The 72089-nt window shown below is 39.3% G+C and overlaps 1 long non-coding RNA gene across 1 annotated transcript; it reads left to right on the top strand.

Annotated features, from left to right (window-relative positions):
- The first annotated feature begins 43331 nt into the window (after window positions 1-43331).
- LOC121993760 lies at window positions 43332-45983 on the top strand. Its single transcript, XR_006115401.1, has 3 exons — window positions 43332-44027; window positions 44122-44225; window positions 45740-45983. It is a non-coding gene; the product is annotated as an uncharacterized LOC121993760 (long non-coding RNA).
- Window positions 45984-72089: the final 26106 nt, after the last annotated feature.

Here is a 72089-nt window from a genome sequence, read left to right as displayed (position 1 = left end):
GTTAAAAATCGAGAGACGAGCCGACGTCTATAAATCTTCCGAGTGGAAGACCGTCGAGCTCCGACGTTAAAAATCGAGAGACGAGCCGGCGTCTATAAACCCTCCGAGCGGAAGACCGTCGAGCTCCGACGTTAAAAATCGAGAGACGAGCCGGCGTATATAAACCCTCCGAGCGGAAGACCGTCGAGCTCCGACGTTAAAAATCGGGAGACGAGCCGGCGTCTATAAATCTTCCGAGCGGAAGACCGTCGAGCTCCGATGATAAAAATCGAGAGACGAGCCGGCGTCTATAAATCTTTCGAGCGGAAGACCGTCGAGCTCCGACATTAAAAATCGAGAGATGAGCCGGCGTCTATAAATCTTCCTAGCGGAAGACCGTCGAGCTCCGACGTTAAAAATTGAGAGACGAGCCGGCGTCTATAAACCCTCCGAGCGGAAGACCGTCGAGCTCCGACGTTAAAAATCGAGAGACGAGCCGGCGTCTATAAATCTTCCGAGCGGATTAAAGCATCTAAAGTCCAGAGGCAAGCGTCTATAAATCATCCGAGCGGAAGACCGTCGAGCTCCGACGTTAAAAATCGAGAGACGAGCCGGCATCTATAAATCTTCCGAGTGGAAGACCGTCGAGCTCCGACGTTAAAAATCGAGAGACGAGCCGACGTCTATAAATCTTCCGAGCGGAAGAAGGCAATCAAAAAGGTACTTCATCGGCTTCTAGCGAGCGATCTCTGCTATCAAAGCGGAATATTACATATTTAGCCGAGCGGAAGGGTCACGCCAAATACTTCGTAAAAATCCCTTTTGGATGCTAGAGATCTGATAATAGATGTGCGGACAACACATACATTGGTTAGCAAAGGGGTAAAGTACGCGAAAGGAAAGCATTGCATTAAAAATAAAACTTTAAGCCGAGCGACTTAAGTACAAAAAAGGATCCTTTTTGGCCGAACGGCCTAATTACATATAAAAACGCCTACTCAATATAATCGTAAAGGTCCTTCGGAATGTTGTTCAGGAGCGCCACTTGATCGCCGGCCGGAATAGCAGTAGAGTCCGGAAGAAGACCCTTCGACTTCAGATACGTAGTGGTGGCGGTCATAGCCAGGTCGAAGGCCGTATACAACCGCTCGCAGACTTTCTCCGAGAATTCAGGCGAGCGGACGTAGCTTTGTCTTAGGGCAGCTACCCGACTCGGCTCGGCCTCTTGGTATTCTTTGAAGGCCAATTGAGACGCTTTGAGGGACTCTTGAAGAGTTTTCAGCTCGTCTATATGCTTCAGTGCGTCAGCCGAGCGGCTTGCTTTCTCGCCATCGAGCTGATCCATCAGCCCCTTTACCTTCTGCTCTAGGCCCCGAGCCTCCACATTCTGTTTCTCCAGATCGGAGATGGTCGTGTTTTTTCGAGTGGTGGCCAGGGTTATTTTTGTGTCGAGCGACTTGACTTGTCGCTCGTACTCGGCCAAGGCGTGGGCCTGATCGGCCGTCTTCTTCTGCTCGGCCGCCAACAAATCTTGGGCTTTCTTCAGCTCCTTTTGCAGCTCAGAATATGAGGGGCCCTGAGAGCCGGACAGACCGACTGCCACCTTCAGTTGCCTTAGCTCTTCATCTACCAAGGCCAGGCGGTTGGAGACAGCAACCTCCTCCGCCCATCTCTGACAAAAATAAGAAGTTGTTATTGGCCGATCGGACGGAATGCATACAAAACTCGGGAGAAAATAAACTTACCCCCGTGGCCTGCTGCATATGGCTATTGGCCAAATTTCGAAGGGAGATCAGCGCGACGCGTGCTCGAGCGTCGGCCCACATCTCAGCTAGTGGGCCCTTCAAAGTGATGGTATGCTCGGGCGCTGTAGGTTGGTCGGCCTCTGGCAGCAGCTCTTCAGTTGGAAGATGAAGAGTGACTCGTATCGTGCGACCGTGACCTGGGATCGTCTGACCGGCGGCCGGAAGAGGATCAGAGGTCGGCGCCGAAAACTGAGATCGGATGGTTGAACGTTGGACGGGTTGAGGAGCGGGCGGAAGGGAGCTGACTGGAACGGCCTCAAGAGGGATCGTCGGCTCGTCCCATTCCGAAGGAGTCCGATCGGACGAAATGGCTTCGACCTCTGGAGCCTTACCGCGAGCACTTGCAGTGGCTCGGGCGGAGGGTTGAACAGCAGACGTGGCTGAGCGGACTGGAGTCTCCACTCGGCGCCTTTTCGGGTGAGGCTGCTCTTCTTCCGGAGCTGAGCCGTCACCCCGAGCGGAAGGCTCTTGGCTGATGGTTGCCCCAGCCGCTGGCTCTGGGAGAGAAGCCTGAGCGGCCGACTCCCCGACGTGTGCCCCGCTCTCTTCTTCATGCGAGCCGACCGGCTGGATGCCAAGAGCCTCCATCTCCCTGGCTACCGCGGCTTTGAGCGCTGCTGCCTTTTTCTTCAAAATGCAGGCCATTACCGACTCCATGACGATGTCCGCTGCAAAGGAAAGAAGAGAAATCAGTTAGCAATCAAAGCATATGCCCAAGTTAAATTCTTACCGAAGCTGCTCGGAAGAGGAGTCCGTATGGGACTCAGGCCGAAGATGTACATCACTCCTTCGTGAAGAAGCTTATTGATGTCGAGCCGCAGACCGGCTAGCATATTTGCAGCATGGAGGTAGTCTGGTCGGGTTTTGAACTTCTTCAGCTCAGGAGTGGGGGGTAGGTCGACCTGCCACTTGGTCTGGAAATTGGCCTGATCGGGCATACGAATATAGAAAAAATACTCCTTCCAATGTTTATTGGAAGAAGACAGTTTGTTATAGAAGACTAGGCCGGGCCGAGCTTGGAACATGAAGGTGCCCGGCTCGGACTGCTTGGGGTAATAGAAATAAAAAAAGACGTCCGGTCGGAGGGGGATGTTGTGGATTTTGAACAAAACAACAACCCCACAGAGAAGGCGAAAAGTGTTAGGTACTAGACTGCCGAGTGGAACATCGAAAAAGTTACAAACATCTATAATGAAAGGATGTACAGGGAAACGTAGACCAGCAGTAAACTGGTCGCGGAAGACACAGAAAGCTCTGCGCGACGGCCTATGTGGCCGAGCGGAGGGACCGGCTAAAAGAAGTTCAAAGTCGTCGGGGATTTCAAAATTATCTATCAGAACATCAAAGTCACGCTGGTCGAATCGTGACTGCATGGTAGTGTACCATGAGCCGAGAGACTGGTCTTCAGGATGAGAAAAACTAGCCATGGTCCAAGTGGGAGAAATCAAAAAGGTAAAAAAGCAGAAGAAAGACGACAGCAAGCGAAAGGAGTATCCTGGAATCGAAAACTGGGGAAAGAAATGCAAAGAAAGCACCGGAAACGAGAAAGAAAAGAGGAGAATCTTACGGGAAAAAGGAGGATCGAAGGAAGAACACCTGGGATCGACGGAAGCAGGAGAATACGATCGCCGGAGCTCTAGAACGCGAGGGATAACCGGGAGCACGCGAAAGAAGGAGTAAGGCGACGGGGGAGAAAACGAAGATTTTATAGGGTGGAGGCCGGGCGGCCTCCACCGTTGGATCCAAGTCACGGGAATCAAAGCGCGCATCGCGCCGTTCATTTCGAACCGCTTCGATCCCATCAAAGTACCACGCCGCCGTCGCCGTACGATGACGATAGTGCGCCACGTAGCAGTCAGCTATTCGAAGCATTTAATGAGCGCATGCTCAACCTTAATGTCGAAGATTGGCGCAGATCACGAGGAGGTTCAAGGAATGTTACTGTTGACTACAAGGCCATCCCTGTGGTCGACCGAGCGGAGGAAAATGGCACGAAAGCACCGCTCGACTAAATTCGCAGTCCAGTCAGTCGGACTAATCGCCTCCTTCGACTAGACTTGAAGGGGAGGCAAGTGATCCAGTGGTAAGAACAGGGGACCCCCGTTCTGGGGAGTCAACGCCACGTGGAAGTCAAAGGGCCAGGTGGCCGACCGGAGATGGGTGGGTCGAACGCTCGGCCGGCTGACCGGTGTCTAATTGATGGCAGAAGGCGCCCCAGCAAGAAGCTGGGCCCCGACACTCATGGTACAGGATCGTAGGGCCGAGCGGAGGGCACGCTCGGCTGAAGACATGAGGTAGCATACTGCTAATAGTCTCCACAAAGCACATTACCGAGAATATCCCAAGTAGACCACTATAGGTGTCCGGCCGGACGTAAGGCAGAGGCTGGCTGGCCGGGTGCCCAGCCGGGAGCAAGAGGAAAAGGACAAGGGACATCTTTTTTTGACAGCGGGCATGTTCTATGTTTAGGCCGTACTCTAAACCTTACGACAGGGGGTTCCGCTATCCCATCGAAGACGTGCTTAGACTGTAGCAATATGAGGTCAGGTAAGCTCACTGACAGGCCCTTACTGGGGTATGGGCTGGGGACACGTGTACACCTCGGTATGTATGCACCCGCTTCTCCACAGCCCTATATAAAGGCCCTCATCCTTCGCCGGAGGTACGCATTCTACAATTCTTGGAGCCACTTTCTTGTTGAGCTTTGCCTGACTTGAGCGTCGGAGGGTCATCGCTGGGAACCCCTTCCCGGCTCGACTTCAGTGCAGGTTCACCGGAGGTCCGGGCGGATAGTCAGTAGATCTACGTCAACCGCTTGGAGAGCGTCACGTGCCCAACGTCCGTTGATTCAGCTTTCGGACAGGATCAATTTTGAGTTCATGTCTGTAATAGTAATTTGTTACTAGTTGTTATATAAGATTAACATTGTTAGTATGTTTCTCTAAGCAGTAAATATGGATATTGATGTTGCTATTAGATAGTTAAAGGAACTTATTTCTTCTCTCCAAGAATTTGGATTTGATCAACCATTGATTGTAGCTGAACATATTGCAAGTGAAATTGGAATTGAAACTATTTTTCGAGAAAAAACACATCATTCGAAGAAAGAGATCAATAGTGAAGAGGTAACCCAATCTCCTAAAGAATCTTTTCGAGTTAATTAATCCTATTTATAACAAATCAAGCTCTTTCTTCACTTTATGTAAGATACAGAAAATTTAAGGATAATTGTTATTGGAGAAATATCCTTATTGGATTTTTTAGAAATTTTTAATTTCTTTTGAGATTTAAATAGAGGTCATATGATAGGTTTAAGGGGATGACTTAATTAGGCTTAGGAAAAGTCTGTTTGGAATAACTATCAAGTGGGAGTTGATTGAGGAGTAAACTTAAGATTAAGTTAATTAAACCTAAGTATATTAATAGATCGTTACGGTGACCTAAGCTTAAATCCCGACACTCTTCCTCTCTTTCCCTGATTTCTCTCTCTCTCTCTCTCTATGTTCCTTGTGTCTTCACTGTGGACAGCTCGATCATGTCGGCGTTGTGCGGTCAGAGCCTTCCTTCTTCTCTACCGATCGCCTGTGCCACTCCAACCATCCTTCTCCCTAGATCGCTGCCCCTTGTGCGGGCAAATCTTCGGCCAAAAGGGGGGAATCTAAACCCTAGTATCGATCCTCCCTCATCGCACCAGCGTGCCACAACCCCGACCACCGAGATCTTCTGCTCTAGCCAACCCATGCTCGATATCAAACTCCCTCGCTCCATATCTTCTTTCCCCTTGTGAGATCAGTTGCAATTAGCTTTTGTCCACAGCTGTTGATGGCTTACTTGAGCCATCAAATTCTTCAATCTAGTTATCCCTATATCACTAGGGATTGTATTGGACTTGTCCTCTAGTCCGACGTGAAGCCCTGGCCAAATCCCCCAAATCACACAATTTTGGCTAGCATCTTTGCAAGCGATAATGATTCGAGCAAAGAACAGAGATTAAGTGAAGGTAAGATCTATAGTTTAAAGAAGTTATGGTCAATATTAGGTTTGATCTCGAATTAGGTTGATCAATGTGGAATTAGGTCTAATGCTCCAACGTGGCTAAGATGACTATTATGTAGGGTGCTAGACTTGGAAATCAATAACTCCATCTTGCTCCTGCCACAATCCTCGACAGCAAGCACTTCTCAGGCCGTGAATTAATAGAGAAGTCTCTAAATTTAGGTGAGTTGTTAGAACTGAATTATGTTTAGCCTTAATCGAATTGATTATGAAATGGTTAGGGGTAATTTATTATGGTATCTGATTAACTTGTATTAGAATGATTAACTAGTTGATAATGAGGAGATGTGTTTGGAATTGGAATTTGAGTTGATTAAGTTATACTCAGTAGATAATCTTGGATAGTTTTGGATTTGTAGTAGATTTGGAGTTCATAAGATGTTGTGGTTTGGTTGATTAATTGAGTGGTTTATTGTAGATGATTACATGTTCATTAATCAGGTTCATTAGATTGATATTGTGATGTATTGGGATCGATTTAGATTTATGATGAGTAGACTTAGTGGTAAATGGATTGTTACATGGATCCATTAAGGATTTGGTAATAATGAGTTAAACCTAATTCAACCAATGGAATTGGGTGGATAGAGGTTAATCATTAAATTAGGGTTTTTACTAATTATTTTGGATTTTGGGTTTAACGAGTTATTGCATATGTTGTAAAATACGATACCCAAATAATAAATAAATAATAAGGTTATTTGAAAAATAATCTTATTAGATTTTTAAGGAATTTTTAGAAATTTTTCGAGATTTAAAAGGGATCCGTATGACCATTTTGAGAGGATGGATTCGAGGTATAGAGGAGGCTTGTTTGGAACACCATTTAAATGGGAGTTGATTGAGCAATTAACTTTAGATTTAATTAATTTAACCTAAAGTCAGATTTAATTAAGCTAAGTATATAAGTTTTATTTTCCCCCATTTTCCCTCATTTCCTCCGCCCGAGTTTTCTTTCCTCGATTATTTCCCCCTTCCTTGTTCTCGCCGGCACATCCTCCCTCCCAACTTCTCCGCGAGCTTCTCCACCACATCTACTATCGCCGGTGCTAACATGGCTTCGCTGCCTCATCGTGTGTTAAGGGCCGATCGTTCATTGTCGGCTGACGCCGCTGATCGCCGCCTATCGCCGATTCAACCCTAGCAACGGTACTTATCCTGATCCCCTCCCTCCTCCTCTCGCGATTATGCCCTAGATCGTCGATCGTGCCTCTTCATGCCACCGTCCGACGCCATACCACAGCTGTAGTTGCCGGTGAAGCCTAGTGTCGCGATTATCTGAGGGTCATCTTACCACATCTCTCTCTCACTCTCTCTCTCAATTTGTTGGTTGTGCCCTAGCTCCAATTTACCGAATGCTACAGCTCCGATTCTTTGGTCATCGACATCTTGTTGCAGTTTTCTCTTGTGTCCAGCTATCGCGACCAGGTGCGAGCCCTAGTTTTGGTTCATTGCTGCATCCTTCTTCTTGATTGGATTTCGCCGTGGATATGAGGGATCGCCACTTGATCTCTTCAGCCGATCTCTGTTTTGGTCAGAGCTTTCATTCTTGATCTTTTTCTTGATTAGGGATTCCGGTGCAGTAACCAGGTCAAGCTTTGGCTCCACGAATCAGTTGCGGTTGATGAGGTATACATGTTTTAGTTCAGTTTAAGCTCGATCTAAAATTAAGGTGCTGAATTGGGTTTAGTGCTTGGACGTGGTTGTGATGATTGGTGTGTAAGGCATTTGACTTTGAAATAAACAACTCTATCTTGTTCCGACCACGATCCTCGGCAGCGTGCATTTCTTCGACAGTGAATCATCATGGGAGCATCTGAGATTTGGGTGAGTTATGATGGATTCATGTTTAACCTAACCTAATGTGATTATGGAATGCTTAATCTATGGTGGTTGTGATGGTTTATGGATTAAGCTTAGTAAATTCTTATTGAGATGAATTAAGTGTTGGTTGCTACAAGGAATACCGTCCTAGTTCTCCTGTACAAAAATTTGTAGAAGCATAGAACTATCCTAGCTACCCATGTGCTCTACTGAAGTTAAATTTGGATTGCAAACGATGCTTAACATTATTAATCCAAATTATTCTTCAAAAGTTATACTTGGATTGGAAACGATACTTAACATTTTTAATCCAAGTTTAACCGATGTGATCTTCCCAAGTTAAACCATATTACAAAGTTATCAAATATCTATTTCAAAGATCAGCTTCCAAGTTAAACATAGCGAGGCACTAGGCCTTCTTGGGTATGAGATCATCCACCACTTCCTAGACAAAGCCTTTCAAAGAAATTGGATATTTAATTCTTACAGTAAACTAGGTTTAACTATAGAGACCTCAATAGAAACACAATATCGAAACATGAAATCGAACAATAAAAATCGATAACAAAAATGATAACCTAAAACCATTAACTTCTTGTGTTTGGTTTTCCAAGATCTATACAAAAGGATGAACTAATTGTTAGTTAGAGCCCTAGAGTCAATCATTCGATGATTGTATTATGGACTTATTGTATCATATTCATATTTATATAAATAAAGGCATGTGTTTTGGTTATTATACTTACTTGTATTGGTGCCAAATAAACTAAGTATAATAGCGTCCTTGAGTAGAAGGTTCTCACCTATATCAATCGGTTAGTTGAACCGATAGTGAGATGATATAGGGAACACTACTCTTAATCATTCCTAGTCGAGTATTAACATTCAGGGACAATTCTAATGCAATAAGACTAGCATGTAGGTCAACTCGATGACTTGATCACACAAGTCATGGATATATAGATATCAAGTTGACACATGAGTATGCATTGGAGAATGTATACTGAATGACCCGCCATGAGAAAGTATCATGGATTGTTATATGAGTGTCATATACTTTCTCATGTGGTTATTAATATGACTACTAGTCCTTAGACCTGAAGTCACCATGGTTCCCTATATAAGGAGTTATGTACTTTGGTTTTGTCAAACGTCACCCGTAACTAGGTGGACTATAAAGGCGATTACCGGGTATGTAACGAATTGTGCAGAGGGATGTGAGTGATGTAGATGAGATCTATCCCTCCTATATGACGGGAGAGACATCGATATTCTTGATAGCATGAGACCACGAAGTGCATGGCCATGCCCAAATGAGTCAATATGAGATATTGAGCTCATTTGATTTAGTGAGTCTACTTGGAGATCAAGATTTAGATTGATTAGAGGATGACACGGTCTATGCCTCATATTGATCAATCTAGATGTTTAGGATAGAAGGACACTTGTCATATATTATGAGGAGTCACAATTAGTAGTCACAAGGTGATGTTGGATCTCAACATTCTTGTAACATTGGGTAGTAATGATATGTTGCTAGATACCGCTCATTACTTATGCTCCTAAATGGGTTTAGGGGCATTGCCAACCTTACAAGAACCTATAGGGTCACACACTAAGGACAATAAGATAGAGATTAGGTTCATATGATGAACCAAGAGGATTAGATTCATTTGATGAATCAAATTGGATTAAGAGTAATCCTAATTGGGCTAATTGAGTTGGACTCAAGTTGATTCATGTGTTCAATGAGTCTAATTTAGATTATGACTCATTGAATCAATTTAATTAAATGAATTAGATTCATTATATTAAATTGACTTGATTTAAATGGTTGGATTAGATCAACCATGAGAGAGATTAAGTCAAGTTTGACTTGACTTGGGAGGAAGATGAAGAGTCAAGTTTGACTTGACTTTATGCCACCTCATTGGTGAGTTGGCATTGAGTGGGCCAATGATGATGCTCCACATCATCATAGTTGCTTAAGTGGGATGCCACCTCATGGGAGTTACCAAGAGTTGTGACTCTTGGCATTCCATGAGAGTTACACATGCTCTTAATGTGGTCGGCCACATGAATGGGAGGAATAAGTTTCATTTTGTGAATTATTCTCATTCATTCCATCATCTTCTTCCTTGCTCCATTTTCTTCTCTCCCTCTCCTCATCTTGCCGAACCTAACTAAGGTGCTAGCACACTTTAGTTTGGTGATCTCCTTCTTGTGTTCGTGTGGATACTTCTAGAGGGTTGTCTACTTTGACAACCTTGAGATCCGACACCATTGGACGAGCGTGATTCGCGTAGGGCGCGCATCAAGGGTATATTCTTTGTTTCCCTTTGTAGATCTACTGTAGATTAAGGTTTAGAAACTCGTACTCGTATTTTATTTTATTTTTCTTTGTACTGATCCGATGGCTGGGGCTTTTGGGGTTTTCGCGGCCCGAAAAACCCAACACTAGTCATAATGTAGAAACAAAAACTAGTTATACCTTTTCTAGCTTATAAACCTCTTGATCTTTTATTGTATTCCTCTCCTTCTCTTGGACGTCGTGTGGGTGACGATCTACCAAGATGAAAACCACCCAAGCCTTCTCTTCTTGCTTCCAAGTTTCAGCCACCAACAACCTCAAAAAGGATGATGAGTTTCGGCCACCAACCAATCTCCATGGGATGCTAGGAGACAATGCCTCCTTTCTCTACTCCTCCTTCAAGCATAAACCGGCCACCAATATTTCCACAAGGATTGATACCGCCGGCCCCCAAAGAAGAAGAAAAGGGGAAGAGGAAGGGCCGACCACAAGGAAAAAAAGAGGAGGATAAGAAGATGTGTTGTGAGGTGAGGTACCCCCTCGTTCTCTTTTATAATCCTTGGTCTTGGCAAAAAAGGAAAGTTAAAACATAATTAAAACTTCTTTATATTCCTTGCCAATGACTAAAGGGGAAAGTTTTAAAATAAAAAATTAAAACTTCCTCTTATACTTGTCATGGTCGGCCACCTCCTTGTATTCCAAACAAGGAAAGTTTTAAACACAAAATTAAAACTTCCTTATTTGTTTCCAGTAAGAAATTTTAATAGAAAATTTTCTCTTTTAAATCCCTTGTTGGTTATAAAAGGAAAATTTTATAAATTAAAATCTCTCTTTTAAAACATGTGGATGGTTACAAAAAAGGAAAGTTTTTATCAAAAATTAAAAATTTTCTTTTAACTACTGATCCTGTCTGAGAACTTGACAAAATGGAAAGCCGGGGAGAAAACCTATTGCTGATGAAGAGTATTACCTGACTGGATATCGATCCGAGAAACCCAGAGCGGATCGGGGAGAATAAAATCACAGAATGCCCTCCTCGTGCGAAGCTTCAATGACGAGAGAGAAATCTGACTGAAGAAAATCGAGATCCGGAGCTTCCAAGGCTTCCTGCGCACAAGAGACCAACCAACGCTATCATCAGTGACCTAAGACCGGGGTGGGAATCCCTGGCTAGGCCCTCCGATGCTCAAGTCAGTGATCTCTCCTTGTGTGGAAGAGGGAAGAAGAAGATGAACAGTAGTTGAAAACTAGGGTTGTGAACGTGAGTAGTAATGTGAACTTGCCTGACCAACGGAGAGGATTCTCCTTTTTATACCACTTCATATAATCTCCGTAGTCATGAAGTAGACCCTGGTTTGTTAGAGTTTGTTATGAGATGACGTAAGCTGTTTACTTATGGTAAATGACTTTTAAGGAATCTTTTTTGTACCCCAGATGTACCTTCTTTGTCGCCTAGTACCTGTAGAAAAGTCTGGAAACACACTTCCCGCCAAATAGGTAAACATGTTATTCAATCACATATAATATCTTTATTAAATTAATTATAAGTCTACTTGTCCATCCTGTCTTTATTATGTTGTAGACAGCTTGGTATCATACTATGTTTTGTATTGACCGAAGATTAAACCCAGACCTTGTTCGATCGATTCATTATTATCGTTCAACTAATCGCTCAGTAATATAAAGCTTTGGATCTTTTCATTCTCGAGTGATTATGTATACTTAACTAATTCTAGATATGTCATCTTAAATAATCCTAGCTTTTTATCTTAAATGTGAAAACCCGACCGATATTGATTTATCCTTCCTAAGATGTATCCCGGTCGATATTTGCCTACTCTGCTCAAGGTATTTCTCGATCGGTATTAGCTTACTTTCCTCAAGGTAAATATCGGTCGATATTAACCTGCCTTCCCCTAAGGTATATCTCGGCCGATGTTGGCCTACTTTCTTTGAGGTATGTATCGATCGATATCGGTCTACCTCCTTTGAAGTATATATCGGTCGATATTGGCTTACTTCCCTTAAGGTATATCTTGGTCGATATTAACTTTCCTCCCGTGATGCATATCTCGATCGGTATTGGTCCTCCTTCATCAAGATATATTTCGGCCAATATTGACCTGTCTTCTTAATTCTGCTATCTCCTTTCCCCTTTTTCACCAGGGACCTACTAAACCTAACCCATATCACTAGCCTCCCCCTCAAGTCTAGTCGAAGGAGGTGTAGCCAACTGACTAGACACATGTCTATTTTTGTCTCTTTACCTGTCTTTACCCGTGACTCTACCATAGGTACTGTAGTGGCCTCATGATCCTCTGCTATAGTCATCCCGTGAACTCAAGTACAGTGATCCCGTGAGTCTTTTGATCCTTTAAATAGGGCTATTACCCTCTCTTCATTCTTCATTCGCCTCATTTCTTTATCTTCCTTGTTCTCTTCTTCTTACTAAGAGTATGGCCCCAAATCCCCCTTTTTGGGGGCAATTCTTATTGGACAAGATGAGATCTATATATGAGTTTGCCCAAGCTTTGGCTTTAGTTAACCTTTTGGTCCGAGAAACTATCTCGAGGAATGAAGTTTATTGAGATTTAGAATCTCCAGCCAAAGGCATGTTCTGCAAACCCGACGGGTTTTAGAGGGGTTCCCACTACTCATGGAGGGCCAACTGAATAGCCCATGGATGTCGTGACAAAGGCATAACCCAGGTTACCTGCAGGCTAAGGCGGATCCTCCAGAAGCAGAGCTAAAAGGATCCAGCAGGAAAGGGGCTCTTCAGTCACCTTTCCACCAGGGCATGAATAAATCTGCCCCTCTTTGTTCATGAGACCACTCTGCTTCATAGTTTCCTTCGTCCCGGGCAAAATATTCCCACTTCTACAGCCCGAGCAAGCTTCCTTCGTGTCAGGTAAAATATTTCCACTTCTGCGCCTTGACAAGCTCGGCTCCGGTGGGACTTAAATCTTCTAAGTATCTTGAGAGCTTATGTTTGTAACTTCTGCTGACCTTTTGAGGTTTTAATGTTTTGAGAGGAAAATATAATGTTATGTATTTGATCAGGTTTCAAGTGTAAAATCGAACGATCTTTTGTATTGAAGTGGATGACTTTCTTGAATCCTTCTAGTCCACAAGAATAAATGTAATACCTTAACCAATATTGACTTACATGTCATAAACATTGTCATTCCGACCGATATTAGCTTGTTTATTGCAAACAAGGTTATCCCGGCCGATACTATGCTATCTATTATAGATAAAGTTATTCTGATCGATATTATAAACAAAATTACCTCGATCGATATTAGTTTGTGCTTTATAATAACATTAGTTCGAACCATGCTTTATGTCTAAATAACTTTCATTATTTTTTATCCTTGGCCTGGGTTTTGTCAAACTCAATCCCTCTTCCTTTATTACACCTAGTAAACTGCGTCTTCTCCTCAGAATTTCCTTGATTGTGATTGGCTTTTCAACGGTAAGAGAATGTTGGAGGCGCATGACAAGATGTTTCCAACCCCAGCATGATTCGATTTGTCGCGTCCAACATAAATGCCCCTTTATGATTATGTAACATATATCTTCTCTCTCTGCTACGTCACACGGGCATTTGCCCCTTTTCTATAATCCTCGACGTCTATTGAAAGAAAAGTGCCTTGATCTAACGACGGTTGTGTATTTTCTAAACCCTAAACCCTTCATCTTCTTGTCAACTTTGTCCCTTTCTTTCTTGCCTTAGCGTTCTTCTCTTGCTGCAGTCTTTGACCAAACCTCGCGCTCATCTCTTTCCGACGATCTCCTTTCTTGCTTCCAGTAAGAAACTTGCTGTTCTGCTAACCTTTACTTCTGTCTATGGCTGAAGAAATGATTGCTCCTTAGTATGTCCAAATTTCCTCTTCCTTTGACAAAAATGCTAGGCTTGCTATCCGCCATCAATATGAAATCCCTTGGGAATATAGCATCTTAATCTCGAAACCAAATGATCATCCTCACCGTCCCCCCGCTAATTGTGTGACGTTTTTCAGGGATCAATTGATAGGGGGTTTGAGGTTTCACATTCCTCCTTGTCTAATTGATGTGAGTCAGTATTTTGATATTCCCTTGCAACAATTCACACCTAATGCCTTTCGTTATCTGTGTGGCACCTACATGCTATTTCGTCTGTTAGATATTCCTCCTACTCCCCAAAATTTTTTCATGTTTTCCTACCCAAAATGTTTGGAGCCCGGTGTCTTCCTTTTCCAATCCCGGACTAAGGTGGTCCTTTTTGAGGATATGCCTTCGTCTCTCAAAACTTGGAAATCTCGTTTCTTTTTTATAAAGTTTCCAGGACCCATCCCTTGGTCTCATGCCTGGAGATCCTCCTTGCCTCCCTTGCCCGACGTCAGGGAGTTTCACCTTCATCCTTCTTTTCCTGTTTATTGTGAAAAATTGTTATGTCGTCGGCTTTCTATCCCTAAGTGGTTACGGGTCGATCTTCTGTATTTATTTGGTCTAAGCCCTGTCAAGCTCGATACACAACGCTCTTTAGGTAAAATTATGCTTCTTCCTTATTGATTTTTACTAACTAAAACATTTTCTTCCCTCTATATAGTGGATAATTTTTATTCTGCTTTAATCGATGAAGAATTGCGTCTGGAAGAGGATGCACTTCGCGCAGAAGAATAAGAGCTTCTTGCTGCCATTACTCCGCCGCCTCCAGTCGAAGATCCGGTTCCCCTGGTTGATGTATCCAGCTCTCAGGTGGTTTTTGAGGTCCTCGAAGGCCTTCCTGTAGAAACTCCTGCTATTTCTTTGCCGACCATTTCTTCATCAGTGGTTGTTGCTCCTTCAGCAGCCACTCCCCTTCCTATCATTGAGCTTACTTCTCCTATGAGCTCTGGTAAATCAATAGCTGAAGTTACTCCTGGCAAACGCCCGGGGCGTAAACTTACTAGGGCTCCTCCTCTCAAAAGGAGACTCATCCTTTCCGCCGAAGAATTGCTCTCAGAAGACTTTGCTTCTGCTGATCTTCCCTCTGCTGAGCCCACTTTCGCTGACCTTTATCCTTCTCTTGTTTTCTCTTCTTCGCCTTCCTCTAGCACCACTTCTCCTGGTGGCACTTCTTTCACTTTTCCACGGTCTATTCCAGAATCTGGATCTTTGCCTTCCTCACCTTCTTCTTATCTGGTTTTCGCCCCTCCTTCTATTCCAACTTCTTCTTTTCCCATAAGCTCCTCTGCCATTCCCGTCCTCCCTATCTTGCTGGGAGGTTCTTATGCTAATGTCTGGGAGGAAATTCATCCTCTTTTTGGGGAGCTTAGTACTCCTGAGACAATCGATCGATTCTCTTACAAAGAAACCCGGATATGTTTATGAATGTTTATTTATTATTTATCTTTGATTATTCTGTGACCCTTTATTATGCTTCTAGCGATGGCTAGCAAATATGGGTCTATCCCGGCTGATGCATCACTTGTATAATGAGAACAAGAAGTTGAAGCAACAAGTTGTTGAGATGTCTTCTGCTAGAGTTTCAAAAGAGTCCAAGAGACAAAATGAATCTCAAATTGAAAGCCTTCAATTGCAATTCAAATCGGCTACGGATCTCAACAAGGAATTAACTTCCAAATTAGAGAATCAGACGACTGAACTTAACAAGCTAAAGTCTGATTATGAATCTGCACTAGCTGATAAACTCAAGGCTCTACATCTGAAAGATGATGAAATAGCTTCTTTGAATACCACTTTGGACACAGCTAAAGCAGAGGCATCCACCAAAGACGCTGAGCTGAAAACTTCCCAAATGTCTTTAGTAGTCTACAAGGCTGGTGAAGACACCCGCTTCAAGGAGCGAGCTACCATCTTGATCCACTCTCCTGAGTTCAATAGTTCCATCATAAAGTCTATTTTGGTAGCCTACAATGCCGGAGCTGAAGGAGCGGTGAAGCAACTATGAGAAGAAGACTTCTTATCTCGTAATCCCCCTCCTAATTTCTTGAACCGACGTAAACTTCTTGATAACAGGCCCGCCGATCTATTTCCTCAGTTAACGATAGAGTAATTTTCTTACTCGAATTTAAATCATTGTAAGGTTGACTAGAATTTGTGATGACAATCTGGTTTGTTTATGTAAAGTTAAACTTCTATCTTTATTACTAAATCTGTTCCTTTTCGTGGTGGTTGTTTGTTTTATCTAAGTATGTCGAATGTCGCCTGGCTTGCCACTATAAAACTTCACTCAATATACTATAATATCCTCCATTTCGGCCGATCTATCATGACCGGTCGATGCACACTAGTGTTTACAAATATCGTCCGGTACTTTGTAGTTAACTAAGTCCCGTTCGATTTAGTGCGGCCTGTCGTACTGTTATTAATATCGTTCGGTTTATTATAACCGGTCGATTTATACTTGTATTTATGAATATCATCTAGTGCATTATACTTAACCAAATTTTATCTGATTTATTATGGTGAGTGACACCTGACTTACCATTATAAATCTCTAATCAATATATTAGAATAGTATTCATCTCGGCTGGTCTATCGTAACCGACCAATTCATACTTATCCTTACAAGTCCCGTCCGGTAGTTTCTAATCGAGTCCTATTTGATGTGATAATTTCGATATCAATTGGTTTATTATACCTGGTCGATATACCCTTAGGCGGGAACATATCGACTGATGCTTTATACTTAACTAAATCTCGTCCAGTCCAGTATGACTGTCCGGGTTTATTGTTTTACTCAAATAGATAATCTGAAATTATCTTATCAATCTAGTACCCGATCGATTTTCTCCATATTTGTTTGATTCTTTTAAGAATCAAGCCTATATCGAGAAAAACTTGGTCGCGTTTCCCGAGGAAGATTACCAAACTTAACATCTTTTACTTGGGATTCATCATTCTTTTTGAATTCGATTTTATCCTTTGATGACATTACCTCTTTATGACGGTTATGATTCCAGGTATTCTTCCTTATTGGATTCATACTTTTTCTCTCTATACCCACTTTTATACTTAAGTTCTACGCGAACTGCCGTTGATATTATTATTTTATATACCCTTATGCTTTCGGGGCCTGAGGAAAAAAGAAGGAGGTTTGAGATGCTATCTTCTTCTTTTTGAATATCCCTACCTTCTCCTTTGTTTGCTTCCCTTCTGTTATTCTGCCATGGCCATTTCTTCCACTGCATGGTTCCTTTCGTGCGCTTCTGACCTTATAGAGCCAGAGGAGGTGGATTTACAAGTGAGCTACGGTTTTCCTTCCTATATAGTTCGCCCTACCCCACAGGATAGCCCACATCTTCCTCCTCTGGGGTGTATATCTATCTTTCGGGACCAAGTTCTACAAGGTTTTCGATTTCCTCTTCATCCCTTTTTTCGTGATGTTAGTTGTAATACCCACTAAGCTAGTAAGATAAATATATGAATGTGGGATTTTTCCTTAGAAAAATAATAGGAAGTGAGTTGAAGCAAAAAGAAATAAAATGAAATAAAAAGAAGAGGAGGTCAAGGATTGAACCATGAACCTCTTATATTATATTTCATAGAATTAATTAGTAGAAACCAATTGGGATAGAGAGAAGATGTTGATAACAAAGGAGGGAAACCCATGATAAAGATAGGAGTAAAGATCTAAGAAGAGAAAATAAGAAAAGAGCAAGAGAAAGGCAACTTGCCTTCCTTCATTCTCTCCCTCTTTCCTTCTTCATTTTGCCGAAAATTTAAAGAAGGGATTAAAGGGATTCATTCCCCTTATTTTATCATGAATGGTGAGAATAAATAGAAAATAAAATAAATGTAATAAAAATAGAAAATGGGTTAAGGAAGAAGGAAAGCAAAAATCAATTTTGCTACTTCTTCCCCCTTAACATAAAAGGGAGCAAGAAAAGAGAAAATTATTTTTCTCTCATTTTCTCTCATTCATCCTCTCCCTCACCGAGAACACCACAGTCCCCTCTCCATCTTCGGCCCCAAAGCCAAGTTTGTTCCCTAAGAAAGCCTAAGATACAAGGAGGACTTAGCAAAGGAATCAAGGGAAAGGAATTAGAAGAAGAGGCTACTTCTTCTTCACCATACCTTAGATCCACAAGCGAAAAGGATGTAAGCTTCCCCTCACCTGTGGTACAAGGCTTTTATGTGGTTTTCGGATTCTATAAGAATTAGAAAACCTAGAAAAGAATTTAAGAAAATTCGGCTAAAGAAAGGGTTTTCAAATCTAGGATGGTTTAAACAAGTCCTTATTTCATGATATTCTTTCTATGCTATGTAGGAAGGATTTTCTTCATGTTTTTATACTTAAATGATGTTTGATCAGAGGAGTACCTAACCCCAGAATTTCGGCCAAAAATATGTTAAGGAGGTTAGGGAAAAATATTGTTTAACTAAACTAGTACAAAATTTCTCCCATGAACTACTAAGGGTTTTTTATTGGTTTTCTTGCTTGAAGGTTACTTAGAACCAAAGAAATCCATTTATATGTTTCTGCCAAGAAAAGGGCTTAGGGTTAGGAAGACCTTTAAATTTAAATAACCATGTTTGTATGATAGAATATAGAGTTCTCTTAAAGAATTGCATGTTGTACATTGCTAGAAATTCATGAACTCTTATTTTAGATTTTCGGCCATGATAAGATGGATAGTTTAGAAAAGCTTGAACAAAATTCTAATATGCTCAAGACCTCTGTGATATTATGATATGAAAGTTGTTTAATGCTCTTATGTTTAAATTGACTATAGAAAATTAGTTACATGATATATGACATGTAAGATCACAAGGGTCCTAGCTTGTTTATGAATCAACTTTGTATATGATGTTCTTAGTAATTTTTGCCATGAAACTTACTTAGGTTTTCCATGCTTTAGGCCACTTAAAACCTAGTTTAGAGATTGGTAGGTTTCATCCATAAGGAAAAATAAAAGAAAAAGGGAAAGAAACCTAGGAAGCCTAAGACACAATTCACATGTATGTTTATTATGCTTGTCTTTATATACATGCTATGAAACTTGTATAATTTCTCATGCTTTTAGGCTATTTGAAGCAAGTTTATATTCTGTGAGTTTGGGCCAAGTAGGGTTTAAAAGACCTAGAGGCCTTAGAAATGAAACCAAATGTGTTAAAAGTGCTTCTTATGAAAATATGATAATGTGTTGATTGTGTCACATATTTGTATAATTTTTCCATGACCTAAATGGATCATTGTGTGTTTCGGCCATGAAGGGATAAATGCCCTAGAAACCCTAGAACAAAAATTAAATATGCTTATGTCACTCTACATGAAATATGATAAGTAGAAAACCAAAGTTCTCATACTATATGTTGTTTAGTGACCTAAATGAGGCTAGGGTAAGTTTCGGCCATACCTATTGTATGATGTCTTGTTATGAATTTATACATGATGTTAGTTCAAGTTCACATGCTTGTATGTTTGTTTTTAGCCCTAATGAATACTTGTTAAAAGATTGACCAAGACATACATTAAGGGCTTGAAGGACTTAGGAACTAGCTCAATATGCTTACTATGCTATTTGGAAAAAAATGCTATAAATATGGTTTAAGGTTTCCATACTTTCATGACATTTGGGACCTTGTTTATATACTGATAGGGTTCGGCCACATGAGTTTAAGGACTTGGAGAACTTAGAAACCAAGTAAATCATACTTATAATGCTTCCTATGAAATTCATGTAATGGTAATTAAGGTTTCACATGCTTGGAGGTTGTTCTTACCTAAATTGAGACCTAAGGGGGTTCGGCCATGATAGGAACCCAAGGGTTTAGGAAGCTTAGAACCCAAGTTAACTATGTTACCATGTTTCTTATGATAGTATAATCACATGATATACCCTTATGCTTAACCATGTATGCTTATGATTTATACCTTTTTATGATATGATATGTGGATAGGGATATGCATGTTTTAATGATATGCTATGTGCTTAGAATATGCATGCTTTTATGATATGCTATGTGAGTAGAAATATGCATGCTTTAATGATATGCTATGTACTTAGAATATGCATGTTTTTATGATGTGCTATGTGTTAAAAATATGCCTACTTTTTCTTATGACATGATGTATGCCTCAGTGATGCATACTTTTTATGATGTGATGTATGCCTAAGTGATGCATACTTTCTTATGACATGATGTATGCCTAAGTGATGCATACTTTTTATGATATGATGTATGCCTAAGTGATGCATACTTTCTTATGACACGATGTATACCTAAGTGATGCATACTTTTTACGATATGATGTATGCCTAAGTGATGCATACTTTTATGACATAATGTATGCCTAAGTGATGCATACTTTTATGCTATGCTATGTGACTAAATGATGCATTTTTATACATGCTATTTTACTTTGTAAGGCTTGTACCAAGGGTGGACTCCTAATCAGTCCCTAGGCCTTGCTTTGTGATCTAGGCTAAGTCTTGCTTTGTGATCTAGGCTAATAAGGGATGGGCTCCTTAGTACACCCCTAGGCCTTGCTTTGTGATCTAGGCCAAGCCTTGCTTTGTGATCTAGGCTAATAAGGGATGGACTCTTCTAATACGCCCCTAGGCCATGCTTTGTGATCTTGACCTAGTTCCTAGTATGATTCAAGACTTGCTACCTTGGATATACTTAGGACGCGCGCATCTATGTTATGTATGTATGGTACAAGTCGAGGACCTAAATATGTTGATATTATGTTCAAGTATATATATGTAAGAAGAAAATGATTTTAAAAGATCATGAGACATACACATGTTTTTCGGATACATGTTTTTAAAATCATGATGCATAAAATCTATGATTATGTTGTGTTGAGGCTATGATTTAAGATATGTCTGATATGATTATGTTATGTTTCATGCTATGTTTTAAGAGATGATATGCCATGATAAGATTATGTTATGTTTCATGCTATGTTTTAAGAGATGATATGTCATGATAAGATTATGTTATGTTTCATGCTATGTTTTAAGAGATGATATGCCATGATATGATTATGTTATGTTTCATGCTATGCTTTAAGAGATGATATGCCATGACTAGTTATAATGTTTGTTATGTTGCATGATATGCTTAAAGAGTATGATATGTTATGCCATGACTAGTTGAGATCATGTTAAGTTGAGACATTATTTGATTATGTACTGATTGTTAGTTTTAGTGAGTAGGAAAGGAACTTACTGAGCCATGAGTGCTCATAGCTTACTTTCCTTGTACCACAGATAAAGGAAAAAGCTGGATGAGTTAAAGGAGCAGCAGGAGGGGCAACGAAGATGTGTGTGGCAGTGGCTAGGCAACTAATTAAGAACCTGCTTTAAAACCTTTAAGAACTATGCTTTGGTTTTGTGAAATGTAATACAATATGGGTGACTTGATGTTAAGTTTTTATTTATTTTGTTATCATGTTATGAAACCATGTTAGGGTAGTTCGGTTTTAATTAAGTTAAGAAAAATAATTTTAAGTCTTCCGCTGTAATACGTACGTAGAGTATCGTAGCCCCGTCCCTTGTTGATAGCAGGGAGGGCGGGCGTTACATTAGTAACTACTTTAATATTCCCCTTAATCAATTCATCCCTCAGTCTTTTTCTATCCTTATGAGTTTCGTCAGGGTGTCTAAACTGCTAGATTTTCCTCTATCCCCTCATCTTTTTCATCACTTCTTCGTTCCGCGCCAAGTAGATATCGGTGTCTTCAAATTTCAGTCTCGCCCTAAGGCTTTTTTGTTCAACCGAATTCCTCCTCAAGGGGAATGACGTCACAAATTTTTCTTTATGCGTCTCCCTTCTTCTCCTCCTTTTCCTATCCAATGGATATATGATCTCCCTCCAGTTCCTAGTACCGACAATCTCCTCAATGATCCCTCTGTTTCTTTAGCTTTATCCAAAATGAAGGGGGCAAAATTCAACTTACCATCCTTGATCATGGAGGGTTTGATGTTTCCCTTTGGAAAAAGTAACATTGACACTCCCCTGAATGTCTCTTTTGGTATGTCTAAATATTTTGAACTATATTTATCAATTGGTTGCTAATCATCCTCTATAATGACGCCCAATTATTATGTTTCAGCTGATGCTCTTCTTCCGACTTTCATGTATAAGAACACTACTATGACTAAGTCTTTTCTGAATAATCTCGGAGAAAAATGGCTACAAGCTCGTCGAACTAATCTTACTTCCTCTACCCTGGGTCTGCTGTCTAAAGAAGAGCAAGAAACGGAAGATGTTGCAGCTATGGAAGAGGAAGAGGAACAACCTTTTATTACCTTAGTCAAGAAACCCAGGCTTACTGAGGATGTTCCTTTTAGCGACCTCTTTGGTACCTTTGTACAAGCTCCCCTCATTCCGGTGCCTATTTCTTTTGAGAGAGGTAAGGCACCCATGTCCCCTACCCACATTATCTCCAATCTTTCTCTTAGGATGATGAGACCGGCTCTACTCATCCCCTCCTCTTCTGTTATTGTTTCAACTTCTTCTGCTTCTGAGAGGGTTGTTATCCCCTCTGTATCCTCTCAACCTCTTGCATTGGCCTTGCCTCCTCTAGCTTCTGGGCCACAGCTAAACAAACACCTTGCCGGAGATCTTCTCCAAGTGCAGGGCCATCAGCAATCCGTGCTTCAACAACTGAATCAACTCTTCTTGCATTACCACCTTCCATCCCCTCTAGTTCTTCCTCTGTTGCTCTTGTTTCCACTACTTCTTTCCCTTCTAGCTCATCCTCTATCATTCCCAGTTCTACTACTCCTCTCATTCCTCTTCCTTCTTCTTCCACACGACCCTCTTCTCTTTCTACCTCCACGCCTTTATTTAAACAAGCTATAAGTCTTCCCTCTCAGATGGGACAAACTTCGGACCCTCCTGGTTACGGTTTTTTACAACTGCAAGGCCCACTGTCTGAGTCTTGGTTGCATAGCCAAGATTTATTAAAAGGTACTAGTATCTCCAGTCGTGCCGACCATCATAGTCGCCAAGCTGTTGTTGTAAGTATTTTTCATTATATATTGTTAACTTCTTATTGCTTTCACTAAATGTATTATTATTTTTAGTTTCTCGCCTCAAGTTTTCATCTGGACCAGTTAGTTATTGCCTTAGAAAGGGAAAATGGCAAGTTAAAGGCTCATGTAGAGACATTACAAGCCAATATTCCTCCTTCTCACATTAAGCTCTCTCAATTACGCAAGAAAGTAGCCTCGCAAGATCAACAAATAGAGGCTATGAAGAAAGAATTACAGGAGTTACAGCAGTCATTGAAAAACAAAGAGCTTGAAAGGAGTACCTTAGAGTTATAAGTGGATCGATTACAATCTGGTCTACGGATGAAAATTGCTCTGAAGGACAAAGCCCTTTCAGATGTTTCTCATAAAAGCCTTGTTTTAGAGAAAGTGGAGAGGCTTCATAATGTATGTCTTTCTGATCAGGCTCAAGAATCAGCATCAAGAGATTTCGCTTTGCTAGAAGAGCAAGAACAAAGAAAGGCCCAAGATGATGAAATATCCTCACTTTGAAAGGAACTGGAACAACTTAAATTGGAGAAAGACACTTTCAAAGATCAAGTTGCTAGGAAACCCGATGGGAAGAGAGACGCTTAACTTATCTAAGGTCTCCGGCGTTTGTTAAAGAATATGTTCGTCAAATCGTAGGGGCTTTAAATCATTCTGTGGTAGGGATTCTTCAACAACTGAGAGAGGGTGATTATTTACCTAGAGAACCTCCTCCTCTATTCATAAACCGTCGCAGACTCAACAAAGAATTACCCAAAGATTTAACAAGTCATTTTGAGTAAGCATGGTTATGTATTTAAAAAGATTTATAATTAAAAGACTTACAATTAGAATACTTGTAATGAAAAGACTTGTAATTAAAAGATCTGTAATTAAGTAGCTACAATATTAAGAGAAAATTTTGTACTTACCTATTTTTCCTGGCTTGTGTTAGCTTGACATTGCTTCCCTTGAAATGCTTCTAAGAACTAAGAATAAGTACTATCTCATTCAAGAATTCCTCCCTTATTCCTTGGAATTAGATCTTGTTTGGATAAATTCCTCCATTGGTAATATCTTAGAAAAGCATGTAATTCTGAGCGATTTTATATGAGGAACTTCATGGAATTTCTGTGCTTCAGTTGAGTATAACATTCCGAGTAATTTTAGATCAGGACTTCAGATAGGGAATGTAATTTTGCAAGATTATATGTATATACAGAATCCCCCTCGAACCCTGAATCTTGGTCTGGAGTGTAATACCAAATGATTTTTATGAAAAAAATCCGCATAACTCTAAATTTCTACTGACAATATAATCCAGATCGATTATGCTTTTATGATAGTTTAAAGTCTCCGGTTCCTCCCATGAAGACCCGTCCGAATTACTTCATGAGATTTCCCGATCGACTATGCTTTTATGATAGTTTCAAGTCTCCAGTTCCTCCCATGAAGACCCGTCCGAGTTACTTCATGAGATTTCCTGATCGACTATGCTTTTATGATAGTTTAAAGTCTCCGGTTCCTCCCATGAAGACCCGTCCGAGTTACTTCATGAGATTTCCTGATCGACTATGCTTTTATGATAGTTTAAAGTCTCCAGTTCCTCCCATGAAGACCCGTCCGAGTTACTTCATGAGATTTCCTGATCGACTATGCTTTTATGTTAGTTTAAAGTCTCTGGTTCCTCCCATGAAGACCCGTCCGAGTTACTTTATGAGATTTCCCGATCGACTATGCTTTTATGATAGTTTAAAGTCTCCGGTTCCTCCCATGAAGACCCGTCTGAGTTACTTCATGAGATTTCCCGATCGACTATACTTTTATGATAGTTTAAAGTCTTCGGTTCCTCCCGTGAAGATCCGTCCAAGTTACTTCATGAGATTTCCCGATCGACTATGCTTTTATGATAGTTTAAAGTCTCTGGTTCCTCCCATGAAGACCCGTCCGAGTTACTTCATGAGATTTCCCGATCGACTATACTTTTATTATAGTTTAAAGTCTCCGGTTCCTCCCATAAAGACTTGTTCGAGTTACTTCAGGAGATTTCCCGATCGACTATGCTTTTATGATAGTTTAAAGTCTCCAGTTCTCCCGTGAAGACCCATCCAAGTTACTTCATGAGATTTCCCGATCGACTATATTTTGTGTAAAACTAAAATGCTTGCACTAACCTTGTGGTGGTTTAATGTCTTTGAGATTTTCTTAAGGAAAACTGATAGGTTCTTTCTTAAAGCACCCAATTGACGGTCGCTTGAACAAATTAGAAGTGTTTGCTTACTAATCATCATGCTATTTGAGCCATATTTATTTCTTGGGCGATATTCGGCCTACATTATATTTATCTAGTTGAATAAAGTACATAAACTATGAGCATACTTGTCATTTGTTCGTAGGGAAACCGCTTCAAGTAATTTTGATTTGTTCTCTTAGTCATATTCTTGAATGATATGAGCCTGTTAAGTTCGGTAGGGCTGTAAATGATTTGCACTCCAGGGATGGTCAAGAGTTCTTCCTTCAGTGTCCTGGAGATAATATGAGCATGATGCCAGTTTTTCTACCACCTTGTAAGGTCCTCCCCATTGCGGTGCTAACTTGCTAATATCCCCAACAGGCTTAACACGTTTCCATACTAGATCTCCCACTTGAAAAAATCTTCGAATGACTCTTCTGTTATAATTTTACCTCATTCATTGTCGATTTGATGTGAGACGAGTGGCAGCTTTGTCTCTGATTTCCTCTATTAGATCCAACTCCATGAGTCGTTGATCAACGTTATCTTCATCATATAACTGTTTTCTGTCAGATTCTACCCCCACCCCAATTGGAATTACTTCTTCACCCCCATAAACCAGTTAGAAAGGAGTGATCCTTGTAGCTTCCCGAGGTGTAGTATGATATGCCCAAAGAACACTGGGTAATTTGTTTACCTAGCTGCCTCCGACATGATCTAGTTTGGTTTTTAAACCTCTTATAATTTCTCTATTGGTTACCTCTACTTGACCATTACTCTGTGGGTACGTCACAGAGGTGAATGCTTGAATAATACCCTAACTTTTGCACCAATCTAAGATTCTGTCTCCTTGGAATTGTCTTCCATTATCATAAACTAATTTATGAGGAATACCGAATCTGCATATGATATTTTTCCATTGGAATTTAATAACTGCATCTTCAGTAATCCTAGCAAGTGGTTCTACTTCTACCTATTTAGAGAAATAATCCACTGCTACTAATAAAAAATTTTTTTGTGCAGTTGTCATAAGAAACGGGCCTACTATATCCATGCCCCATTGATCAAAAGGGTAGGAGACTATAGAAGTTCTTAATAATTACGTAGGATGATGCGGAATATTCTGATATTTCTGACAAGAAATACAAGTTCTTACCAATTTGTTAGCATCTTCATGTAGAGTAGGCCAGAAATATTCTGCTAGTAAAATTTTGCGAGCTAAGGATCTCCCCCCTATATGACTACCACAAGAGCCTTGATGAACCTCTTGCAAGATAAATTGTACATCTTCTGTGCCAATACACTTAAGTAGCGGTCTGGAGAAAGCTCTTTTATATAACTGCTCCCCTATCATAGTATACTGAGTATCCCTCTTCTTAAATGCCCTTGCTTGTTCTACATCATTCGGAAGAATGCCCTGCTGCAAATATAATATGATTGGTATCTTCCAGTCACCTTGTATTTCTGCCTCATCTTGTCTTTCAATACAAGATATTAATAGGGTCTGCTCCACTGGCTGATCCAGATTCCATGGTGTTATAGCAGAGGCCAATTTAGCTAATTCATCGGCTACTTGATTTTCGGATCGAGGAACTTTTTGTATATTTTCTTCTTGAAATTGAGACTTCAATTTATCAAATGCCTCGGCATATAACTTGAGCCTATCATTATTAATTTCAAAGTTACCTGATAATTGTTGAGCTACTAACTGAGAATCAGAATAAATGAGAAGTCGATCTGCCCCTATATGCCGAGCAGCTTGTAATTCAGCTATCAATGCTTCATATTCTGCCTCATTGTTGGTAGCTCTATAATTCAGCCTGACAGAAAGTTAAAGTCTATCTTCCCTTGGAGATATAAGGAGAATACCAATTCCACTACCTTGTCTAGTTGATGATCCATCCACATAAACTTTCCAAGTATTTTCTTCTTCAGGGCCTTGAACTTCTATAATGAAATCTGCTAGAGCTTGTACCTTGATGGCCGAGCGAGGTTGATATTGTATGTCATACTCACTAAGTTCGATCGTCCATTTGATCAATCGACCCGATGCCTTCGGGTTAAGCAACACCCGCTCGAGAGTACTGTTAGTCAACACAATACTTGTGTGTGTTAAAAAATATGGGCGCAACCTCCGGGTAGTCAACACTAATGCATAAGCCAACTTTTCGAGTGTAGTATATCTACACTCGGCTCCTTTTAATAAATGGCTAGAAAAATACACAGGGTGTTGCTCTTTCCCTTCCTGTCTAACTAACACAGAGTCTACAACATTTTCATTAGCCGAGAGATATACCCACAAGGTCTCTCCTACTATAGGCTTAGCCAATACAGGAAGGGTGGACAGATAGTCTTTCAACTCTTGAAAAGCTTTGTCACATTCTTCATCCCATTGAACTTTGTTAGCCTTCTGAAGTATCTTGAAGAAATGGAGACTACGATCGGTCGACCTTGAAATAAATCTAGACAAGGCTGTAATCCGGTCGGTGAGTCTTTGAGCTTCCCTCATGTTGCGTGGTGGTTCTATGTTTTGCAGAGCTTTGACTCTTGGGTTGGCTTCTATTCCCCGCTCGGACACCATATAGCCCAGGAATTTTCCTCCCTTTGCTCCAAATAAACATTTGCCTGGGTTTAGCTTGAGCCCATATTGCCTCAATGTCTTGCAGGTCTCCTCTACATCCCTGCATGGATCAATAGCTTGAAGAGACTTAATCAAGATATCATCGACATATACTTCCATATTTCTTCCAATCTGTTTCTGGAAGACTTTATTCATAAGCCTTTGATAAGTTGCACCTGCATTTTTTAGTCCAAAGGGCATAACATTATAACAATAAGTACCTTCAGATGTTATGAAACTGACCTTCTCTTGGTCCTCCTTAGCTAAGGGGACCTGATGATAACCCTGATAAGCGTCCAACATAGAAATGTATTCACACCCAGATGTAGAATCTACCAATTGATCGATTCGGGGTAGCGGATAATAATCTTTCGGGCAAGCTTTGTTGAGATCACGGAAATTAATACATACCCGCCATTTGTTGCCTGGCTTAGAGACCAAGACCACATTAGCTAGCCAGCTAGGGAACTGTACCTCCCTGATGTAATCAGCTTCCATGAGTTTAGTCACTTCTTCCTTGATGATCTGATTTTGTTCTACACTGAAATTTCTTTTTCTTTGCATGACCAGCCGGGCATCTGGGAAAACATGCAAAGAATGCTCCATGACTGAAGGGGAAACACCCATGACTTCTTTAAGCGTCCAGGCGAAGACATCATTGTTTTTCTTCAAGCACTGAACCAGCTCGGCTTTCAATGTAGGATCAAGATCGGCCGTGACATAAGTAGTAGCTTTAGGTCGACCGATTTGTATCTGGACTTCTTCCTTTTCTTCATAAACCAGAACAGATGACTTTTCCTGAATGGCATTAACCTCCATTCTTGGGATTTTCCGAGCAGCGCTGGCTTCAGTTCGGACGATCTCCACATAACATTTTCGAGCTGTCTTCTGATCAACCCGCACTTCTCCGACCTGGTCATCAACAAGAAATTTAATCTTTTGACAGAAAGTAGAAACGACCGCCCTAAACTCATTTAAGGCTGGCTGACCCAGTATCACATTATAGGAGGAGGAGGCATCCACCACCATAAAGTAGGATCTTCTTGTTCTCATAAGAGGCTCTTCCCCTAGGGATATGACCAATTTTATTTGACCAAGCGGTTGTACTTCATTACCAGTGAATCCATATAAAGCTGTTACCATATGTTGAAGTTCACTCGGGTCAATCTGCAGTTGATCAAAAGCTTTCTTAAAGATAATATTCACAGAACTACCAGTATCTATGAAGGTACGAGAAATAGCATAATCAGATATCACAGCCTTAATTATTAATACATCATCATGGGGTATTTCTACTCCCTCGAGGTCTCTCGGCCCAAAACTGATTTCTGGACCAGCTGCTCTCTCCATGCTGCACCCTACGGCATGTATTTCAAGTCTCCATGCATGTTCTTTTCTGGCCCTGTTGGAATCTCCATCAGTAAGCCCACCCGCAATCATATTAATGTTGCCTCGGGCGGCATTGCTCCTGTTTTCTTCTTGCCGAGCGATCATGACGTCAGGCTGAGTTTTCTCGGGTACCTGGCTTGTACCGGCCGGGGTTAGTAATGCACCTTGTTGGGGCTCGACTGGGCGATATTCCAGTTTGAGTGGACTTTACTGTCTGGGGTATTGTTGCCGATAATAATTTTGCCTTTGATAACGATCCCTGTTTGCTCTCTTATTTTTCAAAACAAAACAGTCCTCTATATGATGACTGCTGGTTTTATGATATATGCACCACCTTATTGGTACTTCTTGTTGCATCTCCACATGTTGTACTGCTTGCAGACAATATTCTGGATGATGATGAGGTGGATGAACTGCTCGAGGTCCTCTAGGCGGAGGGACAGGAGCAGGAGCCTTCTCCTTAACAGGAGTAGGAGAAGAAGTAGTGCCTTCTTTTCTGTGGGCAGCTTGAGCTTCTTCAACGTTAATGAATTCAGTGGCACGCTCGATTAAGGAGTCAAAATTGATAGGAGGATTTCTTACTAGATCTTTAAAGAAATCATTTTCATTCAGACCTTGAGAAAAAACACTTATTAATATTTCAGTAGTAGTGTTGGGTACATCGATAGCCATCTGATTAAATCTTTTGATATAGGCCCTAATGGACTCCTTAGATGCTTGTTTAATTGAAAATAGACTCCAGGGAGTCTTATGGTACCTCTTGTTGCTAGAGAAATGGTGTAAGAAAACCTTCTTAAAGTCCTTGAACTTTCGAATAGATTTTTCTGGCAATCTCTTAAACCACCACTGTGCGGCTCCTCCGAGTGTTGTGAGGAACATCCGACATTTCACTCCATCAGAATATTACTATAATAGTGCTACATTCTCAAATTTTAACAAATGATCTTTCGAATCTGTAGTCCCAGTGTACACGCCGATCTTAAGATTTTGATACCACTTGGGAAGCGGATCATCCAGTACACTTTGAGAGAACGGAGAAATGATTCTTTCCGGCGAGCTATCGCTAGCTATCATCTTAACTTTGCACTTCTCCCTGTCTGGTGCCTCACCAGAGGCTTCTTGAAATATAGGCTTTTGTCCTCCCTGTTCTAAAGGAGTACGAAGGAAGGCTCGAGGACGCCTAGTCGAGGAAACTGTAGCCGGAGGGAAATATACATGTTCCTCTTCTTCTAGCTCCTTTCCCCTCTGGTGTTCAGTAGTCAAAATCGCCGGATTATGAGCTACCGGCAGAGTGGCCCCAATATGAGCTTGAAGTTATTGTTGTTGTTGTTGCAAAGCTTTATGTACATGAGTATTAATGCGAAAATCTAGATCTTCGCGGCTAATAGTGAGTAGATTTGATTTTCCAGCTTCTTCCATCTTGTAATCTCAGATTTAGGTAAAGTTCCCACAGATTGCGCCAAATTTGATCTTGTCTGAGAACTTGACAAAATGGAAAGCTAGGGAGAAAACCTACTGCTGATGAAGAGTATTACCTGACTGGATACCGATCTGAGAAACCCAGTGCGGATCAGGGAGAATAAAATCACAGAATGCCCTCCTCGTGCGAAGCTTCAATGACGAGAGAGAAATCTGACTAAAAAAAACTGAGATCCGGAGCTTCCAAAGCTTCCTGCGCACAAGAGACCAACCAACGCTATCGTCAGTAGCCTAAGACTGGGGTGGGAATCCCTGGCTAGGCCCTTCGACGCTCAAGTCAGTGATCTCTCCTTGTGTGGAAGAGGGAAGAAGAAGATGAACAATAGTTGAAAACTAGGGTTGTGAACGTGAGCAATAATGTGAACTTGCTTGGCCAACGGAGAGGATTTCCCTTTTTATACCACTTCATATAGCCTCCGTAGTCATGAAGTGGACCCCGATTTGTTAAAGTTTGTTATGAGATGATGTAAGTTGTGTACTTATGGTAAATGACTTTTAAGGAATCTTTTTTGTACCCCAAATGTACCTTCTTTGTCACCTAGTACCTATAGAAAAGTCTGGAAACACACTTCCCGTCAAATAGGTAAACCTGTTATTCAATCACATACAAATATCTTTATTAAATTAATTATGAGTCTACTTGTCCATCCTGTCTTTATTATGTTGTAGACAGCTTGGTATCATACTATGTTTTGTATTGACCGAAGATTAAACCTAGACCTTGTTCGGTCGATTCATTATTATCGTTCAACTAATCGCTCAATAATATAAAGCTTTGGATCTTTTCATTCTCGGGCGATTATGTATACTTAACTAATTCTAGATATGCCATCTTAAATAATCCTGGCTTTTTATCTTAAACGTGAAAACCCGACCGATATTGATTTATCCTTCCTAAGATGTATCCCGGCCGATATTTGCCTACTCTGCTCAAGGTATTTCTCGATCGGTATTAGCTTACTTTCCTCAAGGTATATATCGGTCGATATTAACCTGCCTTCCCCTAAGGTATATCTCGGCCGATGTTGGCCTACTTTCCTTGAGGTATGTATCGATCGATATCGGTCTACCTCCTTTGAGGTATATATCGGTCGATATTGGCTTACTTCCCTTAAGGTATATCTTGGTCGATATTAACTTTCCTCCTGTGTTGCATATCTCGATCGGTATTGGTCCTCCTTCATCAAGATATAATTCGGTCGATATTGACCTGTCTTCTTAATTCTGCTATCTCCTTTCCCCTTTTTCACCAGGGACCTACTAAACCTAACCCATATCAACTACAAATAAGGAAAGATATCAAACCTTTCTCTTAATCCTTTGTAGAAAGCTATAAAAGGAAAGATTTAAAATTTTAAAAACTCTCTTTTAAAACCATGGCTTCCACAAAAGGAAAGATTTTAAAAATTAAAACACCCTTTTAATTTAATGTGGTCGGCCACCTTGCTTGGGCTCCAAGCTTGGCCGGCCATTAATCTTAGCTCCATCCTTTGGCTTGGCCGACCCTAGTTTGAGCTCCAAGCTTAGCTTTGCCGACCACCAAGAGATGGGTAAGAAGCTTGGCTCTAAGTGGATATAAGGCTTTATAAATATGAGGCTACAATAGGGACCGAGAGGAGAAATTAATTTTGGTCTCCCGATGAGCTTGAGTTTCCCGTGTTCACCCCAAACACTCAACTCAAGTTCATCAATAATATCTCATTCCACTAAAGAGTTATTATTGCACTATCGCACCAATCCCATATTACAATATGGGCTCCTTCTTATCATGAGTGTGTTAGTCTCCCTGTGTTTAAGATATCGAATGCCCACTAATTAAATGAGTTACTGACAACTCACTTAATTAATATCTAGCTCCAAGAGTAGTACCACTTAACCTTATTATCATGTTGGATTAAGTCCACCTGCAGGGTTTACATGACAATCCTTATGAGCTCCTCAAAGGGACATTATCAACCTAGATTACTAGGACACAGTTTTATTCTATAATCAACAACACACCAAATAAATAATATCATTTCCCAATTTATCGGGCCTATTGATTTATCAAACTAAATCACACCCTTTGATAAATTAAAGAAATAAATATTAAGTATATGTGCTTGTTATTATATCATGATTAAGAGTACACACTTTCATAATAACAAAGGTCTTGCTCTTTTTAACAGTCAGTATAAAAAGAAGAACCTCAAATGGTCCTGCTCAATACACTCAGAGTGTACTAGTGTAATTTTAAAGTCAAGATAAACTAATACTAAATTACACTACAACCATTCCAATGGTTTGTCTCATTCCATCTTGGTTGGGAGCAACTATTTATAATTTATAAGGATCTGATAACATGATCTTCTGTGTGACACTACACAACATGTTATCTTCAATATAAATTAAATGAACAACTACACTTAATATATAAATGTAGACATTTGACCAATGTGATTCTTATTTCAAAATAAATGTTTATACAAAAAGCTAGACTTTTAATATACACTCTAACATTAAGTACAGTTGATTCATGTTGGATTAGATTTAATCCTTAGATTTATTAGGGATGATCATATTGCTAATCGTAAGTTGATCAACGAAAGGGAAGGATTGTGTTGATTGAGGATTATTGGAGTCATTCTAATTAGGTTGGGGGGGGGGGGGGTTATTTAGTTATTTATTTTCTATGAAATTAACTAAATATACTATGTGATCGTAGGACTTGGATTCGGGATGAGCGTCTCGACGTGAGATTTCTGGACACGATCTATAGTTAAAGGTGGGTACTTCTTACTTTATCTCTTTAGTACATTGATCTTAGTGTATGAGCTAAAAATTAAGATAGTTACTGTATTCATCTTGACTCCACTCGTATTTTTCTTGTGCTTGAAGCTTATCCACTCGATCTTTGAGCTACTCATTTCTATATCTATACAGTCTCTCGTTGTTGTTAGGATGTATACTAAAAGCCTAGCTTTTTATATGAACATTTATTTTGTAATAAGAATCACATTGGTCAAATATCTGCATTTAGTTAAATGCAGTTGTCCATTTAATTTATATTGTAGATAACATGGTGTGTGGTGTCACACAAAAGATCATGTTATCAGTTCCTTATAAATTATAAATAGTAGCTCACGACTGAGATTGATAGGGACAAATCATTGGAACGGTTGTAGTGTGATTTGGTATTAGTCTGTCTTGACTATAAAATTACACTAGTACACTATGTGTGTATTGAGTAGGATCATTTGAGGTTGTTCAATTTATACTGACTGCATAAAAGAACAGAACCTCTATTATTATGGATGTGCATTCTCTTAATCCCGATATAATAACAAGCACGTATACTTAGTATTTGTTTCTTTGACTTATCAACGGGTGAGATTTATTCGTTAAATCAATAGGCCCGATGAGTTGGGAGATAGTACCATTTATATGGTGTGTTGTTGATTATAAAAGGAAACTATGTCCTATTTATTTAGGTTGATGATGCCCCCTTAAGGAGCTCATAAGGATTATCATGTAAATCCTATAGGTGGACTTAGTTCGACATGATAATAAGGTTGAGTGGTACTACTCTTGGAGCTAGATGTTAATTAAGTGAGTTGTCAGTAACTTATTTAATTAACGGACATACGATATCTTAAACACAGGGAGACTAACACACTCATGATAAGTAAAAGCCCATATTATAATATGGGATTGGTGTGGTAGTTCAATAATAACTCTTTAGTGGTATGAGTTATTATTGATGAACTTGAGTTGGGTGTTCAGGTCAAACACAGGAAGCTCAAGTCCCTCAAGAGGTCAAAGCCAATTCCTTCTTTCGGTCCCTATTGTAGCCTCTATAAAGCTTTGCATTCACCCGTTTCGGTTTTGCTTCCTACCCAAGAAAGGGGTTGGCCACATCCTTGCTTGGTGCCCAAGCAAGGGGCCGGCCAAGCCTGGCTTAGTGCCCAAGATAAGGGTCAGCCAAGCCTTGCTTAGTGCCCATGCAAGGGGCTAGCCAAACCACAAGAAAAGAAAAAAAGAAAAAAAAAAAGAAAAAAAGGAGTTATGAAAAGGGAGATTTTTTTTCTCAACAGAATTGGAGATTTTTTCTAAAAAGAATTATGTTAATTTTTTCTTAGAAATTTTCTAAATTGAATTATATTAATTCTTTCCTAAGAAATTTTTCTAAAAAGAATTATGTTAATTCTTTTCTAGAGATTTTATCTAAACAAAAATTCTATTACTTTTTCTCTTTTTTTATCTGGCGCAAAGGGTTATAAAAGGAGAGGAGGTTGTGCCACAACAATCAATAAATTAAGAATTGATAAGTTTTTCTCCACAACTAAAAACCCTCTCCTTTCCCTTAAGGTCGACACCCCATCCTTTTCTTCTTCCCTTTCTTCCCTCTAGAGTCGGCGCCCCACTTCCTTTTCTTCCCTTTCTTCCCTTTAGGGCCAGCGCCCCATCTTCTCTTGGTGGCCGGAGCTTGGAGGAAAAGAAAACGAAGAGATAAAGCACCTTGGTGGCCGGCGATTTGGAGGAGAATAAGAAGGAGGAGGCATCCCTTTTCTTTGCATCTTTTGATGGTAGGCGGCTTGGAAACAAAAAGGGTTCGGGTGTTTTTGTCATGGTAGATCTTCGCCCACACGATGTCCAAGAAGAGGAAAGGAATACAGCCGAAGATCAAGAGGTCTTTGTCTATAAAGAAGCGTACAACTAGTTTTATTTTCTTTGTATGGATCCTGAAATACCAACACAAGAGGCTAGTGATTTTGTGTTTCGACTTTGTGTTTCGATTTTGTGTATAGATTTTGTATTTCGATCTTGTGCTTCGATTGTGGTCTCTGTAGTTAAACCTAAGGTTACTGTAAGGAGCTTAAATATTCAATTTCTTTGAAAGCCTTTGTCTAGGAAGTGGTGGATGATCCCATAATCAATAAGGCCGAGTGCCTCGCCAACGACTTGGAAGCCAATCCTTGAAATAGATATTTAATCAACTTCTGTAATATGGTTTAACTTTTGAAGAACACATGAGTTAAACTTGGATTAATAATGTTAGGTTTTGTTTAGAATCCAAGTTCAACTTCTGAAAAGCACATGGATTGCTAGGAAAAGTTCTATGCTGGTATAAAATTTTTTTTACAAGGGAAATAGAACGAAATTCTGAGTAACACCCAACAGTTGTTATCCATGATATTTAGCAGATACCAATTACCAGATACTAGATATTAGATATTGGATACCAAATACTAGATACCATGATTACTTATTTTGGATGTTGTATGTTTATATACCTTACTGAGCATGCTGGCTTCATGTAGCATACCTGTTTTCTGTTTATATATATATGATGACTGCTGCATTTTATGCATCATATCATTGCATGCATGCCGACGACCATGTCTCCCTTGTGGTTGAGAGGGTCGTTGGCCAGAGTCGCATGCTCGGCCACTCATGGCTAGTGGTAGCTGGAGCGTGCCGCTTGTCGAGACGTGCTCCCACTCGCTCACTCATGGGTCGTGATAGCTGGAGTTATAAGCAGCAGGGACCCCCGTCGCAGATGTAGCTAGTTAGCTACTATCCAATTGTCCCCTCGGCCACTCGAGAGTAGTGGTAGTTGGAGTGGTGTACAGTCTATCATTGTCCCGGCCTCTCGACCATACAGAGGTCATGGTACAGGGGGGGTGGGCAGGAGTGACCATCCATGTATACATTGTTATTATTATACCTGCTGATGTTGCTGCTTACTTATGCTGTTGTTGCTTATTTATGTTGTTGTTGCTTACTTATGCTAATTTGCTCATGTAGGTTGAGATATATACCTGAGGTATGGGTTTAGACACTGGTTTGCTTATTAGTAATATGTAAATATCTCACATGTTATCCATGTAGTTATGAGCAGTACTGTAGCAGGTCTTTGCTACACCTGACCTTCTATTACTAGCCTAGGATATGGGTTTAGGTATGGACACTTATTATGATATTACAGTTGTATCTATTATTTTTCTACTAGATTGTATACCTTTGTATATCTAGTTCTTTATTATATTCATGCACTATCTATCTATTACCCACTGAGTCTTAGTACTCACCACCCCGTAAACTGGTTTATTTCACCAAGTAGTAGGTAAAGGACTTATGGAGTCGCTTGGAGGTCCTATCCACCAGTCCCACGTCACATCTGAGGATGATCTTCTGGTTTTGGTTTCCTTTGCTATTTGTGTTTTGGTTTTGTGATCTTGGTATTGTAATAATTCGATGTTGACTTGGAGTTTTATCTTGTGGTATCTTGTATTGGTTTGGTAATGTTGTGTCAAGCCGAGCCGACTCACAGTTAGTTGTTTTATTCGTTTCATGTTCGTTATTTTGTGATTTCCACTGTGCTATGTTCCAAACGAGTGGGTTGCATTATTAACTGCGTGGTTATGCTATGTTTCAGCCGTGTGGGTTGCATTATTAACTGCGTGGTTATGTGTATATTCTAGCCGTATGTGGCTGACGTATTTTGTATGTATGTATGCCTCAGATTGTCACCGGTACAAGGGAGATGCTGTCAAAATTTTTCAGTAGGGACTCCTTTGGGGGTGTGATAATTTATTGGTATCAGAGCCATAGGTTTATGAGGCCTATTTTTCTGTGTTTTGGGTTTTTATGATTTGGTTCTCGATGTGACTTTTCGAGTTTTGGGACCTGGCAGTGGCAGGAATCTCCAAGCTATAGGAGGTATGTTGTATACTGTTATCATACACTACTGTTGTTACTTGACTAGTTGTTTATACCATGTATGATTTATGTTATGTCAGTCATTAGTTAGATCCATCAAACACTGCTAGAGATTAGGGATTACAGTCTCATGGGATTTCTTTTACCATACCACCAGTATTATTAGTCTCTGTTATCACTAGTGGTATTGTACAGTATCTGCTAAATATCATGTTGCTTCGGTTAGTAGAGAACCGATTTACCCTTATTGACTTGGGTAGTAGAGGATCGATTTATCCTAGTTGGTTCGGTTTGTAGAGGACCAATTTACTCTTGATGTTTCGGTTAGTAGAGGACTGATTTACCTTTGTTGACTTGATCAGTAGAAGACTGATCCATTCTTGCCGGTGTAGTTAGTAGAGTACTGTGTATTTTTATTAGTTTGGTCAGTAGGGGACCGAATTCCACTATTTCATGAAGATTCTGGCCTTTGGATTATTTTTGTTTGGTTAGATAACCTGGAAGACACATTTGAATACATGATTTGTACAGACGTAGAATGGACTGAATTGGTCGCATACCATTGTTGGTTTGATTAGTCTGTAGATGATCGATGTATCATACTCCATGGGGACTTTGACCATGTACTATATGTACCTGGTAGGATGACCTAGAGGATACATTTGGATAGATGCCCCCACTGATGTGGAAAAGTATAGAGCTAGCTGCTTAACACTTGCGGGATACATCTATTATATAGGTGTATGAAATAGTGAGTACATTCAGATATATGACTTGTATTAGTATGAAAAAAAATATGTGATGTTAGCTATGTATTCTCTACGTGATCAAGCACCACGTGAAGGAAGATGCAGGAGACAAATTTTGGGAACAAGATATTCCTTGGTGAATATCTTGAGGTATTTTGAGAGAGAGTTCTTCTCTACCTCCTTGAGAGACATGATGGTTAATAAGGCAATGGTTAGCCGACTCTCCTAATGTTCTTTCGTGGGAGATTCTGACTCATGGACCAATCGGATATGATTAGATATCCTCAATGATACCTAGAGATGTATGACCCTTAATTATGTGGAGAACATGATGTTAGTTGATTAACACCTATGAAGTTCCACCGTTATCGAGTGAAAGTTTCAGATGATGATCTTCGAGGAGTAAAGCGATGATTAATAGTTATGTTGGTTAGTTATTTGTTGATAGTACTCCTCTACCATGGTGGGCATTGCTCGTCACTTGAGGTTATTGAACCTCAAGTGGAGCAAACGTAGTATGATGTATTGTAAGACAATGGTTAGTCGACTTAGCTAACATTGTCTCTATAAATAGCTCAAGACCTTGACCACACAATCATTTACTAAAGGTCTTGAAGTTTATATGTTAGATCAGGAGGTTCGATATTTTATCGACATTTGTCAAAAGACATTTACAGGTATGATTATGAGATTTGTGGTGATATTCTCTGATGGGTAGAGTTTTTATACTCATATCTTTTGGATGGATCGTATCTCTACTGCTTGGAGAGTTGTTGATTATCGATCAGGAAGTCAAGGGATATCCCTTAGACTTCAGTAGTTATACACCATTGGTAGGATGATGATATACTTATACATCTTGATAGTGTACCAAGATGAGAATTGGTTACATGAAAATTATCAGGTTTGATTGGTGTTGAGGATGGTTTGAGATTGATGGATATTGTGATATCAGATGTTGTGATAGGTTGTTTTCTGATATTCTGTTAGAGGATATTGGTTTTGGTAGCCTATTATTTGGTGCTTGATGTTGATAGTGATATGAGGAGTAGAATGTCTCGATATTTATGGAGTTGGTGATTTTAGTTGATGATCAGATTAGAAACTTATTGCTAGTGGTCTTACTTTTGAATATGTCTGTTGTACGGATGCTATGAGTCCTTGATATTGTCATTTAGGCTTACAGTGTCCTAAATATTTCCATAGAGTCGATGAATTTGGTATTCTTAGGGTATTTGGATTAGTTGATATGGTCTTTAGTGACAATACTATGATTTATGACCGATTCGAGGTGGATCACAAATGCTATCTTCGCATAATTCTAGAGATGCTTCTACGAGAACATCTCTAACCGTAGTTTAGCAAATGCGTATGATGGGCTATCTTCTGTGGTAATTTTGGGGACACATTGTTTCCAGCAGGAGCATATCAGTGGACTCATAGAAGATATAGGTTGTTACCAGTTGGGAGTAGTCGTAGTCTATACAAGGATTCGCAGTTTTCTTGGTCTGACTGGATATTACTGAAGATTGGTTGAGAGTTTCTCCAACATTATTATGTTGTTAACTTGTAACACCCCTAGAAAGCCTAGATAAAGTAAGGGCAATGAGAGTACGAATATAATGAAAAGAATGTGTAGATAGTCTACGTTGAATGTTACGATGGGAAGGATTTAGATGATTATGAAAGAAAATAAAGTTGAGAATATAAATCATCTATGCATGATTTATAATGTATGGAATTAATGTAGACAAAAGGAAGAAATATGAATACATGTATGAAATATTTATGCATAATGCATAATAGGGTAATATATGAATTATTATGTACAAAAGAAAATAAAACGTTAGAAGAGAGATTGAACCTTGGATCTCTTGTAAGGAACATGTATAGGATACCAAAGAGGATAGGAGAATTATTGATAAGGAGAGAAAGGACTAAGTAGTTAAGAATAAGAAAGGATTCTTTTTACTTAAAAGAAAAGGAAGTAAAAAGAAGTAAAAATATGCATAACCAAGTTTTGATCCTTGGTTCTCTTGTGGATGCATGCATGTGTTAACCAAGTGGGATAGAAGAGGATATTGTAAGAGGAGAGATAGAAAATTTTATTAAAGGAGAGAAAAGAGAGAAATTAAGGGAAAGAAAAGAGAGAACTCAAAAGGCATCTCTCTAGAATATTCTTGTCATTTAAGGGGAGAAATGAATAGGGAGGATGAATCAAGTCAAGTTTCCTCCCCTCATCTTAGTATAAATAGGCATGGAGGGGGGACTTCAACTTCATCCTCAACCCACTCATCCTCCTCTCCTCCCTTTGTGCCGAGACCCACTCTCCTCTCTTTTCTTCTTGTTGCCGAGCAACACAAGAGGAAGAACACCTTCTTCCTCCTCACTCTCCCCCTCTTTTCTTTCTTGTTGTTGCCGAGCAACACAAGAGGAAGAGAAGCCTCTTCTTCCTCCTCCTCTCCACCAAAAGACCTAGCCACTCCTCTCCTCCATTGGTGCCGAGCAAAGCAAGCAAGGAAGAAAGGTCCAAGCATGTTCTCAACTCTAGGAAACTTAAGCGAAGAAGGTAAGCTTCCCCTCACCTGTGGTACAAGGCTTTATATATATTTTTCAGATTTTATGAGGATTTTAAAACCTAGAAACAAGTTTGAGGAAATTCGGTTAAGAAGAGCTTCCGAGATCTAGTGAGGTGTAACTAAGTCTACACTACATGATAGATTTTCTATACCATGATATGTGATAGCATAGGAAATGCTATACATAATGAAGAAATGCTATGTTATGTAATATGCCATGATATGTGATAGCATAAGGAAATGCTATACATAATGAAAAAATAAAACTATGTTATGTAATGTGCCATGATATGTGATAGCATAAGGAAATGCTATACATAATGAAGAAATAAAACTATGTTATGTAATATACCATGATATGTGATAGCATAAGGAAATGCTATACATAATGAAGGAATGAAATTATATTATGTAATATGCCATGATATGTGATAGCATAAGGAAATGCTATACATAATGAAAAGAAACGAAAAAGGAAATGCATGAAAGATTGTTAAGGACATGATATGATAGTTATGCATGATATGTTATTTTGTATGGTTTGTACCAAGGGTGGGCTCCGAAAACGCCCCGGGGTCGATGGAATAAGACTCGAGCCTCGTCAGTAATGGGCTTTTGAATGCCCTAGGTCGATGGAGTAAGACTCGGGCCTAGTATGTATGTATGGTAGGGTTCAAGACTTGCTACCTTGGACCTACTTAAGAAGCGCAGCATGATGTATGTACAAACCGGGATCCCCTCTAATGATGATATTAATTTCAAGTACTTATAAGTATAAGTTTTCAAATTCATGATACATTGCCTACATATGTGCTTGAATTATCTGATGATTAGATATTATGTCACGTGATATTATGATATGACTATGAATATGATACCCTTGTATGTTGTATGCTTATGATACCTCGCATGATATTGATATGCAATGATATGAATTCGGTTTTAGTGAGTAGGAAAGGAACTTACTGAGCCATGAGTGCTCATAGCTTACTTTCCTTGTACCGCAGATAAAGAAGCTGGATAAGCTAGAGGAGCAACAGGAGGAGCAGATAGTGATGTGTGTGGTGGTGGCTCGGCAAAGAACGATCCGGACAAATTAATATGATTAGTTATAGAATCAACATATGCACATTTGAACAAATCAGAATATGTGATATTATGCTTAATAAATTAAATTCTTTAAAGTTTTTATTCTTCCGCTGTTATAACTAAAGCATGTACGTAAGTAGTATAAGAACGTAGCGCCACCTTTGGTTGGGTAAGAAGGGTGGGCGTTACATAACTGGACTGTCTAGTAAGGGTATAGAACTTACCTGGACAGATGCTTACGAGACTAGTTTCAGGAGTTGAAATGAAAAGCTGATAACTACACTCGTCTTAGTGTTACTTTCTAGTGTAGATGGATTTATACTCTACACAGATGTATCGTATTTGTCGTTTGGTGTAGTTTCGATGTAGCATGAGCAGAGTAGTCTTATGCCAGTAGATAGAATTCTCGTGTAACAGGAATGAGATTCTTTATTTCTGTGGGAGGTTATGTGGGTTCCTGAGTCACTTCTTATCCGGGAGGAGTTATTGCAGGAAACACCTTGATATAGATTTGTAATACATTCGGGTAACACCCGATGTATAGAGACTTGAAGCATTCTGATAGGTCGAACGACATGAAGTATTACATCACAGATTTTGTAGCTTGATGTCTAGTTTGTCAGCAGGTGAAGGCTGAACATTGGAGGCTAGCAGGATTATTTCAGTAGATTCGGATATTGGAATGGAGTGAATGCATGTTATGATGGACTTTGATGTGGGATTACCCAGGACACGGAGAGGATATGATGTGATTTGGGTAAGCATTATTTGGTTGACTAATTTACTCCCTTTTCATCGATTCGAGGGATGGATTCTTTGGTTCGAATAGTAGTGTTATACTGTATAGAGATTACCGAACTTTATGGCATACCTCTGAGTATTGTATCGGATTGAGATCCATGATTCACCTCACGTTTCTGGCAGAATTGGTAGCAGATCGTCAGTATGGAGCTTTGTTGTAGTAGAGGATTTCACCTTCAGATAGATGGATAGTCTGAGCACATTATATGGACGTTAGAGGTTTTGCTGATAATGTATGCTATGGATTTTGGAAGTAGTTGATTTATCCACAGTTGGTTAGGTAGCGGTGTGGGAGTAGCGGAAGCAGGATGAGTACATAACCCAAAGTCATCTTTTACGGTTGGAGATTTGTTATGATACTTGGATGGGGTGGTATATAAGTATATTGTTTGGTTGTTCCTCTTACATGAGGATTCCTGAGTTGGCCAGTAAATTTGGGGATCAAATTTTTATTAGTAGGGGAGAATGTAAAATACGACACCCAAATAAAAAATAAATAATAAGGTTATTTGAGAAATAATCTTATTGGATTTTTCAAAAATTTTTAGAAATTTTTCGGAATTTAAAAGGGGTCCGTATGACCCATTTTGAGGGGATGGATTCGGGGTACAGAAGAGGCATGTTTGGAACATCATTTAAGTGGGAGTGGATTGAGGAATTAACTTTAGATTTAATTAATTTAAACTAAAGTCGGATTTAATTAAGCTAAGTATATAAGTTTTATTTTTCCCCATTTTCCCTCATTTCCTCCGCCCGAGTTTTCTTTCCCCGATCCTTTTCCCCTTCCTTGTTCTCGCCGGCACATCCTCCCTCCCAGCTTCTCCACCACATCTACTATCGCCGGTGCTGACACGGCTTCGCTGCCTCACCGTGTGTTAAGGGCCGATCGTTCATTGTCACCTGACGTCGCTGATCGCCGCCTATCGCCGATTCAGCCCTAGCAATGGTACTTATCCCGATCCCCTCCCTTCTCCTCTCATGATTCTGCCCTAGATGGCCGACCGTGCCTCCTCACGCCACTGCCAGATGCCATTCCACAGCTGTAGTTGTCGGTTAAGCCCAGTGTCGCGATTATCCGAGGGTCGGCTTACCACATCTCTCTCTCTCTCTCTCTCTCTCTCTCTCTCTCTCTCTCTCTCGATTTGTTGGTTGTGCCCTAGCTCCGATTTGTCGAATATCGCAGCTCCAATTCTCCTGTCCTTGACATCTTGTTGCAGTCTTCTCTTGTGTCCAACTATCGCGACCAGGTGCGAGCCCTAGTTTTAGTTCATTGCTGCATCCTTCTTCTTGATTGGATTTCGACATGGATATGATGGATCGCTACTTGATCTCTTCAGTCGATCTCTGTTTTGGTCAGAGGTTTCGTTCTGTCTTTTTCTTATTTAGGGATTCCGATGCAGTAACCAGGTCAAGCTTTAGCTCCACGAATCAGTTGCGGTTGATGAGGTATACATGTTTTAGTTCAGTTTAAGCTTGATCTAATATTAGGGTGCTGAATTGGGTTTAATGCTTGGACATGGTTGTGATGATTGGTGTGTAGGGAATTTGACATGGCAATAAACAACTCTATCTTGTTCCAACCACAATCCTCGACAGCGAGCATTTCTTCGGCAGTGAATCATCAAGGGAGCATCTGAGATTTGGGTGAGTTATGATGGATTCATGTTTAACCTAACCTAATGTGATTATGGAATGCTTAATCTATGGTGGTTGTGATGGTTTATGAATTAAGCTTAGTAAATTCTTATTGAGATGAATTAAGTACAATTGATTCATGTTGGATTAGATTTAATCCTTGGATTTATTAGGGATGATCATATTGCTAATCGTAAGTTGATCATCAAAAGGGAAGGACTGTGTTGATTGAGGATTATTGGAGTCATTCTAATTAGGTGGGGGGAGTTATTTAGTTATTTATTTTCTATGAAATTAGCTAAATATACTATGTGATCACAAGACTTGGATTCGGGACAAGCGTCTCGACGTGGAATTTCTAGACACGATCTACAGTTAAAGGCGGGTACTTCTTGCTTTATCTATTTAGTACATTGATCTTAGTGCATGAGCTAAAAAATTCATATAGTTACTGTATTCATTTTGACTCCACTCGTATTTTCTTGTGCTTGAAGCTTATCCACTCAATCTTTGAGCTACTCATTTCTATATCTATACAGTCTCTCGTTGTTATCCATGATATTTAGCAGATACCAGTTACCAGATACTAGATATTGGATACCAGATACTAGATACCATGATTACTTGTTTTGGATGTTGTATGTTGACATACCTTATAGAGCATGCTTGCTTCATGTAGCATACTTATTTTCTGTTTATATATATATGATGACTGCTGCATTTTACGCATCATGTCATTGCATGCATACCGGTGACCATGTCTCCCTTGTGGTTGAGAGGGTTGTTAGCCAGGGTTGCACACTCGGCCACTCATGGCTAGTGATAGATGAAGCGTGCCGCTTGTCCTGACGTGCTCCCACTCGCTCACTCATGGATAGTGATAGCTGGAGTTGCAAGTAGCAGGGACCCCCGTCGCAGACGTAGCTGGTTAGCTACTATGCAACTGTCCCCTTGGCCACTCAAGAGTAGTGGTAGCTGGAGTGGTGTATAGTCTGCCATTGTCCCGGCCTCTAGACAATACAGAGGTCATGGTACAGGGGGGTGGGCGAGAGTGACCATCCGTGCATATACTATTATTATTATACCTGCTGATGTTGTTACTTACTTATGCTGCTATTGCTTACTTATTCTGCAATTGCTTACTTATGCTGCTGTTGCTTATTTATGTTGTTGTTGCTTACTTATGCTAATATGCTCATATAGGTTGAGATATAGATATATACATGAGGTATGGGTTTAGACACTAGTTTGCTTATTAGTAATATGTATATATCTCACATGTTACCTATGTAGTTATGAGCAATACTGTAGCAGGTCTTTGCTACACCTAACCTTCTATTACTAGCCTAGGATATGGTTTCAGGTATGGACACTTATTATGATATCATAGTTGTATCTACTATTTTCCCTACAAGACTGTATACCTTTGTATCTCTAGTTCTTTATTTATGTTCATTCACTATCTATCTATTACCTGCTGAGTCTTAGTACTCACCACCCCGTAAATTGATTTAATTTGCCAGGTAGCAGGTAAAGGACTTATGGAGTCGCTTGGAGGTCTTGTCTGCCAATCCCACGTCACATCTGAGGATGATCTTCTAGTTTTGGTTTCCTTTGCTATTTGTGTTTTGGTTTTGTGATCTTGGTATTGTAATAATTCGATGTCGACTTGGAGTTTTGTCTTGTGGTATCTTGTATTGGTTTTGTAATGTTGTGTCAAGCCGAGCCGGCTCGCAGTTAGTTATTTTATTCGTTTCATGTTCATTATTTTGTGATTTCCGTTGTAATATGTTTCAGCCGAGTGGGATGCATTATTAACTGCGTGGTTATGTTATGTTTTAGCCGTGTAGGCTACATTATTAACTGTGTGGTTGTGTGTATATTCCAACCGTATGTGGCTGATGTATTTTGTATATATTTATGCCTCAGGTTGTCACTGGTACAGGGGAGATGTTGTCGAAATTTTTCAGTAAGGACTTCTTTGGGGGCGTGACATATGTGGTTAGTTAAACTGTACATCATGTGATTTCTAAGGCTTTGATTCGAGACGAGCATCTTGATGTGGCATTGTTTAGCACAATCGATAGATAAAGGCAGGTATTTCTTCCTTGGCCTCTTTAATTCATTGAACTTAGTGCATGATTATTTTTTTATTGATGGATTATTTTATTTTACCTTAAATCTATCTACTTGTTATCCTACTTGATACTTATCTGCTTGATCTTAGAATGATCTAGTTATTTTATATATAATCTTGACTATGAATATTTATACTCTATTGTGTACACACATGTAGAGTATGTACTGTAGGAGGATGTCTTGTTGACTGAGTTAATATGTTGATTATGCATATGATATTGAGTGTACACATGATTGGTATGTGCTATAGGAGTGATCATGTTATCTATGCATTTGCATGTCGTGTGTACACACATGTCCAATGTTTACTATCAAAGGAGTCATGTTGATAATACCTATGTTATGTGTACACATGTGTCTAATGTGTATTATTCAATGGATCATGTCGATAATACTTATGTTGGTGATCATATGTATTTGTTGTGATATTAGAGATATCATTATAATTATACCTATGTTGTAGGGTGCATTCGTGTCTAGTGTGTATTTTAGGTGTTGCTACTTACTATATTTGATATTTAGTGGACATCTGTTGGATCTACCCATACCTATAGATATACATAGGTGTTTGATGGATTATATACTGGAAGTATTTATGTTGATTATGTTTTTGCATTGATGATGACTGTTTGTATCATGATTATTACATCATGTTCATCATTGCATTGTATGCTGACAATCAAATATCTCCCTTATGGCTGAGCAGGTTGTCAGTCATTTTTAGTTGATCATTTGGCCACTTGAGGGTGGAGTAGTAGCTTGGAGTGGAGCTTGTCCTGTCGTGCTGGTTCGACCACTCTGTGTAGTGGTGGCATGGAGTCACGCAGATAATACCCTCTTTGTTATGTAACTAGATAACTACTATGCATCCTGCCTGTCTCGACCACATTGATGTTGTGGTAGCTTGGAGATGTGAGCAGTTGTCATAGTCCTACCCGTTCAGTCACTCAGATGTAGTGGCGGCTATGAGCGGAGTGTAGGAGTGGCGCATACATGCATATGCATATGATGCGCAATGCATCTCATGGAGATATATTTGCATACATATCTAGTAGTTACTAGCTACATGTGATTGTGATATCTTGCATTTGCTTGTGATATGATTGTTGCATTTGGTTGTCATGGTTCATACAAGTTCATATATTCTACATGTATATGTTGTCGCTTATATTGCTCAACCGTTACGAGCAGATCTGTTGCTGATCCCTAGTGAGTTTACTGAACACTATGTGTATGTGTTAGTTCTATATTGGGTATGTGTATTCATTATGTCAATTATGTTTTGGTTCTTTGATTATGTCAGTATGATCATGTTCTTACCTTTCTACTGAGACTGTATACTTTGATCTCTATGTTTTATATATGTATTATCTTGTCTATTACCCGCTGAGTGATCCGGACTCACCACCTCATTTGTGTACTATCTTTTCCTCAAGTAGTAGGTTGATAATTGTGGAGTCACTTGGAATATCCTATCTGCCGATCTCACGTCACATCCAAGGACGATTTTTGATTTTTTTTCCTGCTTTACTAGCATTACGAATTTGTGGACTTGGCATTGTATAATTCAATTTTATTTTTGACTTTTGCTATTTGGTGTCTTGTATTTGCTTTGTTGAGGTTGTGTAAATCCTAGCCGGATAGCAATATGTTATTTTTGGTTTACGGGTTTTCCTTTTATCTTCCGCTGTATTTTTAGTACAGTCGTGTGGGCTGCTTATACAACTATATGGCAATGATTATATCTAGTCATGTGGGCTGCATATACAACTGCGTAGTTGTGTTTGTTTTCTAGCCGTGTGGGTTGTAGTTATTATTATTGTACATCTATGTGGTTATGCATCCAAGTTTCAATTATCATCGTTACATGGGAGATGTTGTCTGTGTTGGATCGAAAGTGCTAGAAAGGGGGGGGGGGGGGGGGGTAAATAGCGCTCATGACTTTCACTTTCGTTTCGAAAAACTAAGAGTAAAACACAGTGGAAATAATAAAACACAAACACAACAATGTAAACACCAAGATTTACTTGGTTCGGAGCCTGTGGTGACTCCTACTCCAAGGCCCGCGATCGTTGATCGATTTCAGTGGGCAATCACTATAAGCTCGTAAATTCTTTACACTTTCAAGTACAATATTAAAGCAATAACAAAATCTATACCGACAACGAAAATAGTAAACTTGATGCATCTGGTCGTCGGAGTCTTGTTACAGCTTTGCCGGATCATCTTTTGAGCAGCACACGGAAGAAGGGTTCTCAAATTATGTTGTTTCTATGCTATTGATCGAATCCATCTTAAATAGCCTGTGGAGGGCACCCTCAACCTCATTGAGGGTGCCTCTAACCCGCCAAGTCAACCACGTGCAGATAAGCTCTGACCTTCACTGTTTATCCGCTTGAGGGCACCTCCAACCGCATGGAGAGCGCCCTCACGCCAGTGTCCAGGGCACCCTTAAGCTCCATGAGGGCGCCCTCGCGCCAGTGTCTAGGGCGCCCTCAAGCTCCATGAGGGTGCCCTCGCACCTTGCTGCGAGGTTGCTTCTCCAGGTCACCCGAAGTAAACACGTCCAATTCATTTCCTGCAAAATATGTTAGTCCAAGAAACTAACCATACCCTGCAAAACAAAGTTAGACATGATAAATAACATATTTGATAGTCTGCAGACTGCCCAGTTCTGACTTCGAATTTTCGACCGAAAAGCCTAGATCGATCCGACGCCTATTGTTCCCTCACCGAGGAACACGTCCTCACCTACTCCACTCAAGAGAGTTTACCTGTTACTAGTTGATCCTCCATATCAACTGGACTTTTGCTCGGTGCCCGAGACTCCAGGACTTTCCACTGGGTGTCCGCTCCACAACCCGCCCAGTCTTTCACTTGGTTCGCGACACCAGAACTTTTCACCTAGAGTCCTCAACTCTAGGACTTTTTTTCCTGAAGCCCTCGACCTATAAAGACTTTCCGCCTAAAGTTACCACTACCTAGGACCTAGGGTTACCACCCCCTAGGGTTTTCCACCTGCCTAACGTTAGCTAGGACTTTTGCCTAAGTACACTTAGGACTTTCCTGCAATCTCATCGAACTTGTCAGATTACAAAATAACTTAACTTTGAACCCTTTGACATAATCAAAACACGGGTTCAACTGTCGCATGCTTCCCGCACGAAAAATCTCCCCCTTTTTGATTATGGTAATACGGTTCAAAGTTAAGTAAAATATAACAATAAAGTAAAGGAATTTAAGCATAAGTATCATGAGTATAAACACAATAATTTAAAAAAAAAAACCTTTGTGCTCCCCCTTATGCTTCGTCCTTTTTTTTAAAATTCTATCATGAGCATAAACACAATAATTTTGAAAAAAACTTTATGCTCCCCCTTATGCTTCCTCTTTTTTTTAAATTCTTAATTTTATTAACTTTGACTTCTCTCTCCCCCTTTGACAAAAATCAAAAAGCATATTAAGTAGAGAGAGAGTTGTAAAAAAATTTATTCTTTTTAACTTTAAGCTCCCTCTGAAGGATAACACTCAGCGAAATTTAGCTTTGAATATAATTTCTTTTAAAAACTTAGCTAAAGTACTTAGCTTTTTCAAAAAAAACTTAGATAAACATAAATTTTGAAATTGTCATAGCCTTTCCAAAGAAGATGTAGCTAAATTTTTAGTTTTGAAAATACTTAGATTAAAAAAAACTTTGATAAATTTAGTACTTTCAAAACTTAGCTTTAAAAAGCCTTTGATAAAAAGCTTAGTTTTCAAAATAAGTTAAACATTTTTTAATAAATTTAGTAGTTAGCTTTCAAAATTTAGCATTTAAAAAAACTTTGATAAAAAGCTTAATTTTCAAAATAAGCTAATTAAAAACCTAGCTTTCAAAAAGATTTTGATAAATTAAAAAACTTAATTAGGAGTACTTACAAATTTTTGATAAAAACTTTTGCCAAATACTGAGTTTAAAAAAACTTCCTTTTTTCAGAAATATTTCAAACTTTTTAGCTTTGAAAAATAATAAAAATTAAAGTATTTAAATTTCTTTACACTCCACCTTAATTAATGCTAAGAATAAGAAATACTGAGTCAAAGCATGTGTATAAAAACATAAAAGTTATTATTTATTTTCCTAATTTTCTATCTCACTCATTTTAGGTTATCAAGCATGTTTAGTTTTATGAGTATGTGTGAGACGGAGTTAACTTTATTGAAATTTAGATTTAAAATATAAGTCTAAATTTTCAATGAGTTTGAATTTAAAATATGAATAACATTTAAATTTTTAAATATTTTGAAAATATATTAATGTTTGAAATTATAATCTTACATATTAACTATCATTAAGATTTTGAAAAATTAAATATGTAATTATCATTAACAAATAATTAAGATTTTAAAATTTTAATAATTTAATTATGATTGAAAGTCAATAATCAAATAATTATCTTTTTAATTTATTATGATTTTGAAATTATAATTTTGAAAATAATGATTTTAAAATTAATCATAATCTAAAAATAATTATAATTATTATGATTTAAAAGTAATTAATATTTTGAAATTAAGATTAACATTTTGAAATTAATTGGAATTTTGAAAATAATTAGAATTTGAAACAATTAACCTTTTTAAATTAATTTTTCAAAATTAATTAATTTGAATTAATTAGTGTGGATTTGGTTAACTATTATAAACCTAGGTCCATCTCATCATTTTCTAGGTTATCACTCAGGGAACCTTAATAGTTTTGTAAGATGGTTAAATTAATCTTTAATTTAGGTTATCATCTAAGGATTAATTTACATTTGAGTTAAACTAAGGTTTTCAATTAGTCAATTAAATATACATTTCAATGATTGGCTTCCAAGCTGTGGCGAGGCTGTAACACCCCACCCTCCTCACTACTAGTCTGTGAGGGTGGAATGCTACTGGACTACTAACTATGCTTAACTAATGTTGCTCACATGAAATTATCTATGCTTAAACCTCTCAAAACTCAAAGCATACAATATGTAACAGCGGAAAACATACTACTCAAGCATACGTTCACAACTAAAACTATACATCAATCTGAACATGCTAGAAACTATATATATAAATCTACACAAGCATGCAACAATGATACAACTCAGATAATAAACCAATGTGCATAGCAATTAAAAGAAAGAGTTCTAAACATAACATATCCAATGAGCAAATCTAACAACATGAAAGAATGATTCCAATATTCTAAATACAAAGTCTTAATGAATTATTAAACTAAATCCCAAGGCTTCCATAGTCCAAACATCACACATCCATCCGCACCTCCTTGTCGCCTTCCTTCGCTATAGCTTTTCCTTTCCTTTATCTGCAGTAAGAGGAAATACAATTATAAGAAAAATTACTTAGTAAGCGCTATCTAACTCACAAAACTCGAATATGCATGTGAATAGGAAGAAATCTAAAAACTGAATACTTTAAAAGAACATACTACTCATGCTCATCTAATAGCAAAAGAAACAAAACATACTGAAATGCTAAACATGTAAAGCTGCTCATCTAATAACATGCTAGCATAAAAGAAAACTAAACTTGCTGAATTTTAAACTTATGTGAACCTTATTTCACTTGTTTAAAATTTATACTTTTATACTTCAAAATAATAATCTTTTGGACCCAGGCTTAGTACCATTGCGCGCTCCCTAATTGCAACTAGGGTAGCGAGCCACCAGTCCTACGAGGGTAAAGACCTTGGTCTTTCCAGGGGTCGAGACCTCGGAAACGGTCACCTGGATTTGTTTAACGACAACCTCGGAAGTCGGGTACTAGCCTTCTCAAGTAAAATACTTATACTTGTTAATACTTCTAATAAAAGAATGCTTCTTTAAAAATTGAAATGTTTAAACAAATTCTACCATTGAAATGCTTAAACAAAAATCTGCATACAAAGCTTTAACAAAAATCTACATACAAAGCTTAACGAGAATCTGCATACTAACCTAACAAAAATCTGCATATTATGCTAATCAAAATTCTGCATACTATGCTAACAAAATTCTGCATACTATGCTAATCAAAATTCTGCATACTATGCTAACAAAATTTTTGCATACTATGCTAATCAAAATTCTGCATACTATGCTAACAAAAATCTGCTCTGTGTTTCTAATCTACACAATTAAGGAACCCAAAACTGCAGTTTAAAGAATTAATGACAAAAGGGATGTTCTTGCCCGTGAAGAACACAAAAGGAATGGGTTGTTCTATGTAACAACCCAAATTTCCTCATTTAGAGTTCTAATAGTGGTTAAAAATATTTAAAAATGCTTTAGAAATATTCTAGATATTTTTAGAAATTTTTAGAGTATTTTTATGCAATTTTTGGAGGTCGTTTGATATTTTTACTAAACGAAGGAAGTTTTGACAAAAAAATGTTCAAGTCGAGATTCGAACCGTGGACCTCAGACCTGAACCGAGCCTTAACCGAATCCAGCTAGCCAACTGTTCCGCGACCTTTTCGTGAACATATAGAGAACGGAATTTATATAAGTAGTAGAAGTTAATAACAGGAAATAATAGGAAGAAAATGGTTGCAGCCGAGATTTGAACCCACGAGCCGAGCCTTAAGCAGAATGCAGCCAACCAAGTGTTCACGCGGATGTTATTAATAAGAAGGGAAGTGAAATATATAAAAGCAATAGTAGTTAATAGAAATATTGGAGTTATAAAGGGAGAACTTAGGGCTTGATTACCGGTGACCAAAAACCCTACCTCTCCTTTTCTCTCCCGACGTCGTTCTCTGCTCGAACGGAAACACAAAAGAGGACTTAGGGCTTCACTTCGGCGGCCGATCGAGGGAGTTTTCCGAGAGCCATTCACACCATCGAGATCACCTTGTTGAGGAGAGCACATAGAGGTGAGGAAGTGGCCGAGATCTTCACTTCTCCGAACCCTAGAAGGCTTCTCCTTCGACTGTGAGTCAAGGAAACAAAGGTAAGTTGCTACTCACCTGCAGTAAGAGTAGTTTCGAGTTGATTTAGTGTTTTCTTTGAGTTTTCGGAATGAATTGTACAGAATTGTGATATGCAAAGGATTTGGTTTCCTTTTTCCTCTGCCGTGAGTTTTATAATGAGAATAAGAAGAGATTTGAATGAACTAAGCATGTAGTTAAACTCCCCAGCTCTTATAATCTGCACCTTATATTTAGATAGTCTTTATTTGTTGCTATCACAATGTGTACAGTCAGTTCGTTTTAAGCCTTTCAAGTTTCGGTTAGTTTTGAAGGTTGTTGCCGCGTGAAGTTTGATGCAGAATTGTGAGATTTGGGATTTAACAAATTGGATAGTTTTGATTTGGAGTTTTCTTTGAGTTTTTTTTGTATTGTGCTATTAAGATTATGAATTCATGCTTGTTGCCGAGAACCCCAAAGAAAGGAAGAGGATGTTTGGTATAGGTTAAGTATGCGGTTTGTTTCCTGCAGGCTTGTATTGGAAATTCAAATTTGGTTTCATAGGTTGATATGGGAGTATACATTTTATTACTGGATTTAATTCAACTCACTACTAGTTGAATTGCCTTAAGTTTTTGGATTCATTAACTATCTACCATATACCTAGTTTCATAGGTTGATTCAGATTCCTTGACAGATTTGGTTGTGTATGCCTTGATCATAGTTGTTTTGCTCCTCCATGTCATATGAAAGTACTGGATTGATTTAAATGGTCTGCTCGTTTCGTTGTAGTTCTATTTCAAGCCTAGATGTTGTTGCTACTCCATGTCGTGTGAAGTTGCTGGATTTTCATTAGCAAAATTTGAGTTGATTTTAAAGCTGAGTTGAAATTCAAACCAGATTGGAGTTAGGTTTTGAACCTTGCTTCTTCTTGTTTTCAAATTATACTGTGAACGTTATTGTGATGGGTTTGCTGCCGTGAGTTCCAAAGAAGGATCATGAATGATAAAGTTCAAGTATGTGGGTAGTTCCCTCAAGCTTTGTAGTTGGATTTCGGTCTTTTTTTGTTCTAGGTAGTAAGCACGAAGAATAGATTCGAATTTAGGTTTTCAGTGACAATTTCTCCTTATTAGTAGAACTTTGGTTTCTTTTGTTTGTTTACTGTGGCTTAATTAGACCCTTTTGTTATCAATTGTTTAACATGCTACTAGATTCTTTGTTAGTGATCCTTTAATCTGCAGTTATAGTTTTAAGTTTAGCATGTTAGTTTCAGATTTCATGAAAACATTTCAGATGTAGATTTTTAGTTTTAGTTTATATATATATATATCTATGCAACGAACTGCCTTTTATTCCAAGTATATAGTTAGATTTTTCTTTAAGCTTTTAGTTTCCCTTTGTTCTGCTATTAGGCAATGAACATAGAATGGCTTGGATTAAGTATTGGTTTATTAGGCTAATTGGAGGTTGATCTGACAATTATTTTGGTTTATTTTATGATGAAGTAGGTATTGTAATCTCTTTAGTGCAGAAGTGTGGATGAAAGAGTGAAGATGAGCATATGTAATATGTTGTTTTGGTGAGTATCATGTATTAAGACTAAAGATGATTTGAATTGAGGTAATGAATTCAACAGGTGAGAAGTATGTGAGTAATTTAGATATGCAAGTACTAAGTTCGGAGTAGAAGTTTAGTTTAGAAGATGAGAAAAGAGATTTATATGTTGATCAATATAGATTTTATACTGAGAATTCCTTTCTGACCATAAGTTTAATGGCATAATTGATGTTCAGAATTAAAGTACTTGGATGTGTCAATATCAAGGATTCCATTTGGTCTCAGCCGGTTACTAGAATATGAAATTCTAGGTTTATAATTGCCATGTGAGAATTTTAGTGCAGTTTAGATCCCCTTGAAGTGCAGAATTTTAATGCAGTTGAAATCTCCTTGTAGTGCAGAATTTTAGTGCAGTTTAGATCTCCTTGTAGTGCAGATTTTTACTAAGTATTAGTGTGTAGATTTTATTAAGCATTAGTGTGCAGATTTTTTTTTATTTAACATTGCAAAGCAGATTTCTGTTAAGCATTGCTGTACAGAATTTTGTTAAGCATTGTAGTGTAGATTCGCTTTAAGTATTTAGTTTCTTTAGTAGTGCAGATTTGCTAATAGATAGTTTATGGACAACATTGTAGAACAAGGCTTTAGATTTCCCTTAAATATGCATGATTGTGTGTTACCTAGTTGATTTCACTTATAGATGCATATGGAAAAATACCCTAACAGTATTTTGAGTTTAAGAAAAGTATAAGAAAGATAAAGAAAAGAAAGAAAAATGCCAAGGCCTTAAGTAGATCTCAAAATCAAGACTTTAAGAATTTTGGCGCACAAGGTGCTTGTTAAAATGTCAAGACATTTAAAGAAAAAGTAATTAAGATATTTTACTTTGAAGAGGCTAGTACCCGACTTCCAAGGTTGTCGTTAAACAAATCCAGGTGACCAATTCAAAAGTCTTGCCCTGGTAAGACCAAGGTCTTTACCCTCATAGGACTGGTGACTAGCTACCACAGTCTCTATTAGGGAGCGCGCATAAGATGGTACTATGTCTGGGCCCAAGAAGAAGTTTATTATTATTTTGAAGTATTAAAGTATAAGTTTTTGGAACAAATGAAACAAACTTCAAAGATACTTAGAATCAGTAAGTTTAGTTCTTTAGAATTCTAAGCATTCAGTATTAGTTTTATTTGTTTCCTTTATTAGTTTATTGAGCATGATTAGTCTTATTTCTAGCATGTTGTTTAGACTTCCCTATGCTGTTTAGTCTTTCCTTTCTTGTTAGGCTTTTCTTTGCTATTTCGAGCATGAGCAGTATTGAGTCTTAGATCTATTCCATTTGCTATTGATTCTAGCATGAGCAGCATGAGCAGTATAGATTCTTATTTCTAGTTCTTTGTTATTAGATGAGCATGAGTAGCCTTCATTTTAGCATTTCAGTTTCAGTATCTTTTGTATTTACATGCGCATATTCGAGTTTTTGTGAGTTAGATAGCGCTTACTAAGTATTCGCTTATAGTTTGCATTTCCTCTTACTGCAGATAAAGGAAAAACTAAAGTATAAGGAAGAAGGCGACAAGATGGTGGGGATGGTGTGTGATGTTGAACTATGGAAGCCTCGGGACTTGGCTAAGAAGTTGTTTAGAGTCCTTCTTTAATGTTGTTAGAGAAGTTGAGATTGTTAAAGAGTTGTTTCCTTTTTCTTATGTTGCTAATTGAGTCTATTCCGCATTGTTAGTTTGGTTGTTTCCACTGTTAGAGCTTTATTCATTTGCTATTGCTAGAATAGTTTTTTTTTTAAGTTGTTGTGTCATATTACTGCGTGGTTGTGAAGTATATATACCAGCCGCATGTGGCTGATGGTTTATTTTGCATGTATTGATGATTATTGTCACCGGTTCAGGGGAGACTCTGCCGAAATTTTTCGGTAGAGACTCATCGTGATTTCGATCATACGGTTAAGTAGAGTTAGTAGTTAAGTAACGGTCACCCTTAGAGAGTAGTATAGTAGTGATAAGGGTGGTCGTTACATTCTAAGCTCCAAATGAGGTTGTTCCTATCTCATGCGTAGAACAAACAAATTGACACTTGCTGGAATTTAAAACCCATATAAAGCTTATCTTCATCTCAAATGCTTAGCACGAACAAGACTAGAACCTACTGAAGCTAAAGATTCATGTAACCTTGTTCACAGCCTAAACTTTTGTAGAGCAACAGAAATTTAAAGAAAACAAAACCATGCTGCAGCAGAAAATGCAATGCAGAAGGAAATTCTTGAAACTATTCTTTACACCTAAAGAATTTAATACAACACCCATTCTTATAGCAACAGATCTTAGGGTTTACATATGACAACAGGATTCTTCAAGCATGCTTCAACAGAATATAAGGGAAAACAAATCTCCGAAACTAACTTTAAGCCTCTAAGAAACAAATTCTGCATAGCATAATCCGAAAGCCCCAAAGGAAAACCATATCCCTAGCAATCCACAATTCTTAACAGCATGTTTCAAAAGCCAAAAGGAAACCTAAATCAAAGCTCGAAACTACCCTTACTGCAGGTGAGTAGCGCTTACATTGGTTTCTTGGACTCACAACCGAACGAAAGGGCTGCTAGGGTTTCAGAGAACTCGAGATTTCGGCTCCTCTTCGTGCCCACAAGCTCTCCTCGACGAGAGGATCGTGATGGTGGTGAAATCGCTCGGAGATCTCCCTAGGCTGGTCGCCGGAGAGAAGCCCTAACTTCCCTTTGTTTTCCGCCCGAGCACCGTCGTCACACGCAGAAGAGAAAGGGGAAAGAGTTTAGGGCACGGGAAAAATACCTAGGTTCCTCTCTTATTTCCCTTAAATACCTAAATATTTTTGTTATCAACTACTACTTAAATTATTTTTGCTATCTCTTTTATCAGCATGGCCCTGCTGGGTTCTTGGTCATCATGCTTCGCTTAAGTCTCGGATCGGGTCGGAGGTCGCGGGTTCGAACCTCGGTCGAACCTCTTTATTTTTTGAAACTTCTTTCTTTTGGTAAAAATACCAAATGAACTCCAAAAATTACATAAAAATACTCTAAAAATTCCTAAAAATATCTAGAATATTTCTAAAGCATTTCTAATTATTTTTAAGCACTATTAGGACTCGTAATGAGGAAATTTGGGTTGTTACATTTCTTCATACCTTATAAAAAGTTCATCCTCGAACTTAGAATAATTCTGGATATTTCTATCTCATACTGTCCTCACGCTCCCAAGTAACTTCCTCGTGCTTCTAATTCTACCAGATGACCTTCACTAGTGGTACTTCTTTGTTCCTTAGTCTCTTAACTTCTTTGTCCACTATATGTGTAGGTCTGCTCTCATAGCTCAGATTCTCCTGGATCTGCACTGACTGAGACTGAATCATTTGACAAGGGTCATGGAGACACTTCTTTAGCATGGAGACATGAAATACATTATGTATTGCTGACATGTCTTGAGGTAAGTCCAGCTTGTAAGCTACTTTCCCAATCCTTTCTGTGATCAGGTAGGGTCCTACGTAGCGGGGACTTAACTTGCCCTTCTTGCCAAATCTCATCACTCCCTTCATCGGAGAAACTTTGAGAAAGACTGAATCCCCTACTTGGAATTTAAGTGGCCTATGGCGTGTGTCAGCATAACTTTTCTGTCTGCTCTAAGCAGTCTCAAATCTCTGTCTGATCTTCTGGATAGCCTGTGTGGTTTCTTCTATCATCTCAGTCTGCCTGCCCAATTCTAATTCCATATCTTTTCTTTCTCTAGTCTCCAGCCAGCATATAAGTGATCTACACTTTCGGCCATACAGTGTCTCGTAAGGTGCCATCTTGATAGTAGCCTGGTAGCTATTGTTGTAGGCGAATTCAGCTAAATACAGATACTTGCACCAACTGCCCTTAAAATCTAATGCACAAGCCCTGAGCATGTCTTCTAAAATCTGATTTACTCGTTCAGTCTGTCCATCAGTCTGGGGATGGAAGGTTATGCTGAACTTGAGTTTGGTGCCTAATGCATTCTGAACACACTCCCAAAAATGAGAGGTGAAGCGCTCATCTCTGTCAGAAACAATAGACTTCAGGACTCCATAAAGTCTGATCACTTCAGGACTCCATGAAGTCTGATCACTTCCTTAACATATAGCTATGTCAACTGCTCTATAGAGTGGGACACCTTGATGGCTAGGAAAATGGGCAGACTTGGTCAATCTGTCCACTATCACCCATATCGCATCATATCCATTAGTGGTTCTTGGAAGACCTATTATAAAGTCCATGGATATTTCTTCCTACTTCCACTCTGGTATTGGGAGAGGCTGTAGAATTCCTCCTAGTCTCTGGTGCCCTGCTTTGACTCTCTAGCATGTCAGGCAGGTACTGACATATTTTGCAACATCTCTCTTGAGTCCAGACTACCAGAATCTCTGCTTCAAATCTTGATACATCTTGGTGGAACCAGGATACATGGAGTACGGTGTACTATGCGCTTCTTCTAGGATCTTCTTTCTCAATTCCTCATCATTGGGGACACAAAGGTGGCTCCCCTGATAAAGGATTCCACTGTCTGATACCTGAAACTCTGAATTTTCTTCTTCTTGTATCCCTCACTTGATCTTCTGGATATCTGGATCTTCACTTTGCTTTCTCTGTATATCCTCAAGCAAGGTTGACTCTAAGGTCAATACAGAGAGTTGCCCATAAATAATTTTAACTCCAAAATCTGACAATTCCTTCTGCAGTGGCAGTGCTAATGATGACAAGGACATCAGAGTTACACTGGACTTTCGACTTAGTGCATCCGCCACTTTGTTAGCTTTACCTGGGTGGTAAAGGATTTCACAGTCATAATCTTTAACCAACTCTAGCCACATGCGCTGTCTCATGTTTAAATCCTTCTGGGTAAATAAATACTTCAAACTCTGATGGTCGGTGAAGATTCTGCATTGAACTCCATTCAAATAATGTCGCCAGAGTTTTAGTACAAAAACCACAGCTGCCAGCTCAAGATCATGAGTGGGGTAGTTCTTCTCATAGTCTTTGAGTTGTCTGGAAGCATAAGCTATAACCTTCCCTTCTTGCATGAGAAAAGCTCCAAGGCCCATCTTGGAAGCATCACTGTATATGTCAAAACTCTTGTCACTCTCTGGAACAGTCAGAATGGGAGCACTAGTCAGTCTTTTCTTCAATGCTTGGAAACTTTGCTCACATTTGTCTGACCATTCAAACTTCTTGTTCTTCCTAGTGAGGGTTGTTAGTGGAGAGGCTATCCTGGAAAAGTCCTCCATGAATTTCCTGTAGTACTCAGCTAAACCAAGGAAGCTTCTGATCTCCCTGGCGTTCTTGGGTCTACTCCAGCTGTTGACCTCTTCTATTTTGGCTGGATCCACCTGAATACCTTCTTTAGAAATGATGTGACCTAAAGACGCCACCTGCTCCAACAAGAACTCGCACTTCGAGAATTTAGCATAAAGCTGCTTTTGCTGAAGGGTCTGCAGTACTATCCTCAAGTGCGTGTCATGCTTCTCTAGGGTTCTTGAATAGATTAGAATGTCGTCGATGAACACGATGACAAACTTGTCAAGGTATTCTTTGAACACTCTGTTCATTAAGTCCATGAAGATCGCAGGTGCATTAGTCACTCCAAAAGGCATGACTACAAACTCGTAGTGTCCGTATCTGGTCCTGAAAGTTGTTCTGGGTATATCACTTTCTTTCACTTTCAACTGATGGTACCCAGAGTGCAGATCTATCTTAGAGAACACTGTTGCCCCCTTTAACTGATCAAATAAATCATCTATTCTGGGAAGAGGGTACTTGTTCTTAATTGTCACTTTGTTCAGCGCTCTATAATCTATGCACATTCGCATAGATCCGTCTTTCTTCTTAACGAACAACACCGGAGCTCCCCATGGTGAGTGACTAGGACGGATGAAACCTTTGTCAAGTAGCTCTTGAAGTTGTTCTTGTAGCTCTTTCAGTTCTGCTGGAAACATCCGGTACGGAGCTTTTGAAATTGGACCGGTACCAGGAACTAACTCAATTTCAAACTCTACTTCTCTGTTGGGAGGTAGTCCAGGTAGCTCTTCTGAAAATACCTCTGGATACTCACAGACTACCCGAACATCTTCCTGCTTGGGTCTTTCTTGTTCTTCTGCATTCACAATGTACGCAAGAAAACAAGTACATCCTTTAGCTAACATCTGGTGAGCTGTTAGGGAAGAGAGGAATTTCTGGGTCTTCCTCTTCGGCACTCCCGTGAACTCAAAGGATGGTTCACCTTCTGGGCTGAAAATTACTTTCCTTCTACGACAGTCCACCGAAGCACTATACTTGCTGAGGAAATCCATACCTAGAATGACATCGAAATCTTGCATCGCAAGGACCACTAGATCAACATATAGCTCTCGATCTGAAATTCTGACTGGTACAGCCCGAAGCTACTGGTTGGATTCCATGACTTCCCCAGAAGGTAGGGTCGTTAAAAATTTAGAGTTCATGCTCTCTGTTACGACCGTAGAGGCACTAGCAGCTTCCTCTTTAGTGAGGAAGAATACTCTGGCACTGACTGGAACTGGTGGGGCTTCCAACCTTCCTTGACCGAGCTGAGGTCCATCCAAAGTTACAGGCATGTAATGTAATTAAGGCTTGTTCCCGTATTGCGCTGCCTGTTGCTGAGGTGCTTTGAGCTTGTTAGGACATGCCTTAGCTAGGTGTCCTTCTTGACCACACGAATAACATCCAGTCATACCCACAAGACAGGCTCCTAGATGTAGTCTCCCACATTTAGGGCAGGGAGGGAACTTGGCCTGCTTGTTTGTAGGACCTCCCTTTTGGCTGCCTCCTGTATTCCACCATTTCCTCTTATTATCTTTGCCCTTCCAATGCTGCTTACTTGCCTGAGGTTTCTGACTCCCTGCTGTCTTGTCCTCTATCTTGACTGGCTTGAATTGCATTTGTTGTGCCTTAATGTTGTTCAAATAGTGCTCAGTGACTAATGCCCTGCTGACCAGCTCTTCACCAGTCTGTGGTCGGTGAGTTCCACTACTCACGTTAAGTGCTATTTCTGGCCTCAGCATTCGGAGCATCAGTTTGACTCGTTCTTTCTCTGTACTCACTAGCTCTGGGCAGAGATGAGCTAGTTTGTTGAATCTCTTTACTGCTTCTTCCACTGACAGGTCACCTTGTCTGAATTCTATAAACTCCTCATAATGTTTATTGGTGATCCGTTGGCGGAAGAATTCTTCATAAAACTCTGTCTCAAAGTCATCCCAGCTCATCTGATTGATTGCTCTCTTGCTCTTAACTCTCTCCCACCATATACGAGCATCTCCTGATAGGCAGAAAGAGGTACACTTGACCTTCTCGACTTCTGGCCAGTCAAGAAGCTCCATGGTGCTCTCCAGTGTCTTGAACCAAGCCTGAGCATCCCAGGGCTCAGTCTTGCCCGAGAAGCTTTCTGGCTTCAGCTTCAGCCATTGTATCAGGTATGCTTCCTATCTTCTACGTGCTGTGGGGACTTCTAGGGCGGCTGGTGGAACCTCAGTCAGGGAGTCTCCACATTGATAGTTGGAGTGGGAGGGACTGGCTGCTGATTAGCCATCAGATTGACGATCACTTGTTGCTGCTCTGCCACTTGTCTCTGGAGTTGAGCAACAACTTCAGAGAGATCAGGTTCAGTTGTTATGGGCTCTTCGTTCTCCTATGCTGGGTCCTCAGTACGAGCGGTACGGGGACGTCCTCTTCTTGACATCTAGTTATGTAGAGAGAGAAAACTAAGCAAAATTCCTGACTTTAAACATTTATGAGTAAGCACTTCTAAACACCTCACTATTCTGCACATAAAATCAAATACTTCTAAAAATTTCTCTTTGCTGTAAAGAATAAGGAAAGCATACTAAAAAAAATTAAATACTTTCTTACTTGAAGACGGCAAGGCTGGTGCTGATGTGTGATGCTGGAGAATGGAGACTGCTCTGATACCAACTTTGTAACACCCCACCCTCCTCACTACTAGTATGTGAGGGTGGAGCGCTACTGGACTACTAACTATGCTTAACTAATGTTGCTCACATGAAATTATCTATGCTTAAAACTCTCAAAACTCAAAGCATACAATATGTAACAGCGGAAAACATACTACTCAAGCATACGTTCGCAACTAAAACTATACATCAATCTGAACATGCTAGAAACTATATATATAAATCTACACAAGCATGCAACAATGATACAACTCAGATAATAAACCAATGTGCATAGCAATTAAAAGAAAGAGTTCTAAACATAACATATCCAATGAGCAAATCTAACAACATGAAAGAATGGTTCCAATATTCTGAATACAAAGTCTTAATGAATTATTAAACTAAATCCCAAGGCTTCCATAGTCCAAACATCACATATCCATCCACACCTCCTTGTCGTCATCCTTCGCTATAGCTTTTCCTTTCCATTATCTGCAATAAGAGGAAATGCAACTATAAGCAAAATTACTTAGTAAGCACTATCTAACTCACAAAACTCGAATATGCATGTGAATAGGAAGAAATCTAAAAACTGAATACTTTAAAAGAACATACTACTCATGCTCATCTAATAGCAAAAGAAACAAAACATACTGAAATGCTAAACATGTAAAGCTGCTCATCTAATAACATGCTAGCATAAAAGAAAACTAAACTTGCTGAATTTTAAACTTATGTGAACCTTATTTCACTTGTTTAAAATTTATACTTTTATACTTCAAAATAATAATCTTTTGGGCCCAGGCTTAGTACCATTGCGCACTCCCTAATAAAAACTGGGGTAGCGAGCCACCAGTCCTATGAGGGTAAAGACCTTGGTCTTACCAGAGCCGAGACCTCGGAAACGGTCACCTGGATTTGTTTAACGACAACCTCGGAAGTCGGGTACTAGCCTTCTCAAGTAAAATACTTATACTTGTTAATACTTCTAATAAAAGAATGCTTCTTTAAAAACTGAAATGTTTAAACAAATTCTACCATTGAAATGCTTAAACAAAAATCTGCATACAAAGCTTTAACAAAAATCTGCATACAAAGCTTAACGAAAATCTGCATGCTAACTTAACAAAAATCTGCATACTATACTAATCAAAATTCTGCATACTATGCTAACAAAATTCTGCATACTATGTTAATCAAAATTCTGCATACTATGCTAACAAAAATTCTGCATACTATGCTAATCAAAATTCTGCATACTATGCTAACAAAAATCTGCACTGCGTTTCTAATCTACACAACTAAGGAACCCAAAACTGCAGTTTAAAGAATTAATGACAAAAGGGTTGTTCTTGCCCGTGAAGAACACAAAAGGAATGAGGGTTGTTCTAAGCTCCAAATGAGGTTGTTCCTATCTCATGCGTAGCATAAACAAATTGACACTTGCTGGAATTTAAAACCCATATAAAACTTATCTTCATCTCAAATGTTTAACACGAACAAGACTAGAACCTGCTGAAGCTAAAGATTCATGTAACCTTGTTCGCAACCTAAACTTTTGTAGAGCAACAGAAATTTAAAGAAAACAAAACCATGCTGCAGCAGAAAATGCAATGCAGAAGGAAATTCTTGAAATAATTCTTTACACCTAAAGAATTTAATACAACACCCATTCTTATAGCAACAGATCTTAGGGTTTACATATGGCAACAAGATTCTTCAAGCATGCTTCAACAAAATATAAGGGAAAATCAAATCTCCGAAACTACCTTTAAGCCTCTAAGAAACAAATTCTGCATAGCATAATCCGAAAGCCCCAAAAGAAAACCATATCCCTAGCAATCCACAATTCTTAACAGCATGTTTCAAAAGCCAAAAGGAAACCTAAATCAAAGCTCGAAACTACCCTTACTGCAGGTGAGTAGCGCTTACATTGGTTTCTTGGACTCACAACCGAACGAAAGGGCTGCTAGGGTTTCGAAGAACTCGAGATTTCGGCTCCTCTTCGTGCCCACAAGCTCTCCTCGATGAGAGGATCGTGATGGTGGTGAAATCACTCGGAGATCTCCCTAGGCCGGTCGCCAGAGAGAAGCCCTAACTTCCCTTTGTTTTCCGCTCGAGCACCACCGTCGCATGCAGAAGAAAAAGGGGAAAGAGTTTAGGGCACGGGAAAAATACCTAGGTTCCTCTCTTATTTCCCTTTAATACCTAAATATTTCTGTTATCAACTACTACTTAAATTATTTTCGCTATCTCTTTTATCAGCACGGCCCTGCTGGGTTCTTGGTCATCATGCTTCGCTTAAGTCTCGGATCAGGTCGGAGGTCGCGGGTTCGAACCTCGATTGAACCTCTTTATTTTTTGAAACTTCTTTCTTTTGGTAAAAATACCAAACGAACTCCAAAAATTACATAAAAATACTCTAAAAATTCCTAAAAATCTCTAGAATATTTCAAAAGCATTTCTAATTATTTTTAAGCACTATTAGGACTCGTAATGAGGAAATTTGGGTTGTTACAGAGGCACTAGGCCTTCCTGGGTATGGGATCATCCATCACTTCTAAACAAAACCTTTCAAAGAAATTGGATATTTAATTTTCTTTTTGAAATCCCTAGAGCTAACTAGTCAAGTGTAAATTACGCCTAAGTCCTTATCTAACTATTCTAGATTATACAATTAATAATCATGATTGACATTTATCAATTTAGCATATGCATGGTCATGGTAATTTGCATGGATCAACCAAGTTAAGCAATTTATTTGTTAAGTTAACTTTTGAGTTTTAATTTGATTTAGTTTAGATCTAAGTTAATTAAATTCAAGGTTAGATTTAAGTTAGATTAGATTTTATTTTAGGTTAGATTTTTGTTTTTTTAAGTTTAGATTTAAGTTAGATTTACTTTAGTTTAAGTTTAGTTTTAATAATTAAAAGGTACTTGATTATAGCTTGATTTATAGGGTTTAATTTTTACCTTAGACTTGTAACCCAAGTCTAGATTTTATGGATTAGTTAAATTATTAATAATCTTTTCTAACTTATATATTTTATCTTTTAAAATATTACTTTGTTTGTTTAATTTTCTAAAAGTTAATTTCTTATTAAATAATTTTGAGTTATTCTTATTTAGATTTGAATCAAATTTATTAATTGTATTATTAGCATGCATATCTAATTTTCTAGAGAAATCTAGACTAGAGTAAGTGGAATTAGTTAGGGGACAAACATGCGTTACAAAAATTAGATTTTTATGTAATGTAAATTTACTTACCTTGATTTCTCCCCCTGAATTTTTGGGTCTTCTTTCTGGACATTTACTTTTGCAGTGACTCATTCGTTTGCACTTGGAGCATTCAATGTGCTTCTTTCCTTTCCAGATCGATTTCTCCTTCTTCTTTGATTGTATCGGCCGAATCTTACAAGTAGGACACTTGTTTCTCTCCCTACACTTAAAATAGGTTATGTAAAATTTACAATTTGAATTTACAATTTTACCTTTTAGATCCATGATAGGATTCCCACCCTTGACTGTTGCCATCTAGAATTCAGACTCAGATTCAACTATCTCTTCTTTGGCCATTAGAGAGGTTAACTCTGGAGATTCATACTCTAATTCGAACTCAGGTTCGACTTGGTCTTATGGTTCGGAAGAAATCTCATGAAGCTTGATCACCTTCTCCCAAAGCTCCTTAGCATTATTGAACTTTCCAACTCGATCAAGCTCTCAATTTGTTAGTCTGCATTGGAGAGTATATGTTGCTTTGCATTTGCCTTGAATTTTCTTCTTGTTTGTGCTTCCCACTTGTCATAGTCGATGGGTACACCTTCTTCAATGGGGAGAATAAATTTAATCTAGACTATGGTCCATATCTCCACTTGGGTTTTTAGTTGGTGCTCCATCTGGTCTTTCCAGTATCTAAAATTTTTGTTGGACAAGAGTGGTAGGCATGCGATGCTTTTCCAATCTTGGTAGGCTATTGTAGAAGAAAATCTCGCACACAAAAATGAAAATGAACCAAATATTCCAAGACTTGGTCTTGGATTAGTAGTGGGAGAGAAAAATAGAAATAGCAAAAAAAATAAAATATTAATAAAATATAAAAAATATTAAGAAAATATTATTACAAATTTTTAAAAATGTGATATTTCGCTAATACCAACCAATAGTGAAAAGATGAAAATGAATTTTTTAAAATGTGTTTTGGAGGGAAAAAAAATGAAAGGCGTAAGGTTGTACCGATTCAGAGCGACTCCACTTTAATACCAATTGTTGGATTGAAAGCACTAGGGGGGTGAATAGAGCTCGTGGCGTTCACTTTCATTTTGGAAAACTAAGAGTAAAACATAGTGGAAATAATAAAACACAAACACAGAAATAATGCAAACACCAAGATTTACTTGGTTCGGAGCCTGTGGTGACTCCTACTCCAAGTTCTATGATCGTTGATCGCTTTCAATGGGCAATCACTATAAGCTTGAAAATTATTTACAATTTCAAGTACAATATTAAAGCAATAACAAAATCTATACTGACAATGAAAATAGTAAACTTCGTGCTTCTGGTCGTCGGAGTCTTGTTACAGCTTTGTCGGATCGTCTTTTGAGTAGCACACAGAAGAAGGGTTGTCAAATTGTGTTATTTCTATGTTGCTGGTCGAATCCATCTTAAATAGATTGTGGAGGGTGCCCTCAACCTCATTGAGGGCACCTCCAACCCGCCGAGTCAACCGCACGCAGATAAGCTCTGACCTTCGCTGCTTATCCGCACGAGGGCGCCTCCAACCGCATGGAGGGTGCCCTCACGCCAATGTCTAGGGCACCCTCAAGCTCCATGAGGGCACCCCCACATCTTGCTGTGAGGTTGGTTCTCCAGGTCACCCGAGGCAAACATGTCCAATTCACTTTCTACAAAATACGTTAGTCTAAGAAACTAACCATACCCTACAAAACAAAGTTAGACATGATAAATAACATATTTGACAGTCTTCGGACTGTCCAGTTCTAACTTCAGATTCTTGACTAGAAACCCTAGGTCGAACCGACGCCTACTGTTCCCTCATTGGGGAATGCATCATCACCTACTCCACTTAGGGGAGTTTACCTGTTGCCAGTTTATCGTCCAGACCAATTAGACTTTTGCTCAGCGCCTAAGGCTCTAGGACTTTCTGCTGGACGTCCGCTCCACAACTCGCCCATTCTTTCACCTGGTTTGTGACACTAGGACGTTCACCTAGAGTCCTCGACTCTAGGACTTTTTCCCCAAGCCCTCGACCCGCCAAGACTTTCTGCCTTCGGTTACCACCTCCTAGGGTTTTCCACACACCTAATCGCAGCTAGGACTTTTGCCTAAGTACACTTAGGACTTTTCTGCAATCTCATCGAACTTGTTAGATAACAAAATAACTTAACTTTGAACCTTTTGACATAATCAAAACACAGGTTCGACTATCGAATGCTTCCCACACCAACAGTCTATTTGTCGGGCAAAGACTCCTCCAGAGCATGACACTTTAAACTCAGTTTGAACAATCCAAAAATATTAAGAAACATTAGGGTTTTTATTTTGTTTGGAGAGATTGAAGTCTATTGATGATGATGGTCTCTTGCACTCATAAGTCAACCTTCAAGATTCTTTAAAATATGATGGGCACTCTAGTGTTGATGGATTAGATTTATATCTAGAACTAAAGTTATTAATGTTGGAGCAATTTATGTGACCTTAGGTTTTGATATTTGGGCAAAGGTTTAAGTTAGAATTATTGTTGTATTTGTTATATGCTTGTGAGTGTGCAAGATGTAGGTACAACAAAGAAAAGTTCAAGTGTGATCTTAGCAAAAAAAAAGTCCAAGTGTGATCTTAGTAATGGTGAAAGTCCAAGTGGAGTCTTGGCGATGTAAGTCCAAGTGTGCAATTTTTGCAACGTAAGTCTAAGTGTAACTTGGCAAGGTTAAAGTCCTGGAGCGAGGAGCTCTTGGCAATCGAAGACCCGACAACAAGGACAAAGTTAAAGGAAGCCCTTGAAGGTAAGGCATGGAGGATGGGAAAGTATCTAAGGGACGCAAGGCTGATGGAGGAGGTTAGAAGGCAAGGTCGAGTATCGAGCTCTTGGGGTTGTTATGGTTGAATTCCACAGAGGATCAATAGACTGACGGTGTGACCAGTCAACTGGTAATGGTAGAAATAGCTTGGTGATTTTTCCCAAGTTCTATATAATGGAGCTTGGGGTGACTGGCTTGGGTGATGAAATTAGAGGTGGTTAACCTCTAATTAGAGTCTCCAAGCTCTCTTGTGATCCTCGTGTTCTTGATCGAGTTGTGGTGAGGTTTCTCCATTGATAAGGAGGTTCAAGCTAGCCGGAGTTCGAGGGATTGATCCACCGACAAATTGACAAATCGTACTTCCTTATGAGTAGTCGTGGAATAGGAGCCCTAATCTCCGAACCACATAAATAAACATGTTATCAGTTTGTTTGCATTTCTTTATAGTCTTTTAGTAGTTAGATTTTGTATTACTCGTATTCCTGTAGTCTGTTGTGCTAATGAATGTTGGAAGCGAACGACGTGGGTGATCGACTATTCACACCCTCTAGCCGGGCATCAAAGGTCCCAATAATTGGTATCAGAGTGAGGAGCGCTCTTGAAGGACTAATCATCGGAAGGAGCAAATGCTAGAGGAAGAAGATGGAGTTGGAAAGACCATTAGGATGGGATATCCATATCTCACCTCTATATGGTCATGAAGACTTCGAGTATTGGAGGAAGCGGTTGGAAACTTAGTTCCAAATGGATTGGGACCATTAGACCGCATTGGAATTTCCTTTTGAAGCTCTAATGGACAAGAAAGAGAAGCGTCTCTGACCTCGGTATTGGACTGAAGAGTAAAGGAAACAATCGAAGATGGATAAGGAGGTAACTAAAATTGTATTGAATTGATTACCTTTTAATATTATCACGTGTAGGTGAGTATAAGTGTGCTCATGATCTATGGAGCAAGGTAGTTGCTCTACATGAAAACCATACACAAGTCCAAGGAGTGGAGGAGCCCAAGGAGAAGGGCTCATTGATCTAAGAGGAGGAGAAAGACCAATCAGATGTTCATATGTTTCCAACATCAGATGAAGAGGAAGAAGTGGAATCGGCCACATCTTTGGAGGAGGAAGAAGTAGAACCATCAATGTCTTTGAAGGAGAAAGCAAAGTCCGAGATAGGGGAGATCTTGGAAGCTCAACCCTCAACCTCAACTATCAAGAAGAGAACTAAAGCTCACATCAAGTGCTTTGAATGTGGTGAGAAGGGGCATTACAATAGTAGGTGTCCATTGCTCAAGAAGGTAAAGGAGGTAAACCCTGTAAAGTTTTTTTGAAGACTAATGTGGGTTGTAGTGATGGTGCCAAGGAGAAGAGGCATATTCGATACTTCACATGTGGTCAATGGGGACACTGTCACACAAAGTACCCAAGGAAGGGAGAGCTCAAGAAGATGGAGCAATTGAAGCAATGGAGGAGAATGAAGCCATGTGGATGCTTATGTCAAAGGGGAGCTCTAATGGTAGGTAGGAAGGTATACCCAACTTGAACTTTAATTCAGATATTAATTCAAGTTCTAGGGATATACATGCTAGAAATAATATAGATTATTTACCCATGAATAATTATGAATTTAGGTATAATAATAGGAATAGGGTTAACATAATTAATAATCCTAAGAAACCATATGAAAATGTTAGACCTAACAAGAACCAAACTACTTTGCCTAAGGAGAGGAAAGTAGTTGAAAACCAAGGCATTAATCCCAAGAAGGGGAGACATATGCCTAGGAAGGTGGGTAGATCTAGGAGTGTCCATGGTGGACAAGTGGATTCTGTTGGGGTTGCAAGGTTCCAAACATAGTCCCATATTGGAAACACATGGGAAAGATCATGGGTTTATAAGAGAAAAGATATCTCCATTGGCATGAGGCCTTTTGGGGAGAGCCTAAGAGCAAAACCATGAGGGCTTAGGCCCAAAGTGGACAATATCATGCTATTGTGGAGATATCTAAATTCTTTTCGATCCTACAATTGGTATCAGAGCCCGGACTGCCAGAAGGTTTAACCGCCGACTGTGCACAAGAGCTATGGTCTGATTGAGCCATGTGGGTACAATATTGACCTCGAACAAAGAAAGTGGGGACTCCTATGTTCGGATCAAGAGGACCAGACACCAGGCAGGAAGTCCTAGTTGCGACTAGGTAAGGAAGTCCTAGTAGGTCGGGTGGACCGAGGGGCAGGAAGACCTGGTGGGTCGAGGATCAGACGTGGGAAGCCTATGGTCCTTTGTTTGAGGGGGGGATTGTTGGGGTTGCAAGGTTGCAAACATAGTCCCATATTGGAAACACATGGGAAAGATCATGGGTCTATAAGAGAAAAGATATCTCCATTGGCATGAGGCCTTTTGGGGAGAGCCTAAGAGCAAAACCATGAGGGCTTAGGCCCAAAGTGGACAATATCATGCTATTGTGGAGATATCTAAATTCTTTTCGATCCTACAGATTCTAGGGTTAGAAACCTAGAATTGAAAATCAAGCTTTGAGGGAGAAGATTGATAGAGTAGAAAAAGTCCTAGGTAGATTCATTAATGAATCTAAAGGACTTGATAGGATGTTGAATAGTCAAAGATCCAATGGTGATAGATCCGATTTATGATACCGGACTTCATCAAATAAGGGTAAGGGGAAGTTACCCATGGAGCACTTTGACAGATATATCATAGTAGAGTCTCCTAAGGCCAAAAGAATGTCACATGCAATGATTGCAAGTATAAATGGTAAGGGGGAATCCTACAAGGCTAGAGAAAAGTCATATGCTATGGTGACATATAATTATAGCAATGAGAGGTCAAGAAATGGAAAGGGAAAGTTATTTAAGGATAAGGATAAATTAATCAAGTACAAGGTGCCTAAGGTTAAGAAGGTCAGGTTTGTAGGTCAAGTGTCACCTGAGATGTATCAATGTGGTCTAGCCATAGTGGATGAGTCACCTAGAAAGGTGGATAAGGTTAAGAGCTCTAAGGGAGCTCAAGGAGTCAAGTTGGGACTCATGGTCAATGGATCTCAAGTGGACCTTGCTTGGGAATCTAGATGGGTCATGCAATGTGCTAAAGTGGATTAGAGATGAACTTGAGTCACTAATCTAGTAGGTTAACACATTTGGAATGTGATTCATGAATGACAATATGAAATGGAATTCATATTGCATGAAAATTAGGTTTAGATGTATAAATGTCATATAAACTAATGCAAGGGATGCATTATAGT

The sequence above is a fragment of the Zingiber officinale genome, chromosome 6A (assembly GCF_018446385.1).
Source record: "Zingiber officinale cultivar Zhangliang chromosome 6A, Zo_v1.1, whole genome shotgun sequence".
NCBI lineage: Eukaryota > Viridiplantae > Streptophyta > Magnoliopsida > Zingiberales > Zingiberaceae > Zingiber > Zingiber officinale.
Note: the sequence above shows the minus strand (reverse complement) of the source record. Positions and strands in the feature narration are given on the sequence as shown.